The following is a 60,948-nucleotide window of genomic DNA, read 5'->3' as shown; positions in this document are numbered from 1 at the left end:
CACTGGGTGCAAAATCATGTCTCTCTGGGCCTACCCTGCTCCACTGAGGGTATTCAAGTGGGTGAACTGTGCACAGAGTTAAGACTCAGCTTTCTCTGATCAACTTAAACCCATCAATAGAAGTCAAGAAAGACCCACAGGTACTCAAGTAAGATTTTGATTCTCCAGTTTGCCTCCATGACAAGGGGTCATGAGGAAGCCCAGTCATGACCCCTCCTAATTTTGACACTCACAGTGTCACCAACACTATCTGTCTTGAAATCTATCAGGACTAACCTCGTTATGTCAGTTACCTAAAAAGTCCCAGAATTCCAGATGACCTCTCATTCCCCTTCTTCTAATTTTCATTCTCTAATTTCCATATACCTCTTATCAACTTTTTCTCTCAGACTCCAATTTTGAAATCTGCCCCCTTTCAGTTTGTCCCCTGGAACTCAGAGTCCCTCATCTCCAAAACTGTCCATATTCTCAAACTCATAAACCAGCATTCTCTTCACGGCTGCAGCCTCACCAAAATCTGGGTTTCTCCTGAGGACAATGCTTCCCCCAAAAGCATCTCATGTGGTAACTGTTGACTTTTTCTCACAACTCTCTGGATATAGGGTGAGTTCTTGCTCCTCTTTTAGCTTCCAGAGCATTCTCCCCATTTCCTCCCTTCCCAAATAAAGCAGCTCCAAGTTTCATGTCATCTGACCCTAACACAGAACTGTCCCTCATCTGCCACACGTCCCCTGAGTTGGAACTCCTCACTTCCAATGGTTTTAGCTCCTCTCTCCAGTGTCAACACTGTTCCTGTCTTGAATCACAGTCTTGATGAAGTCTCAGACTTCGTGAGCAGAGAACTGAACTCTTAAACCTTCCCCCCCAAACCTGTTCTACCCAGTCCTCTCTGTTGCTTTCTCCTTAAATGATGTATCCAGTTCTCAGGAAATCATATTGGTCTGCAAAGTATACATAGACAGTCCCTCAGTTAACTGGCCTATTTCCTGTCTAGCTTGTGGTCTATTTTCTGTCTAACTTGTATTCTTTGAACTTTCAACTCAGAGGTTCCTACCTACATCCCAGGCTCCTTCTAAGTGCATCCTGAATGACAGTTCCTGCCACCCTGTTCTATCCCTGGAGACACTCCCATTCCCTTTATATGACACATAAATAATCAGAGTATATTGACAACCACTTCTCCAATCCTCCCTCTCCACATCTTCCTCACCCTTAAGGGAGTTCTATCATTGCATCTATATTGACTGTCCTTTCAGTGGGAGGGAGAATAAGAAGTAGATAAACATGGCTGTTCATTCTATTCTCTTGAACCAGAAACTCCATATCACCCATAAGGCCTCTTGTGTCTCTAAAATCCTTTCATACTTTTATTGTATCCCTAAGCTACAAAATAATAATAAGGGTAGATCTAGTTTTAAATGTACATCTTGAATTTTCTTAACCTCAGTTCCATAACAGAAGCTACTTTTTAAACAATTCATTCTCTAAGAGGACATAAAGAAAATTTGTTTGTGTTCTAACTTAGGACACGTTGGGTGACATAAACATTAGACTAAGGAGGCCTCCTGAATCTGGGAAATTGATTTTTTGGATAACATCTGGCAATACAAACAGCCTTTAAGGACTAGTGTCTTTCGGGACTTCCCTGGTGGGAAGAATCCGCCTGCCAATGCAAGGGATATGGGTTCGAGCCCTGGTCCGGGAAGATCCCACATGCCGCGGAGCAACTAAGCCCATGCACCACAACTACTGTGCCTGCGCTTTAGAGCCCGCCAGCCATAACTACTGAGCCCACGTGCCACTATTACTGAAGCCCACGCACCTAGAGCCCATGCTCTGCAGCAAGAGAAGCCACTGCAATGAGAAGCCCGCGCACCGCAACCAAGAGTAGCCCCTGCTCGACGCAACTAGAGAAATCCCATGCACAGCAACAAAGACCCAATGCAACCAAAAATAAATAAATTAATTAATTAAAAAATACTGAAAAAAAAGGACTAGTGATTTTCTAATATTGACCTTTCACACTTTGACTTAGACATTTGTTTTTAAGAGAGAGTTCAGTTGCCATTGAATTGCTGAAAAAAAATCCAACAATCTTTGCTACATGATTTTTAATTACCTGATTAAGTTTGTCAGTACTCTGAACAAAATGAGCAAATATATGACATGAGTCAAAAAGCAGGGAATGAATTGAAATCAAGTGATGGCGTATTAGTGAGTAATCTATTTTAAAAGAATCATGTCTGGAATGAATAGGAAGAGGTAAAGAACAATTCCAAAATAGATTTAAAAGATTTACTCTTCTTTCACATGAAGTGATAAATTTGAATAAAATACTTAAATATTCACATAAGAAGATAAGAATTTCAGTCTTGAAATAATCCTGATATCAAAGCAGAAATTCAATGGAATTAAGTAGATTTTCATAATAGGAAATTTTTAGCATCATGTGGAAAAGATTTGGGAAATATGCCCTTATTTTGCATGAGTGAAAAGAGAAATTGCTGTTTTAACAAGTTAACATAAAAATAAAGCTGTTTCTAATATCCTACTTTGAAGGTTGTTTATAAATGTCCCTCTGAGGAAAATCTCAAATGCCACTGTTCCTTCAGAAATACCATTAGTGAACATTTTTTTACCTTGAGTAAAGAAAAATGTTGAGGTTCTTAAAGACAAGGAAATATTACCTGCAGTAAGTACCTCTATTGATTTTAAAAACAATTAAGTTGTAGTGTGTTCTCCAATTCTGCGAAGCATGATATAACAGAGCATTATAGTTTAGTTTTCAATTCATCATCATTCAAAACTTTGGAATTTTGGTCCGTCTCTTTGCCCTCATTTTCCTTCCCTGTAAACTTGGCCTCAAGCATAGTTTCTGAAGAGGCATTTTCCTCTGGTAGACGATACTTCCTCAAAATAATGAGGATTAAAAAGGCTGGAATATAGCTTGATCCTCTTAGCACTGCTGGCAATCCAAGGTAGATGTATCTATCAAAAAAAGTTAAAACATATTAAAACTTATAGTTTTGCATGTAGTTAATTATTAATATTTTACTCTCATAAGGAGAGCAGCAGCTAATTGTTTTGCACGTCAACCTTATGAATTAACCTCATGAACTCACTTATGAATTCTAATGTTTGTTAAAATGAGTTTTGGGATTTTTTATCCAGACGATCGAAATTTATTTCCCTCTTTGCTAATCTTTTGTTACTGTTTTTATTTTATCTTTTTACATTGAATAGACTCCTCAACTTAAATTTAATACTGACAGGGATAGCAGTTTTATTTCAATATTTAATAAGAATGCTTCCAAAAATCACCACTAATTATAATATTTACTCCTGTGTTTTCTTAGATGATCTTAATCAGGTTAAGGAAGTTTCTTTCTCCTCTTTTGAGTTTGCTCAGAGTTTTAGTTGTGAATTTGTAAAATATCACTAAATCATTTTTCTGTACGTAATTAGAATATCCAAGATTATTATTATAATTCTATAACAAACTCTATTTGTTAGTTTTTATATCTTTTTGGATTCAATTTGATAATTTTTTGCATGTATATTTACAAGTAAAATCAGCTTATACTTTTTTCCTTATACTGAACTTGTCTAATGTCAATATCAAGGTTGCACTAGCTTTGTAAAATGAATTGGGAAATTTTCCCTCTTTTTCCGTTTCTAGGAATAACTTGTATAATGCAGGAATCATCAGTTCATTGAAGGTTTGTAATACTTGCCTTAAAAGCTTCCGGACTTGATGTCTTTGGAAGATGAGAATTTTTGACTGATTCAAATTTTTTAAATGGCTATGAAAATATTCATGTTTTCTATATATTTATAGTAATATTTGATAATACATATTAATCTAGAAAACTATTTAACGTGTTTCCAAATTATTATGTATAAAATTCCTAAGTATCTGTACTTACATTTCCTTTTTAGTTCCTAATAGTGTTTATTTATGCCTCTTCTCTTTCTTTATTTGCCTTTCCAGATTATTGTTATTATTATATTTCAATCTTTTAGAAAACACAGCTTTTTTGGGGTTACCTCTATGGTGTGTAGTCTATTTATTAATTTCTGCTTCTTATATTCATGTTCTACTTCTAAAATTTTCTTTTATTAGGAAACATTTCAAGAATTCAGGAAAAAAAGAGTTAAGCATATTTGTACTCACCATGCAGGTTTTTTAAATGATTAAATTTTGCCATTTTTGTTTCAGACCAGGTTAAAAGAAAATATTTAATTCCTGTGATCCTACTACATTCTAACCCATCCCAGGTGTAACACTATGTTGAATTTTATGGATTTTGTTCCTAGTTTATTTTTATAGCTTTACAAAGTATGCATGTATCCATTCATAATTTATACAATTATTGTATATATTTTTACATTTTAAATAATTGGCATAATACTATATTTTTATTTTGAAAGTTTTTCTATCAGCCCACCATTTTAAAACTAGGCTCATACATGTAGTTCTACATCATTTATTTTTAACTGTTGAACAACACTGTGATGTATGAACATGAAAGCAACTCTTCTGCCCTTTTCCTGTTTACCCATTTCTGTCCCCCTCTAACTTTAAAACCCTAATTATAGGAATGAAATCACTAAACAATTGAAACTAACTCCTGACTTAACGCTTTCTTTAACGCACACCATGCTTTGCCTAGCCTGTTGATTCTTTTCCTAGTTAAAAAGAAGTAAGAGTGAAGAATTAAATAGATAAAGAATGGTTAGCTCTCTGCTCCCAACAGCTCGCTTAGCAATCCTGCAGGCAGATCATTCAGGCAAGATAACATCCGAAGATACAGTCAGCCAGTCTGCACTCGGTGGGAATGATGCAGAACAATCTCCTGCCTCCATGATTCACTGAGATTCTTCCCACCCTCCCCCTCCCCCCCAACACTTTTTCCTTTAAAAACTGTCATGGCTAAGCAGAATCTTCGGAGTTGGTCTCTGGACACGAGTCCACCTTCTCCCCAGATTGGCAGCTTTTCTGACTAAAGCACCTTTCCTTTCTACTGACACTGCCTCTCAGTGTATTGGCTTTTGAGTGGCTAGCAGCTGAACCTGAGTTCGGTAGCAAACACACCACGGCTTATTATCCATTTTCCTGTGGGACGCTTTTGTTCAAATGTTTTTAAGTATCAACAAAACTGCAACAAACCTTTGTTGCCATGTCTCCTTGTGCATGTGAGCAAGAGTTTCTCTAAAATACGTGTAAGCATCTTAGGGGATGCAGCTTGGTAAATATTGCCCAAAAGTTCTTTTCAATAGTTTTTATTCACCGCCAGCAGTGTATGAGAGTTCCAGATGCTTCCAGTTTCTGTTCTATCATTCTTCACTGTCTATGGTGTTTTCTGTTGCAAACATTTTTAAAAATTTTATACGTAGTCACATTTGATTATTTCTTGCTCTCTGGTTTGTGTTTTTGTTTCAACCCAAACCCAAAGCAATAAGGATCATAAAGATATTAGGATCTATGGTTGTTGATGACCTCTCTGCTATTGGTCTAATTGTTATTTCTTTATAAGCCACATGTTTATTTCTCTGGGTAGTGTTCATGTTTTTTCTTTATCTTGAGCATTTGTAATTTCACTCTGATATGTCTATTAATTTATTCCATTAGGCATTTGAGGTGCACTTTTGATCTGAAAATGTATGACTCTGTTAAATTCTAACGAATTCTAAGCCATTAGTTCTTTTTATCTCTGCCATTTCCTCTATTCTCTGTTCTAGAAAATTTCTGAGATATATCCTTTAATTGCTAATTGGTCTTTAACATTACTTATGTAGTTCATTTTTGTTGAATCAGTTCAAATCATTGATTTACATTCTAGATAAATTCTTCTGTACTCTCTTCCATTTCACCAATTCTTATCTTATGTTGACTTGAAATTTATTATGTATTTAGGATTCTTTTTATTTCACTGCTATCCATTTAATCTCTAATATTTCCAAGAGTTCTTTTTGATATTCTTATTTCTGCTAGAATTTTTTCATAATTTCTTATTCATTTTTTAATGGGCATTATGCCATCAATTTATTATTTTTAAATCTATCGAGCTGGTTAAACATACTTATTTTAAAGTCTTTGTCAGATTCTTATATTAGATTAAATTTAATCTGGAATCAAGTCATGTTTCAATTGGTAGTTTATGTGCTTGTCTTTCTTACTGTTGGATTTATTCATGTATTTTAACATTTCAGTTTACAAGCTCTTCTTGAGTATTTTGTTGTTGTTCTTTGTTTATTTTGGTTTTCTTTGCTGTTCTATTTCTCTGTATTTACTCCTCCAAATTTGATCATTCTCCCTTTGCTTTTACCTGTCCCCCAGGTTCTTAGGCCTTTCCTAGTTCTTTTCATAGTGATACTGGGAATAATCACAGAGGGAGTAGATCACTCGGTCTAGTTCTTGGGTGTATCTGTATCTTATTCCGTCCTTAGAATCACAGCAATAACGTGCAAAAGGGTTTCTTTTTAAATCTCTTTTACAATGAGGTTTGCATTATTTTCCCATGGTTGCTGTTAGTTGGGTTAAAAAAAATCATGATAGGGCTTCCCTGGTGGCGCAGTGTTTGAGAGTCCACCTGCCGATGCAGGGGACACGGGTTCGTGCCCCGGTCCGGGAAGATCCCACATGCCGTGGAGCGGCTGGGCCCGTGAGCCATGGCCGCTGAGCCTGCACGTCCGGAGCCTGTGCTCCACAACGGGAGAGGCCACAACAGTGAGAGGCCCACGTACCGCAAATAAAAAAAAAAAAAAATCACGATATATCTACCAATAGATAATTTTTGCCCAATTGGATGGTTCAATCTTCTATATTCTCACTAATTTTTCATCTGTATTTTATATTCACTTGTTGTAGAAGTGTGTTGAAATTTTCCTAATTGTAGATTTCTTCTTGTAATTTTGTGAATTTTTGTTTTATATATTTGAGTTTATGTTGACAGATTTATATGGATTCATGATTGTTATATATTTTTGGTGAAGTGCTTTTTTTATTATTAAGTAATACCCTTCTTTAATTCTATTAATTCTTTTCACTTTAAATTCTAATTTGTCTTACAGTCATTAATATAACCACAGAAGCTTGATTTAATATTTGTCTGGTATACATTTTCTGACCTTTATCTTCAACCTTTCTTTGCATTGTATTTTTAGGCTCTCTCTTGTAAACAACATGTAGCTGGAATTTGGAAAACTTCAATATGAAAGGCATTATCTTTTAAGAAGCGAGTTCAATTGGTTTACAATTATTGTGAAACCTGGTATATTTAGGCTTTATTTTCAATTATTTTGTGTGTTTTTATTTTCCTATGCCTTACTTCCATCAAATTTTCCTTAATCTTTTCCCCACTTTTCATTAGATGGTAATAAATGTAAGTGATCATCCTTACATTTTTGGCCAATTTTTAAGTTAATCAGTATTTTGTTCTCAAGAATTGTAAAAGAGTCCTAGATCTTACCTGGATTTTAAGCTAACAAGTTAGCCTGCCATAGCTGCATGGAAACTGGCAGAAGGTACAAGCCTCCTTGGTCAGAGACAAAGGACTTTTTTACAGCAATCAGCACAAGCGTCATGTGCAGGTTAGTTTTCACCCCCCAAGTCCCGAAGTGGGGACACAGGAGACCCAGGTGGATGTTGTGCACACACTGCGTTCGGGTCACAGCTAAGCAATCCTGAGTTTAGGAAATCCCTATCATTTAAATGGGTTGCAAGCAAATCTGCCAACATTTGCCCCAGAGGGGGATGTTACCTTTATCGTCCTGGACAGAAAACTCTGCTCCAGAGGAAAAGACCATTTTTATCTTCCAAAGTCACTTACTGTTCAAACATCTTTGAAAAGATAGTTCAGAACAAAAGCTTCTGCTGACAAGATATGCCAAAATTCAAGGAACCCATGAAGAACTGTCTATCAACATGTAACTCTTGTTTCTACATTGTATTAGTTTCTGATGAATTTTCTCATGAGTACACTTCATTGGTCACTCTAATTCACCTGACTGACAGAGGATGGTACCAAATATAATAATTTTGTCTGAAATATCATTTAATCAAAGCTACTATAAACAGGAATCAAAGCAGCAGGATGGGGCCAACCTACACTAGGGATCCTTGGCTTTCCTCAATTGTGATGCAAACCCATTGCATGCACAGTATGTATCTGTGCCCACCTCCATATTACCCCTGTGGAACTTTAGGGGAAAGGGGAACTGATGAAAACATGAATCACATTCTGTCTGCTCTCTTCACAGTTCTTGACATATATCCTTTTACTGATCAAGAGAAGACCTTAGACTATTTTAAATAATGCTAAATCATTTTTAGAAAATGAGTTTTCTTACCGCCCCATAAGGAGAAATTAATATAAATTTAAACAAAATCCAGGTCTCCAAATGGAAAAGAATGTGAACATAAAAAGAGAAAAATGGAAGAGTTTTGTTAAAAAACAGGTTAATATTATCATATGAGGTTTGTTCAAAATCAGGTCTGTTATTAAAAAAAAAATAAAGCTTTAAGAGACATGAAGAATATTGTGCCAGTGAAATTTAATAAGGGAGAAAAAATACCATTTTAGAGCTCAGAAGTGGATAGTGAAAGGAAGTAAGGATTTAACCTAGTAAGATGTTGAAACGATGTAGGATTAAATGGGGATACTTGAGAGTAATATAATTTAGATAGGTAGCTTTTGTACAGCCATGACCTTCAACAATATATTGATTGCAACCAATTTAAGGAACAAGCTTTTGAAAGCCACCCATGCTTATATTTATCAAGTACTTTGAAAATACTGAGGAAATAAAATTCTAGTATATAAATAAGAATTGGAGATACAGTACCACTATCTATTCTGGAAACAAAGGCAAAAGTAATCTAGTCCCTTGACAAAGAAAATGTTAGATATGAATGGTACCGTTTTACACACTGCCTATGCTTAGAAAGCAATTTAAAAAATTATCTTTACCTGAAGTTGGTGGAATCATATATCCTACATGCCCCTGACTCACCACATTTCAAAGTACCCCAGTGTAAACATGTGGAGTCCACTAAAGCTCCAAAATATATAGGTGCGGGAATTCCAGCTACAATTAAAAGGGAGAAAGAAGAATCCATTAGCAAGGTAAGAAGATATATTTTGTTTGGAAACATTTTAACTTTATTCGTAGAACAAATAAAGTTTAACAAAATATACATCTATTGCTTTAAATTTTACTTTTAGAAACTGGAAGTTACTTTTACTGTAAAGTTTTTAGATTATAAAAAATAAGTAATCTGAAGGATAAATGCAAAATAAAAATCATCAGTAGAGAAAAACACTGAATTAATGATTCTTTACATTTTTTTTCTGCAATGTTTTGGGCCAATCACATGCACATTATACTTTAACAAAGCATTTCCTGTTCCTTTGCTTTTCAAATTGCATTGATGAAAAGTAGAATTAAGGTCAGATAGGTCTTTTTCAAATAAAAAAGAGAAGTTCTCTATTTCTTTTTGTTCTTCATTCTCACACTAATTACAAAGTGCTGTTTACAAGCAGAAGGGATATTTGCTAGACTGTTACTCTGAGGGAGTGGTTTCATCTACTTAGTATTTAATAGTGGTCTGATGTGATGTTGGGAAAAATAACTATTTTTACCTAATACCCTTGTGCAAAATGCATGTAATCCCACACCAAGAGACTTCTCTTCAGGCTTGATACACCTAAAAAATAAATGAATTCATAAATTTAAAAAGTAGACATTTAAAATCTACCACAGTTTCTTAAAAGAACTCTTTGTGTGCTAGTAACACACTGAGCCTTAGAAATTTTTCCTGCCTGCTCAGGTCTTGGTTATTCAAGGCCTGATTATCCAGTTCATAACCTTCACAGGAGCCCCACCTCTGGTCCTTGGCATTTTATCCATCACTTTTTGCTCATTCATTTCTATCATGAAGTTATCAAGGAAGAAAATGTTTCATATCAGCTGATTTCTACCCCACTATCCTCTTCTTGAATAGTATTTCTTGATTCTGATGGTTAAAACTTTAGCCTAAAACAAGAACAGTACAACCTAGGTGTATTTAAATTATTTCTATTAACAAAATACAGAAAAGCCAAGAATTTAAAAAAATAAATGTAAGGAGAAAAGAAACCCAGAATAAAAATTTTCAAAGGAAAGTGATGAAAAAAATCCAAAGCAAACATATTTTAAGTGACTTGGTATCTTTTCAAGAGTGGCATAGATTCCTCCATTCTCTCCAGAAATTCCCTGATGTTTTCACTGTTGCCTGAAATTCCTATGAGTAGAAATGAAGACTATAATTCCCCAATGGCACTTTTTGTGCTCCACTCACTTCATCAGCAGCATGGCTACCTGCTCCAAGAATTCACTTGGAGAGTTCCTCTGTATTCCCTTCCCTTCTTTGATTAACTCAAAGCTGAGAAAATGAAAGCAGCTTTCTTCACAAAAGGACGTAGTACATTTTTAGCAAAAACATCATATTATTGGCATTTTCTTGGCATAAATATTTTACCAATTCAAATAACTCTTCAGCATCATAGACTGAAATACAGTTGATCTGGTCATTATCTATCTAACAAGTAGGTTATTTAGACAGCATCAAGGATTTAACTGAGAAGGAAGTAAGAAAAGCCAGGAGACCTAGCATGACCCTCTTGCTCCCATAGTTACCATTTAATACAGAAAATAGGGCATTTAAATTTCACTGAAGAATTTTTCTTTCTCCTCTATTTCTAATATACCACCTTATGATCTCACAAAAGTATGAAATCCTTATAGCTAAGAAATTGTAAACAGTTTAAACTGTTCTCCAAATGCTGTCACTATTTGACATTGATAACAACATTAATTCTAGAATCCAGAAATAAGAAAGAAAAATTAAAATTCAAATTATGGGAAAATGCTGAGAGAAATTAAAATAGTTCTTAAAAACTGGCAGAGTAGCATAGATGTTGCATCCCTATACCATCATGGTAGGAGATCCAGGAAGATTCCACAAAAATAGAGAAAAGCATAAGTATATCCATAAAAATTCAGGTGTTAAATCCAACAATGTGATCTTGGCAAGAGCTGGAGGAAGAGAGTAAAGATATGAAGAGATATGAGAGCATGATTAAGTATTCATCTTAATAGAAAGTAGATATTATTACTGAAAAGTTTTGAAATTGATAAGTAAAACAGAAATGTAGCTAAGAATTTCAATAATCAGGCTAGCCATTGGAAAGATTTGACTTTTAAAGCAGCAGAAGAAAATCCAATAAATACAATGGAAAGCAAAAACAGAAGCAAAAAGTCAAATAAATAGAATATATGAAATAAAGTGGCAAAAGAGCCCTATCACATTAATTACAATAAATATAAGTGGGTTAAACTCACCAATCTGAAATTACAAAATCAGATCTAGCAATATTGTCTATAAAGTGAAATAGAAGATTGAAGATTGAAAAGAAAGGGAAGGAAAAAGGTGTAACAGGAAGCAGTGAACCAAAAGAAAGCCAGTACTGCAATTTTAATAAGAGACAAAATAGAATTGCCTGAAAGAAATGACTAAAAGATAAAGAAGAAAATTAAGTGCTGCTAATAATAGAAGTATAATGATAAAGACACATTTACATCCTACAATATAGCCTCCAAATATATAAATTAAAAAACTGACAGAATTATAGGAAGAAATACATCAGCAATTTTAAAAGATTTTAACATCCATCTTCAAAAAACTGTTGAATTAAGCAGACCAAAAACAAGCATAGATCTACAAAATTTAGATAACACAGTGATTAACTTCAATCCAAGAAATATGGAAATTGTATATCCAAAATGCAGAAGTTACACTTTCTTTTCAGAAACACTCAAAAATTGAACATGCATTATGCCCCAAAGAAAGCCTCAATATTTCCCCCCAAACCCCACATCTGTCAGATTATATTCTCTGAACATGAAAATGAAATAACAATAATAAAGGATACCTACAGAAATTTCTCATAGATATGGAAATTATATAACACATAAATAAATTTTTGTGTGGTGGAGCAAACATAAAAGATATTACAAAAGAGTTAGAAGTAAGCTTCATGGAAAATACTAGTTCAGATATAACTAAAGCAATACTTGCAAGGAAATGTATGATTTTATTTACATTAATCAAAATGAGCAAATTATCTAAGTGTTAAACTCAAATAGTTGAATAAAGAAAAATAAAGCAAGCCCAAAAGGAAAAAAATTTTTAAATAAATAAAATAAAGAGCAGAAATAGATGAAATAAAGATTATCAAAGCCAAAAACTGGTTCTTTAAAAAAGAAATATATATATATATATATATTCTCTGATATATATATATATATATATATATCAGAGAATATCAGGATGATAAAAGAATATTATAAACACCATACACTAACAAGTATACAACTGGTGTAAGCAGATATGGAAAATGTGAATAGACACTAACATTAAATAAATGAAAATAATAACCAAGTATCACTGACCAAATAAGCCCAAAGTACAAATAGTTTTACAGGTGAATTCATAAAACTTTCAACAAACAGATATTTAATGCAAGTTGTTCCAGAAGTTTAAAAATAGAAAATTTATTAATTTATTTTGTGGGCCTAGAAAGATTCCAAAAAAAACAAACAAAAAAGAATAGAAAATAAAAGGTACGTTTTACTTATCAACATAGATATAATAATTTTAAATAAATTATTATCTAAATCAAATCATATATAAAAAAATATTGTGATTAAGTATGGTTTTTCTTAGATATGCAAGCAGTTCAATGTAGAAAAAACCTATCACTTTTTTCCACTACACTAAAAGTACTGAGTTGGAAGATTATATGTAAATTTTTTCCTAGATGAAGAAAAACATATTGATAGTTGAATACTGATTCTATTATTAAAAACTCAGAAACTAGATGAAAACTCATACTAAAAATCTATAGCAAGCATCATATTTAATGGAAAAATTTTACACGGTTTCCATTAAAATTAGAAAAGAACAAGAATACTCACTATCACCAAATAGTTTAACACAGTTTTGGAGGTCCAAGCTGATGCTGTAAGAAAAGTTTTAAAACCTAAGATGTGTAAGGTTTGGAAGTGAAGAGATAAAACTCTCCATATGTGCACATATGGTTTTGTTGATATGTAACAAAATCAACAAGTTATTAGAAAAATAAGAAAAGTTGCTGGATAAAAAGTAAACTTTAAAAAATCAACAGCATTCCTCTAAACCAACAATAACCAACTAGAAAATATAAAAGAAAATAACACCATGTTAAATTACAAATAAGTACATGTCCATATATGTATGTTTGGATATATATGGGTACATATATATTTGCAATTGTACATGGTGACATTTTGTGTGTGTATATACATATTATATGTGTGTGTGTGTAGTATCTATAAAGGAAATTTTAAATAAATGGAAAAATATTCCATGTTCACAAATATTTGATGTCAGAGTTTCTCCAATTAATATATAGAATCCATACAATCAAATTCATATGTGAGTATAAAGATCCATGCATTGATAGCTAAATCAATTTAGGAAGAAAAGAATAAAGGAAGAGTGAAGGTGAAAGTGTTGGGTGGGTGAGGAAGAGCTACTGTATGAGACATTAACATATGCAATGTCACTGGTATGAGAACAAATAAACTGTGGAACAGAATAAGAATGAAAATGGCCCATGTTATATAAAAACTTTAAATACGATAAAGATGACACCACAAATCAATGGAATAAAGACCTCTCATTTGTGCTATGATGCTGGGAAAGCTACTTAAATTTTTGGAGAAAAATAACACTGAATATCTCTCTTGAGCCACACATAAAGATAGACTTGTGATGACTTAAAGAACTAGGTAAAGCTGTATAGCTGGTAGGATAAAATTTAGGGGAATACTTTTATAAATTAGGAATATGGGAACCCTTTTGAAATGTGACTCCCCAATACACAAACCCTAAGGCAAGAAAATTGTTAGATTTCACTACAACAAAATTTAGGATTTAATTTCATAAAAAATACTATGAAAAAATTCAAAGGAAAGATGAGAGACCAGGAAAAGATAATTGTAGCAAGTAAACAATATTTCATTAATGTCTATAATTCACCAAGAAAAGTATAGGAATTATAATGAAAATGGGCAAAAATAATGAATAAGCATCTTGAAGCAGAAGCATTAATAGCTAGAAAAAAGTTTGAAGAAATTCTTAAACTCATTGAATTAGGAAATCACATATTAAAACATCAGTGAGCTACCATTTTACACCCATTGGAAGAGTCAAAGTCAGAAAGTTCAATAATTCTAAGTGTTGGTGAGGCTATAAGGAAGTAGAAATTCCCATGCATTTATGGTACGAGAATAACTCATAAGTACTAGCAGTACTCTGTGAATTTATGTATTCATGTGCCTTTTGAACCAAAACAAATTTATGGCACAACACTATTTGTGTGAATATAAAACACAATACACAAAAAACTTAATATTTTACAAAGGAAAATACGTATTTAAGAACATATGTCTATCATATTAATATAGATGTTGGTGGTAACAGGAAGTGGGGAATGGAATGAAAAAAATTAAAATAAAGTGAAATAAAACAAGAGGGAAACCTTACCTCACCTAGGATAAACTATGAACTGAGAATTATGATCAACTTCACTCTGCTTCAAGATGAAGAAAAGAGAAAACAATGCACTTTGCTTACTAGGCATGTTTAGAATTGTTTACAAGGCATGAAGCTGCTGTAATTGGAAAAATACATGTAATAAACCTAAGTCTGAATCCTAGCTCTGCTATTTCCTATTTTCAGTAAGCCCTTCAATGTTTGTGTCTCACAGTAGCCTTATAAGACAGTTGAGCATTCATTATATATCCATTTTTTAATTAAAGATAAAAGGAGCTCAGAAAGATCAATTGACCTGCCTTTTGCCCTGTGGGTAGTAATTGGTGAACCTGAGACTTCCGACAGCTTTAAACTCTGCTGTCCTATAGGTTGAACTATAAGAAATGACAGCTAGGCAACCACTCTGTACTAGGAAAATGATCATTTCATATGGTTTACCCTAAAATATAAATGTGTCTCTTCTTGTGTTAAACAATGAGAGGTTCACTAATTTAACTCTAAGAAATAAGGTAGGAAAGATAGGGAGGGAAATACCAACAGATAAACATTTTTATTGCTAACTTTAAAATCTGGTAAAATTCAACAATGCTTAATGGGAAAATCTTAATAACTGGTATATATAGAGCACCAGGTTCTTAGATACTGTGGACTTAAGTGGCTTTCTTAGAAAAAGCTCCCTTACTAAATAACCAAAAATAAATCTAAATAAAGAAAATAATTCTTGTACCTCAGGAGAACCATATATCCAGGGATGGCAGATAAAGAATAGATGAAACTGCTGACCACCGACAAGATTAAAAAGTACTGGAGCATCATGGAACAGTCCTGTCCCTTGTCACATAGCCCAAGAACTGCAGATGAATTTCCTGGTGTTTGAATGCAGCTACAATTTTGGAACACCTGTCAAAAATAATATATTATCCTATTTAAGGAAGGAAAGTTTTGAATACAAATCTCAAATATTTTCTGCATGCCCAATTAGGTCAAGATAGACAGTTTATTCCCTTTGTTCTCATATCCTTTATTGTGTCTCAGGATTATCTCGTGAAACAAAACATAGAAGGTGGTTTCCGAAAAAGGGTATTTCTTTCTAAATTTGAGTACATTTGCAATAGCTCTGTTGCCTAAAAGTCATGCTTTTTAGAAACACATGCTGTTTTGCCACATGCTAAATATGACAAATAAAATTTGTTTCAGAATGCTCAGTTGAAATGTTTACTTACCAATAAACAAAGTTTTATTTCAAAAAATATAGTTTATTTCACAAACAGAACAAAGTCAACCCTTTTTGAATTCTTATGTTCCCAGGTTTCAATAAGAATCAAAATTTGGAAGGTAGAACTTCAAGATGGCAGAAGAGTAAGAAGTGGAGATCACCTTCCTCCTCATAAATACATCAGAAATATATCTACATGTGGAACAGCTCCTACAGAACGCCTACCGAACGCTGGCAGAAGACCTCAGACCTCCCAAAGGCAAGTAACTCCCCCACGTAGCTGGGTAGGGCAAAAGAAAAAACAGAGACAAAAGAATAGGGACGGGACCTGCACCAGTGGGAGAGAGCTGTGAAGGAGGAAAGGTTTCCACACACTAGAAGCCCCTTCGCGGGCGGAGACTGCCGGTGGCAGAGGGGGAAAGCTTCGGGGCCGCGGAGGAGAGCACAGCGAGAGGGGTGCAGAGGACAAAGCAGAGAGGTTCCGGCATAGAGGATCGGTGCCGACCGGCACTCACCAGCCGGAGAGGCTTGTCTGCTCACCGCTGGGGTGGGCGGGGCTGGGAGCTGAGGCTCGGGCTGCGGAGGTCGGATCCCAGGGAGAGGACTGGGGTTGGCCGTGTGAACACAGCCTGAAGGGGTTTAGTGCAACACGGCTAGCAGGGAGGGAGTCCGGGAAAAGTCTGGAGCTTCCGAAGAGACAAGAGACTTTTTCTTCGCTCTTTGTTTCCTGGTGCGCAAGGAGAGGGGATTAAGAGCGCTGCTTAAAGGAGCTCCAGAGACGGGCGCAAGCCGCAGCTAAAAGTGCGGACCCCAGAGACGGGCATGAGACACTAAGGCTGCTGCTGCCGCCAGCAAGAAACCTGTGTGCAAGCACAGGTCACTATCCACACCCCCCTTCCGGGGAGCCTGTGCAGCCCGCCACTGCCAGGGTCCCGGGATCCAGGGACAACTCCCCCGGGAGAATGCACGGAGCGCCTCAGGCTGGTACAACGGCACGCTGGCCTCTGCCGCCGCAGGCTCAACCCACACTCCGTACCCCTCCCTCCCCCGGCCTGAGTGAGCCAGAGCCCCCGAAGCAGCTGCTCCTTTAACCCCATCCTGTCTGAGCGAAGAACAGACGCCCTCAGGCGACCTACACGCAAAGGCGGGGCCAAATCCAAAGCTGAGCCCCGGGAGCTGTGAGAACAAAGAAGAGAAAGGGAAATCTCTCCCAGCAGCTTCAGGAGCAGCGGATTAAAGCTCCACAATCAACTTGATGTACCTGCATCTGTGGAATACATGAATAGACAACGAATCATCCCAAAATTGAGGAGGTGGACCTTGGGAGCAACGATATATATATATATATTTAACTCTTTTTCTATTTTGTTGAGTGTGTATGTGTATGCTTCTGTGTGTGATTTTGTCTCTATAGCTTTGATTTTACCATCTGTCCTATGGTTCTGTCTGTCCAGTTTTTTTTTGTTTTTTTTTTTTAAGTATGGTTTTTAGCACTTGTTATCATTGGTGTATTTGGTTTTTGGTTTGGTTGCTCTCTTCTTTCTTTTTTTTTTTTTTACTTTTTATGACTTAAAAACTTTTTAGTAAGTATTTTTTATTTAAATAACTTTATTTTATTTTATGTTACTTTATTTTATTTTATCTTCTACTTTCTTTCTATTTTTTTCTCCCATTTATTCTGAGCTGTGTGGATGACAGGATCCTGGTGCTCCAGCCAGGTGTCAGGGCTGTGCCTCTGAGGTAGGAGTGCCAAGTTCAGGACACTGGTCCACAAGAGACCTCCCAGCTCTAAGAAATATCAAACGGTGAAAATCTCCAGGAGATCTCCATGTCAACGCCAAGACCCAGCTTCACTGAACGACCAGCAAGCTACAGTGCTGTACACCCTATGTCAAACAACTAGTAGGACAGGAACACAACCCCATCCATTAGCAGAGAGGCTGCCTAAAATCATAATAAGGCCACAGACACCCCAAAACACACACCAGACGTGGACCTGCCCATCAGAAAGACAAGATCCAGCCTCATCCACCAGAACACAGGCACTATTCCCCTCCACCAGGAACCCTACACAACCCACTGAACAAACCTTAGCTGCTGGGGACAGACACAAAAGACCTACAATAACAAACCCAAAACAATTAAGAAAATGGGAATAGGAACATACATCGATAATTAACTTAAATGTAAACGGATTAAATGCTCAAACCAAAAGACACAGACTGGCTGAATGGATACAAAAACAAGACCTGTATATATGCTGTCTACAAGAGACCCACTTCAGACCTAGGGACACATACAGACTGAAAGTAAGGGGATGGAAAAAGATATTCCATACAAATGGAAATCAAAAGAAAGCTGGAGTAGCAATTCTCATATCAGACAAAATAGACATTAAAATAAACACTATTACAAGAGACAAAGAAGGACACTACATAATGATCAAGGGATCAATCCAAGAAGAAGATATAACAATTGTAAATATTTATGCACCCAAAATAGGAGCACCTCAATACATAAGGCAAATGCTAACAGCCATAAAAGGGGAAATTGACAGTAACACAATCATAGTAGGGGACTTTAACACCCTACTTGCACCAATGGACAGATCATACAAAATGAAAATGAATAAGGAAACACAAGGTTTAAATGATACATTAAACAAGATGGAGATAATTGATATTTATAGGACAGTCCATCCAAAAACAACAAAATACACATTCTTCTCAAGTGCTCATGGAACATTCTGCAGGATAGATCATATCTTGGGTCACAAATCAAGCCTTGGTAAATTTAAGACAACTGAAATCGTATCAAGTATCTTTTCTGACCACAACGCTATGAGACTAGATATCAATTACAGGAAAAAATCTGTAAAAAATACAAACACATGGAGGCTAAACAATACACTACTTAATAACCAAGAGATCACTGAAGAAATCAACAAGGAAATCAAAAAGTACCTAGAAACAAATGACAATGAAAACACAATGACCCAAAACCTATGGGATGCAGCAAAAGCAGTTCTAAGAGGGAAGTTTATAGCAATACAATCCTACCTTAAGAAACAAGAAACATCTCAAATAAACAACCTAACCTTACACCTAAGGCAATTAGAGAAAGAAGAACAAAAAATACCCAGAGGTAGCAAAAGGAAAGAAATCATAAAGATCAGATCAGAAATAAATAAAAAAGAAATGAAGGAAATGATAGCAAAGATCAGTAAAACTAAAAGCTGGTTCTTTGAGAAGATAAACAAAATTGATAAACCATTAGCGAGACTCATCATGAAAAAAAAGGAGAAGACTCAATAGAATTATAAATGAAAGAGGAGAAGTAACAACTGACACTGCAGAAATGCAAAGGATCATGAGAGATTACTACAAGCAACTATATGCCAATAAAATGGATAACCTGGAAGAAACGGACAAATTCTTAGAAATGCACAACCTTCCAAGACTGAACCAGGAAGAAATAGAAAATATGAACAGACCAATCACAAGCACTGAAATTGAAACTGTGATTAAAATTCTTCCAACAAACAAAAGCCCAGGACCAGATGGCTTCACAGATGAATTCTATCAAACATTTACAGAAGAGCTAACACCTATCCTTCTCAAACTCTTCCAAAATATAGCAGAGGGAGGAACACTCCCAAACTCATTCTACGAGGCCACCATCACCCTGATACCAAAACCAGACAAAGATGTCCCAAAGAAAGAAAACTACAGACCAATATCACCGGTGAACATAGATGCAAAAATCCTCAACAAAATACTAGCAAACAGAATCCAGCAGCACATTAAAAGGATCACATACCATGATCAAGTGGGGTTTATCCCAGGAATGCAAAGATTCTTCAATATATGCAAATCAATCAATGTGATACACCATATTAACAAACTGAAGACGAAAAACCATATGATCATCTCAATCGATACAGAGAAAGCTTTCAACAAAAGTCAACACCAATTTATGATAAAAACCCTCCAGAAAGTAGGCACAGAGGGAACTTTCCTCAACATAATAAAGCCCATATATGACAAACCCACAGCCAACATCGTCCTCAATGGTGAAAAACTGAAAGCATTTCCACTAAGATCAGGAACAAGACAAGGTTGCCACTCTCACCACTATTATTCAACATAGTTTTGGAAGTTTTAGCCACAGCAATCAGAGAAGAGAAAGAAAAGGAATCCAAATCGGAAAAGAAGAAGTAAAACTGTCACTGTTTGCAGATGACATGATACTATACATAGAGATTCCTAAAGATGCTACCAGCATCTTTGGTAAAGTAGCAGGATACAAAATTAATGCACAGAAATCTCTTGCATTCCTATACACTAATGATGAAAAATCTGAAAGTGAAATTAAGAAAACACTCCCATTTACCATTGCAATGAAAAGAATAAAATATCTAGGAATAAACCTACCTAAGGAGACAAGAGACCTGTATGCAGAAAATTATAAGACACTGATGAAAGAAATTAAAGATGATACAAATAGATGGAGCGATATACCATGTTCTTGGATTGGAAGAATCAACATTGTGAAAATGACTATACTACCCAAAGCAATCTACAGATTCAATGCAATCCCTTTGAAACTACCACTGGCATTTTTCACAGAACAAAACATTTCACAATTTGTTTGGAAACACAAAAATCTCCGAATAAACAAAGCAATCTTGAGAAAGAAAAAAGGAGCTGGAGGAATCAGGCTCCCTGACTTCAGACTATACTACAAAGCTACAGTATTGTAGACAATATTGTCGTGGCACAAAAACAGAAATATAGATCAGTGGAACAGGATAGAAAGCCCAAAGATAAACCCACGCACATATGGTCACCTTATCTTTGATAAAGGAGGCAAGAATATACAGTGGAGAAAAGACAGCCTCTTCAATAAGTGGTGCTGGGATAACTGGACAGCTACATGTAAAAGAATGAAATTAGAACACTCCCTAACACCATACACAATAATAAACTCAAAATGGATTAAAGACCTAAATATAAGGCCAGACATTATCAAATCTTAGAGGAAAGCATAGGCAGAACACTCTATGACATAAATCACAGCAAGATCCTTTTTGACCCGCCTCCTAGAGAAATGGAAATAAAAGCAAAAATAAGCAAATGGGACCTAATGAAACTTAAAAGCTTCTGCACAGCAAAGGAAACCATAAACAAGATGAAAAGACAACCCTCAGAATGGGAGAAAATATTTGCAAATGAAGCAACTGACAAAGGATTAATCTCCAAAATTTACAAGCAGCTCATGCAGCTCAATATCAAAGAAACAAACAACCCAAATCAGAAATCGGCAGAAGACCTAAATAGACATTTCTCCAAAGGAGATATACAGATTGCCAGAAAGACATGAAAGAATGCTCAACATCATTAATCATTAGAGAAATGCAAATCAAAACTACAATGAGATATAATCTCACATCGGTCAGAATGGCCATCATCAAAAAATCTACAAACAATAAATGCTGGAGAGGGTGTGGAGGAAATGGAACCCTCTTGCACTGTTGGTGGGAATGTAAATTGATACAGCCACTATGGAGTACAGTATGGAGGTTCCTTAAAAGACTAAAAATACAACTACCATTTGACCCAGCAATCCCACTACTGGGCATATACCCTGAGAAAACCATAATTCAAAAAGAGTCATGTACCACAATGTTCACTGCAGCTCTATTTACAATAGCCATGACATGGAAGCAACCTAAGTTTCCATCAACAGATGAATGGATAAAGAAGATGTGGCACATATATACAATGGAATATTACTCAGCCATAAAAAGAAACGAAATTGAGTTATCTGTAGTGAGGTTGATGGACTTAGAGTCTGTCATACAGAGTGAAGTAAGTCAGAAAGAGAAAAACAAACACCGTACGCTAACACATATATATGGAATAAAGAAAAAAAATGGTCCTGAAGAACCTATGGGCAAGACGGGAATAAAGACACAGACCTACTAGAGAATGGTCTTGAGGATATGGGGAGGGGGAAGGGTAAGCTGGGACAAAGTGAGAGAGTGGCATGGACGTACATAGACTACCAAATGTAAAATAGATAGCTAGTGAGAAGCAGCCGCATAGCACAGGGAGATCAGCTTGGTGCTTTGTGATCACCTAGAGGGGCGGGATAGGGAGGGTGGGAGGGAGGGAGACGCAAGAGGGAAGAGATATGGGGACATATGTATATGTATAACTGATTCACTTTGTTATAAAGCAGAAACTAACACACCATTGTAAAGCAATTATACTCCAATAAAGATGTTTTCAATAAATGAATAACTAACCATTATAAACGTTAGAATTTTGTATAAGTTTTGACCCAGCAATAAAATTTAAAAAAATCAAAATTTGTATTTTATTTTGATCACCAACCAACATTATAAGTGACATTTTTTAGGCAAGAAAACATGCCCAATTCTATCTTCTTAAAAAGCTGTCACGATGTAAAAACACAGAAAGTACATGTGTACATATACACAGGAAAAAAGAAAAAAAAAACCAACAAAGAGATTGACTGGATAATTGAGAGCAAAACTGCCTACTTTATCTCAGTCTAGAGTATTTTTTTTTCAGTCTAGAGTATTTTTAAATGACATTAAGTAATAATGTCAACTGTTATGAAATTAAAGGTCAGAGCTCAGACATGCAGAAGAATTCAAAGAAGATCTAGGAAGTATAAGATAAATTAAGTGAGCACATAGAAATTAACTTATTTTTTCCACAAAAAAAATTATAATTTTGTTTTGAGGAAAGACTTTAATTTTACTTTTGTCAAATATGGACCCAGTTCATAGTTGGAATGTGCCAATGCAGTGCATAAAACAAAAGTTCTGTATAAAAGGCCAATAAGATGTGTTACCATGTTTATTCCTGTTCCAGAGGATGTCTCACAACCTGCAAGACAAGCTGACATGTATGACAAACCATCGTTTCCACATACAGGGTCCCATATTTTAGTTGGACAGTTACAATCCATGTTGCAGTCAGCAAGGATGCCATTTCCCACATGTAAATCTTGTTGCACTCTGAAATGATTTAAAATAATGCCATGGATATTGAAAGAATATTAGAGCATTTATTTTTCTTTTCAGCATTTTCTTTTTCTTTTCAGAAAAGAAAAAGAGCATTTTCTTTTTCTTTTCAGCTCAGTTCCCAATTATATTTCTTCTACTTCCCAAAATAGAAGCATAAATCTTCCAACTGTCAATGTATGGCTTGGATACTATAACTCTGCAAGAAAATACACCTTACTTTGGTGACCACAGCCAGTTTTTCAATGATTTCTTTCAGGTAAACAAAAGCCAATAAACAAGCATTACCTGAACACCTACTACACAGAAAGTATTTTTCCAGGTATTAATTAGAACTCAAAAATGAAGATGAACAAATCCCAGTGTTGGTCCACATGGTGGAAAATAACGAGAGATCATATTTTATGAAAACAATCTCAAGGGCTCAAAATCTGTAAGAGCAAAGTCTGTAAGTGCAATTTATAATGTATATAATACACTTAGCTCCAGAAACAACTACTTGAGTAGACAAATATATTCTTCTAGTATAAAAAGTGTTCAGTGATCATCAAGAAGACCAATTAGCAGCTATCCATAAACAAGACACCACTGTGAAAATCCCAGAACACAGTTGTGAGGTTGAAGCACCTCCTGAGCCACAGAGACTGAGAAGGATGACCTTAGAAGGATAACAGGAGCAATAACACTCTGAGCAGATTGCCCCTCCCCCTGGCTAGCACAACACCACATCAAGACAAGTCCCCCTAAGCCTATGGTTTCTCCAGTGGGAAAAGAAAGCCCAGTGCCCCCAGATTGTTGAATGCTCTCCAGGAGGCCCACTCAGATCTTTCCACAGGGGATCACTGGGAGAATCTGGGGGGTTTGACCACTGGAGAAGGAGAGGGGGAAGGACTTACAGCAACCAGCAGTCAGATCTTGGTAAACTGAATTCCTGCTTGCAGCAGTGCCCAAGCAGGGATCCCAGCTAGTGCCTCTGCCCATCTGCAGAGCTGAGTGGTGACCCCATCTGGCCAGAGAGCTCGGTTGGCAGTTCTGCCTGCTTTGGTTTCCCAGTCAATGCGCCACCCTGGCCATGGAGCTCCACCCAACTACTAAGTATAGCCTCCAGTCCTACCCTCCATCCAGAATGCCTGGCCAGAGAGCCTGGGCAGCCACAGAGCCCATCCTACAGCCACAAAGACCCTGAATAGTCAAAGGAATCTTGAGAAAAAAGAATAAAGGTGTAAATATCACACTTCCTCATTTCAAACCATATTACAAAGCTATTGTAATTAAAAGAGTATGGTACTGGCATAAAAACAGTCACATAGATCAATGGAACACAATAGAAAGCCCAGAAAAAAAAACCTGTGCATGTATGTCAATTAATTTACAACAAAGGAGCCGGGAATATATACAATAGGGTTGGGAAAGTCTCTTCATAAATGGTGGTGGGAAAACCAGACAGCCACATGCAGAAGAATGAAACTGGATCCTTATCTTTCACCATACACAAAAATCAACTCAAATTGATTAAGATTTAAATTTAAGACCAGAAACCATGAAACTCCTAGAAGAAAACATAAAGGGTAAGCTCCTTGACTCCGGTATTGGCAATGAGTTTTTTGGATTTGACAACAAAAGCACAAGTAACAAAAGGAAAAATAAATGAGTGGGATGACGTCAAACTAAAAAGCTGCTGCACAGAAAGTGAAACCATCAACGAAATGAAAAGGCAACCTACGAAATGGGAGAAAATAGTTGCAAATCATGTATCTGATAAGAGGTTAATTTCCAAAATATATAGAACTTATACAACTCAATAACAAAAACCAAATGATCTAATTTAGAAATGGGCAGAGGCAACGGGAGAGGCCACAACAGTGAGAGGTCCGCGTACCAGAAAAAAAAAAAAAAAAAAAAAGAATATAAAAAGAAATGGGCAGAGGACCTGAATAGACATTTTTTTCCAAAGAAGACATACAAACAGCCAAACAGGTAAATGAAAAGGTGCTCAACATCACTAATTATCAGGGAAATGCAGATCAAAACCACAATGAGATATCACCTTACACCTATTAGGATGTTTAAGGGGATGTCTGTTATCAAAAGGAAAGAGATAACAAATGCTGACAAGAATGTAGAGAAAAGGGAAACCTTGTGCACCTTTGGTGGGAATGTAAATTGATAGAGCCACTGTGGAAAACAGTATGGCGTGTCCTCAAGAAATTAAAAACAGAACTACCATATGATCCAGCAATTCCACTTCTGGGTATTTATCCAAAGGAATGAAAATAGACGATTGAAGAGATATCTCTATTCCTGTGTTCATTGAAGCATTATTCACAATAATAACCAAGACATGGAAATAACCTATGTGTGCATTGACAGATGAATGGATAAAGAAAATGTGGTATATGTATATACACACACACACACACACACACACACACACACACACAAAATGGAATATCACCCACCGTAGAAAAAGAAGGAAATCCTGCCATTTGCAACAATATGGATGAGGCTTGAGGGCTTTATGCAAAGTGAAGTAAGTCAGAAAGAGAAAGAAAAATGCTACATGATCTCACTTATTTGTGGAATCTAAAAAAACTGAACTCATGGAAACAGTAGATTGGTGGTTGCTGCGAGGTAGGAAAAGGAATGGGGAAAGGCGGTCAAAGGGACAAGCTTGCAGAGACGAGGTGAATAAGTTCTGGGGATACGATGTACATCCTAGTGACTATGGTTAACAATACTGTATGTTTTAAAGTTCCCAAGAGAGTAGATCTTAAAAGTTACCATACACACACACAAAACTGTAAATATGTGAGGTGATGGATGTGTTAACTAACCTTATTGTGATAATCATTTTGCAATATATAATGTATCAAATCATCAGATTATACACCTTAAACCTACATGATGTTTTTTGTCGATTATATCTCAATAAAACCAGGGAAAAAGAGTTTTTTTAAAAAGGGTCTAACACAGAGAAAGACAAATATCATATGATATCACTTAGGTGGAATCTAAACAAAATGATACAAATGAACTTATTTACAAAACAGAAACAGACTCACAGGTGAAGAAAACAAATTTATGGTTACCAAAGTGGAAAGAAGGGAGGGATAAATTAGGAGTTTGAGATTAACAGATATACACTATAAAAAAATAAATAGAATTGTATAAAAAATGAATAGTTTATATAAAATAAACAACAAGAATTACTGTATAGCACAGGGAATTATATTCAATATCTTGTAATAACCTATAATGGAAAAGAATCTGAAAAAGAAATATATATATATATTTATATATGTGTGTGTAACTGAATCACTTTGCTGTACACCTGAAACTAACACATTGTAAATCAACTATACTTCGATTTAAAAACAGATCTAAAGGTCTAACAAGATTACTTTTCTTATGTTCAATGTAATATGATGAAAAGAACGCTAGCATGGGAGTCTAGAAACTGAATTAAAGTCCTGACTCATGACTAGATTACGCCTTTTTACATATTTGCTCTGGGAATCAGGATAATTGGAGATGGAGATAATCTTTAAGATTTTACCAATTTTAAATTCTATTTTTATATATTGATGGAGTTGAAGAGGTTTTTCATGACTCCCTTTGTCATTTAATCTCTCTGAATCTCAATTCTTCATCTGTAAAACGGAAATAACAACAGCTATCTTAAATGGAATTTGCAAGACTCAAATAAGATAATATATAAAATTACTTTGATGATTATATATTTAATATTATTCCAATTGTATAGTCCTTGGTAATTTTAAAGGGATCATTTTAGGATGCTCTTCATTTCAGCTAATCACTCCATTATCTAGATATGTCCTACAAATTACTTTAAAAAATTCATATCACTATGCAAAACCTTCCTGTGAACCCAGGTAACCCTCAAAATGCAAATCTAAAACCATTCAACAATATAGATATACCTATACAAATAAAATATATAAATTTATATAAGCATCGATATATCATGTATTAGGATTCAGTTACATTAAATTTAAGCCCATCGTGGAACCATATAAAGGTGATTGAGACTGTATAGTCAACTCTTAATTTTACCTATTTATGGGTGTATAAAATGTATGAATAACACATCCTAATACAACCTAAAACCATAACTAGTTCCTGTGATATTCATTTTACTATCTACTAGGATATCACAAAGACAAACACACACACACACACACACACACACACACACACACACGCAATCATAAGCTCACTAACTCTGTGATATATTCCCAACCTCTTTAATAAGATGGAGAAAGACCACAAATTCCTGTCATTAACTCCAATTAGCAAATAATCTGGTCATGAGTAATCACTGTAGAAAATATGTTATTAACTTTTGACAGAGTATGACATTCATTAGAAAACAACATACCCTTCATAAGAGGTGGTTATGCCAGCAACTGAAGAATTATCACAGATCATGAGAAAACACAAAAAATAGAGAAGGTACTCAATTAAAGATAACCAACATCCTATGTGGGCAGCTTGTATGACAGTAATCTTGAACTTCTTCATAATTAAACCACCAACTATATATCCAATGCATATTGGAGGTAAGTTATAAATACCTATAAATGCAAGTAAAATATTATGTACAAAGTGACTTAGCAAAGGAAAAAATATGATAACACATTTATCTAATATGTCTCACATAAAAAACCATTTAGGTCCAACTCATAGTGAAGAAGCCTAATTTAAATTTATCCCCACTTAGTTATGTATTACATACAGAGAGATTTTTAAATGCCCCACAACATTGAAATATATTTTGGAAGACTGTTACCATTGTCATTCATTTAATTAATAGCAGTAAGTTGTAAATTTCTTGTATGCAGAGATCATGGTCTATATCTCTTTTCTTAGGATCTAGGTAGAAGTGACAAGTCAAAGTCGACCAGTCATTTATTGCTTTCCATTCTTTCGGGTGGGATTTTATATATATAATGATTTGTATATAACATATACAGTATTATATAATCATACATAGAATGATTTGTATGATTCTGCAGCTTTTTATTCCCACTCTGATTGTTAAGAATTTGACTCAGCTCAAGGTATTTTAGAGGTACTTTGCTGAGCCTGTGATTGTCAAGTATCTTTACATTTCATGTCTTGCTGCTACTGACTAGCACTCTCCCTCCCCCAATCCTCCCCCCCAAAAAAGGGAAAAGACAGCCCTAGGTTTCGTCCTTACAGTGCCAGGGTCTGTTCACTGAATCACACTCTTGGGAGAGCTTGTTTAATATCCATTCTCAAGTCCCATTCCAGAGAGTCTAATTTAGTATATTTGAGATGGGTCCCAGGTATCTGAACTTTTAACAAACACTCTAGGTGATGTGGGTACATGTAATCTGGAAATTCTCTTTTCAAAACAGTAAAGAAGATCCCAGGAGAAACTCAGGGTGGAGTAGAACCACCGAGGTTAGTGTGGTTGCAGGAAAATCAGAATGTATGGGCTGCAGAGACATCTCAAAACACCAGGGGAGCCAGGGAACTAAATTAGAAACCACGGAATTCATGAATTGGAGCCAAAAAAGTAAAACCTGGATGTGAAACAAAATTCCTGATGCATTAACTCTGTCTGCCTTTTTACATAAATGAATTACCAATCTGAAAATTGTATCTAACTTGTACATTCCCTGAACTTCCCACAAATATTTCAGATTTGCACTCTGACTACAAAAAGAGCAAAAGAAAGAAGAAAACCAGGATTTTCTGGCTTCTTCCCTTCCTTACCCTCTCTTGATTTCCCTGGAGAGCAGACGGGGGGATATTACCAGAGGCAAAAATATCCTAACAGATTTCAATTGAGGAGTTTCCTAGACCCATCATCACACTGTTCACCATTTCATGGGAAAAAAGGTAGGCTACAATTGCAGAGAAGAACAAACATACCAATGAGAAAGATTGCGTCTGAAGCTGATTTTCCATAGTGCTGTTCCAGATATTTAGGCATGAAGGAGATCATATTGACAAATGCGTTGAATTGCAGCACACTTATTAGTATGAAAAGCATGTAAACTGGGTTGCACAAAAGACTTTTCATGAATGGTAAAAAATCTGAAAGGAAAGGATGACAACAGTGTCATACAAACTTGGCTTTGCATTTTATGATTGACTTTTTCTGAAACATCAACCTCCCCTCTAAAGTATGTTTTCCTGTTTTATAATGCACTTGTGTTTCTTGATTCTTTTTGCCCCTTGAAAGCTAAAATTGTATCATTGTTTTGGTAGCTTCTGCAAGACAGTGAGGCAGCTGAGTGGGAAGGGATCAGAACACAGTCGTTTTACCTTCACTAAGTTACTAACATGTCTTAAGGAAAAAGTGTAACTATTACATGACAAAAATATTGTCCAAGTTCACACCATTTCTTTCTCATCTTCTCCCGTTGCAGAGCACAGGCTCCGGACGCGCAGGCTCAGCGGCCGTGGCTCACGGGCCCAGCCGCTCCGCGGCACGTGGGATCTTCCCGGACTGGGGGCACGAACCCGTATCCCCAGCTTTGGCAGGCAGACTCTCAACCACTGCGCCACCAGGGAAGCCCTATCCTTCTCTTTTACTTGTACTAATATCCTCTCTTCTCTAGAGATCATCTAGAATGAAAGATGCTTGTTCTCCTGTTCTGTCCTCTAAGGCCAGGAAGGAAAACAATTTGATAAAGGAGTTCACACTCACATATTGATTAATCATTCCTGAACATTTAAAATGTAGTTAGATGTGGAAATTCATGACATATAAATTTTCTCAAGTACTAGGCATTTCTTTGCTTCTAACGGTTCACAGTCTTTTAAAATACCAACCCCCAGGTCTCGCTCCCTGAGATCCTGATTCATTTGCTATATATTAAAGACCATGTGAATGAGTTAACCGAATGTTTTCCTGTTTGTGTGGACAGACAAAGCTCAGAGCCAAATTTGTGGCCAGCTCTAGCAAATGTTCTAGGTCACACTGTCTCCATTTTGGGTCAAAGTCTCACTTATAGTTCCTTTTCACTTTTCCTATCTTCATGTTGTCTGCCTTGATTTCCTTACTTATTGTGTATTATCCTGGTTTGCTTAATAAACAGCCTAAAATCCAATCTAGCAAAGTATCAATCAGTAAACAACTTGGAAGAGGAGGAAGCATAGTTTAATGCAAAGAAATGAATTCTAGTTGCAGAATTCATATTTATGAATAAAGTACATGGCAGAGAAGTGACTTGTGTTCACAGCTCTTTGGAGCTTTTGAAGTCACACATGTTTGTTGACATACTCTCCTAATAGATGAGTCTCAGTAGTTTCAATTTCTTTTCTAGATGTCATATACTAAGTTAAGCCCTTTCCTAGTTTATCTTGCAGACTATAAATGATATTCTGTGTTAAAATTCCCTACCCGTCCATACCGGCCCTTTGACAAGTGTTGTGAATATAATCGTAAGGACTCTGAGAATTTGTAAGATTCTGAATTGGCTCCTAATGATATGAGAAGTATTAAATTATGTTCAATTGTGGTTTAAGTGAATTTGTAACTGCTAAAAATTCTGTGCAAATTGATATTATAATTTACGGGTGACAGTAGAAGTGGCAACATCAACAATAATAATACTAGTAAGCAGTAATAATAGTAATATGTGTCAGAACTCCTTTTACCTTCGCCCAACAACTTTATAATAATAAATAGTATTTTATCCCTATCTTTGAGGTAAGGAAACTAAGCCCCCCACCACCTTCCAAATGGACACTCTTTAAGAATTCCAAGGCCCAGGCCATACCTTATACTAATTAAATCAGACCTCTGGGTAATACTACAAAATTTTTCCATGCAAAATTCCCTAGGTGATTCCAATATGTGGCCAAGTTTGAGAACCAGTATTCCTGAATACTATACATAGATTATCTTACTTAGTTTCCCATAGATACGCCTTCTGTAAATTATGCTTTGAGCTTTTATTGAGGATCTATACCAAAAAAAAAAAAACCTGTTACATGAAATATGCTCCTGAATTTGCTGGAAAACAACTATGTGACTCAATATTACCTGTATTGTACATCATATAATTTTTTCTTTTTTTTACAACTTGTTACTCGGGCAACAATTTCTCTTTAAGAATTGTTATCCTTTCCACTCTCAAATATAGATAATTATATGACCTATAATTGAGGTGCCTTTTTTCTTTTCTGCCTTAACTTCCAAGAAGCTCACAGCTCAGCTAATACTTTTGGTTTCAGACCTATATGGTACTTATTTGGATTAGCGTATGTTTTTTCCTCCTTTTGTTCTTGGTTTGAGTTTCATTTTTAATTAGACCTATGCTCTCTGTAAAATAGATTTTTTAAGGCAGATGGGACCTAATTTATTTATTTATTTATTGAGTACCCAGATTGACATAAAATTTCATATAAATGCTGATCTAAGTCAGGTTCTAAACTATATCATTCACTCCCATGTGGTAGCATGGGAAAACATTATTGTAGTAGCACAGCTAGACATTATTGACTGCTGACTGTCAGTGACAAATTGTTTTAACTCAGCCTAGCATATTGTAATAGACTAAGATACAGACATGACTATAGAAAATAAAAAGTAAATTGTAAAATATAAAATGTTTGTATTTGCCTTTAGTGATTCCAACGCTTTTCTTCCTGACTTCGCTTTGTTTCTCTTCTTTGTCATTTTTAATGGTCTCAGCAATATCCTCTAGTCCTTCCTTTGGAAGCGTTTTGGGCAAAACGAAAAAAGGAATGGCAGTAAGCACATTCACCCCTGCACAAACCAAAAAGCCAAACCACCATGCACCAACCCAACGAGTATCAATGGGAGTTATGGTCAGATCATCTGTAAAGAGATACACACAATTTTTATTAGCTTGAGTCATCATTTCCTTTATGAACTATAGAAAATTATTACAATTATAATTGTCAGGTTCTATCCAAGTACAGAAATTGCATATAATTCAGACATTGATAAAACTTGTCTGAAAATATGTGGTGTTACAATACTGTCTAGCAATAAGCTCGTTTGACTATCTGTCCTATCATGTAAGGAATTTATAAATAGGTACATATTAAAGAGCTACAAATTCTATTTCATTATCCTCAAATGATTGCTTGATTTAAAAAGAATTCAAACCTGTGTGCTTAAATCTTTTGAAAACAAGAAATATGATTAGTGCAGTAGAAAGAGCACTGGATTTTGAGTCAGAAGATCAGCACTGTATCTTGCTCTCCTCACTGGTTTGAAATATTGAAAATTATTTAAACTCCTCAACTTCAATTTGGTCACCTGGAAAGTGGAGATTCTATCTAACTGAGGGTCAGATAAAGTAACAATTAAATGTGGTAACATACCTGATGATGCTTTGTGTACTTTAGACACTGTATAAATAGATTTTATGGAGTTACCTGTGTTCACCGATCCAGTGTCAACATAAACATTTGCACAGAATGACGCTAACGAAAGTCCAATCAAAGGACCAATGATAGCTCCTGTTTCTATAAACCCTAAAAATAAAGGAAAATATAAAGTTATACACCCACATAAAGAGTTCTAATCCCATGAAGAGTCTGAAGGTTGAATTGTTTTTACCTTAGATATTTTTGCCTTATGTGTCCAATCTGTAGGAAAATTAAACTTGGTGTATGTATAAGTAACAAGGATGTTTGTTTAAATGTTGAAACAGGAGCCTCCTAATTTGAAGCCACTTTCTCTAAGCCTCCAAATTCTCTTTCACACTCGGTTACAGGTAAAGATCTGCAGCTAGAAGAGACTGGCTGCAGCTGGGTGACCATATTGTGTGCAAACGCCCTTCTCGAAGATGAAAATATTCCTTTTCTCTTATGAAAGACTAACTTACTTAAAATTATCAGTGTGTATGTATGACTTCATTCCTTAATAATAATTTTGAAATAAAACTAAGGAAATGGGAACCTTTAAATTCTATGGGGCTTCCCTGGTGGCGCAGTGGTTGAGAGTCCGCCTGCCGATGCAGGGGACACGGGTTCGTGCCCCGGTCCGGAAAGATCCCACATGCCGCGGAGCGGCTGGGCCCGTGAGCCATCGTCGCTGAGCCTGCACGTCCGGAGCCTGTGCTCCACAACGGGAGAGGCCACAACAGTGAGAGGCCCGCGTACCGCAAAAAAAAAAAAAAAAAAAAGATGAGATTAGTGGGACTGTCCCTATTATGATTCAAAGCCATTTTCTCTTGTGGTATTAGAGACTGGTTAAAGTGATGGCCTTTTTCGGTGAGTTTTGTTGTGTCTTGTGAGTAAACTATTACTGTGTCCGGTATTGGAATAGAATTATCACTACTGTATCATGGGTGGATATTTTGATTCTATGGTTCCTTCAGTATTACAGCTGGGATCTTACTATTAAGAAAGTCACAGTATAGAGCAAAATTCTTTTGTTGCCTTCCACAGTCATATTTTTGGAGGATTTTTAAAGAAATGCTATGTTATGATAAATATCTTGTGGCATATTCCTCAGGAAAGCTTCACTCCCAAATCTACCACTTGATACAAAACTATACATTCATTTATTGTCTTAGTCTTGTACCTTATGACTACCCCTTCTTTGAGTTTTCTTCCTCTTACTCTATTCACTTAAGTAGAAGTATTCCCTAGTATTTTATCCTAGGGCTCCTCACTATGTAGCATCTGACCTCCTATGGCAACCTCATTTCTCCCTCTTGATTTTATTTTTTGTCTCTGTATAGATGATTCTTAAATTTCATGTCCAGCTTTTATGTTCTCTCCTAAACTCCAGAGCCATACATGGAATTGTTTTCTTGATGTATAGTTAATTGACTTATAATTATTTAATTATACACGGATAATTAATTAATAATTATTACTTTGATTTTCAAATTTAATTATACACATATTTATCAGATTTTATTGATATATAATTATGTAGTTATTTATATACTAAACTTTATATGGACAATGTCTTATTCATCTTAATACATGTAGAGATTATCCATTGTTTCTATGTGTTATATACCCTAATATTTGTTGAAAAAAGAAACACATATTTTAACAAGGTGTTTGCTAATTTATTGCAGGTGAGCATTCTGTAATCTTTCAATATAAGCATGTGAATGGATTTCAAAGACTGAATAGAAAAACACTGAAAAAGATTATTGCAAAATCAGTGAGTCATCAAAATCACCCAAAGTTGCTTGGGATAATCATTCCTAAATATTTTAATCTCCTCATTACATGTAGCTCTGTTACTATCTTCTCTCACCCACTTTGACTTTTCTGGTTTTAAAAAGATATTTCTACTTTAACACAAAAACGTCTCTGTACTCAAAGTTATGATTTTATAACCAACAACAGATGGAGTAACTAAGGAATATAAGCAAGTTATGCATAATAAATTAAGAATATTCAGGAGATTGTAAGACAACATACAAGGTGGATCTTAAGTTGCCTATTGTGGGAGATACTGATAGATTTTAGAAAACGAATTTTCAGGAAACATTACCAAAATTATGAAGACAGATATTTGTGAAAAATATGAAACAGCCTGGCTATTATAAAGAAATTGTGATAAAGAGAAACTATATAGGAAACTAAATAGATAAACTGAGTGCAGATCTAGTAATAAGTAAAGAGCTCATATTTAATAGATAGAATCAGTATGTTTCATCAACATTAAAGAGATATTTAAAATAGTTAAGAAAAATTATACTGCAAGAATTTTTATAAGAAATTGATTATAAATACTACAGATAAAATGACCAATATAGAAATTATAATAACATATACATGAAGTGATGAAGACCTGAACAAAAACAGAAGTAATGAAAATAGTGAGAAAGGTTTTGAACATGAGACATTTTGGAGAAAACATTGCTAAATCTCTTAACAGATTGGGTATAGAGTAGTGCCCAGCAAATGGAGGAGTCAAACAGAACTCCAGGGGCACTAGATTAATGGCATTTTCAATAGTAAAAAGCAGGTTTAGCAAAGTGGCTTATTTGGAGTCAGCCCATAATTGCTCCATTCAACAAACTTTAAATGAGGGCCAGTTGTGCCAAAGCACTGTGCTCATCATTCTGTTCCTCACTAAGCATCCAAATAAATAACTAATATCCATGCTCAAGGAGCTTACTGTCCTGAAAAGAGGCTAAGGCAGATTTTCCAACTCACCAATATATAAAGGAGAGTTTTCAGATTTGGCAAAATCCTCTATGTAGGAAATACCCAAAGGCATGATGGGAGTCTCACCAATTCCACGTATAATATTTCCAACTAGTACATACACCCACATTAATGATTTAACTTCCTTCACACATTCTGCATTAAAAGAAAAAAAGACATTACATTAGTGTTTTGGTAGTGAAATATTAGCAATACTTAATTCTAAGTTTTTGGTAGGTAAGCATTTCACAGTTCTTATGTGACCATGGCACCTTGCCAACAATGTACTATGCCAGCAATGACTCACTGGGACACCCCTTTTGCACTTTCTGACAGAGTACTTACGTATGGCCAACAATAAGTGGTACGCTGGAGCCAGTTCCTACTGGCTGGGGAGAGATGAGTATATACATCTCTTCCCAATTCAGTATTTAGTGATAACATGCTGGTAGTTTGATGAGAGTATTTACACCACAGAAATTGACAAACACTAAAAATCAAGGCTTTTTTTTCCCTCCAGAGAGTTAGTTTACCAGCAACTACTAAACTTAGTTAGCTGTTATAAGTGCTACCCAATATATATACTAACTCTGAGGAGAGGAAAAAACACAAATATCTCTCCCTAGAATTGAGACTATATTTATAAGATTTATGTAAGAGGCTCACTGAGTTTTGAATTCTCTACAGTTCTAATTACTTTATAGAAATGAAAAATATTTAACTGAGTAGTAATCACATTTTCTCTATAGAGCCCACTGTACACTGTGATCACCAAATAACTTCTTTTTAAATTGAAGTACAGTGACTTACAATACTATATTAGTTTCATGTGTACAACATAGTAATTTGATATTTTTATAGATTATACTCCATATAAAGTTATTATAAAACATTGGCAACATTCCCTGTGTTGTACATTACACCCTTTTATTTATTTTATACCTAGTAGTTTGTACCTCTTAATCCCCTCCTCCTGTTTTCCCCCCCTCCTCCCACCCTTCTCCCCACTGGTAATCACTAGTTTGTTCTCTGCACGTATGAGTCTGTTTCTGTTCTCTTATATTATTCATTTGTTTCATTTTTTAGATTCAACATATAAGTCAAAACATACAGTATTTCTCTTTTTCTCACTTATTTCACTAAACACAATACCCTCCCGGTCCATCCATGTTGTTGCAAATGGCAAAATTTCATTCTTTTCTGCGGCTGAGTAATATATTCCACTGTGTATGTATTCACCACGTCTTCTTTATCCATTTATCTGTTGATCACACTTAGGTTGCTTCCATATCTTGGCTATTGTAGATAATGCTACTATGAACATTGGGGTGCATGTATCTTTTTGAACTAGTGTTTTTGGTTTTTTCAGATATGTATATATATATCCAGGAGTAGAACTGCTAGATCCTGTGGTAGTTCTATTTTTAATCTTTTGAGGAGCCTCCACACTGTTTTTCATAGTGGCTGCACCAACTTAGATTCCCATCAGCAGCGTACAAGTGTTCCCTTTTCTCTACATCCTCACCAACATTTGTTATTTGTTACCTTTTTAAGGACAGCCATTCTGGCAGGTGTAAGATAATATCTCATTGTGGTTTTTGATTTGCATTTTCCCGATGATTAGTAAACTGTGCCACCCACAGATGTGAGGGTTCTGAACACAGCTGAGTCTCAAAATTTCTTGTGAGGCTATCTCTCAGTCATTCCCAGTCCAGAAAATCATAGTCTCCGTTGCTGGGTATTCATATTTTTATCTATGATGAGCACAATGTTTATGTCTATAGATCATAGGCAAACTCCAGGTTTCCTCTAGGGCAAAACTGAAAATATCAGGTGATTAAGGAATCAACACATTTCCCTGGAGAGACACCCAGCTGGGAAGGTTTTGTTTATCTACTACAATGCACATTAGGAAAAATAGGAAACAGGACCTGAGTCATTCTTTGGCAAAAGCCAACTCAAGGAGAGAACGCGGGCTATTGCTGATGTCACTGTTTTCTTTTGCTTCCCCAGGGGGTTCCTTTGATTTAGAGTTTCTGAGACAGCTATTCTTATACTCATTTGAACTATTTTGATTCCCTCTTATCCCATGCTGGCGGTGAAATTCCCAGCCTAAGGAACCACCGTAACTTCCACTAATATGAATCCAGCCTGAAAATGTGCCTATCACAGGAAAAGAAGTTCTGGTCTGAGGTAAATTAACAGGGTCACCTGTAGACTAAGTATCACCAGATTATATAGGTCCTTTAGCACATGAAGGGGCAGAGGCAGGTATGCTGGTGCCTGGGACTGCAAGAACCTGGAAGAAACACCATTATTGTACACTATCGTGCTGGATTAGGAAGTAGTCTCTGGTAAAGAGGGACAACTGGGCAAAAAAGACAAGTTCCTAGTTCAGAAGAAAGAGACTATTCAGAACTATAGCATACTTGCCTGCTTTCTCTGCTATAGAATATCAATAATATAACACAAATCTTTTGAACTTTGTTTCTACCTCTGTTTCCTATTTAGATAATTGTATAGACCAAATCATCAGTATAAACCCATCCTTCTAAGATGTTTTCCTCTAAGGAATTAATTTTACAGTGGCCCTTGGGTGGATGTCTTTGATTTTTAAATAACTGATTTTTAAATAACCATTTTAAAGAACAGACAAGGCGGGATTCCCTGGTGGCGCAGTGGTTGAGAGTCTGCCTGCCGATGCGGGGGACACGGGTTCGTGCCCCGGTCCGGGAAGATCCCACATGCCGCGGAGCGGCTGGGCCCGTGAGCCATGGCCGCTCAGCCTGCGCGTCCGGAGCCTGTGCTCCACAACGGGAGAGGCCACAACAGTGAGAGGCCCGCGTACCGCAAAAAAAAAAAAAAAAAAAAAAGACAAGGCAGTCTTAATAGGTATATTCAAATATAAGAGGCATTACATTTTCTATTATTAGCCATTCCTCTTCCTTATTCTCCTCCATGATCCCCTCTAAAATCCTTTAGAGGGGAAAAAATATCTTTTTGTTCCTCTACCTTACTTAACCAAACCCAGTAACTCATTCAAAAACCCTCCACAGAAAGTGTTCAGTTACAAATTAACTAAAGTAATAAAATGAAGCAGACAACCTGATGGATCTTCTGTTGGTTTGAAACTCTGGGTTCCGTTTTCCATACACAAGAAACTGTTTGAGGACAAATTACCAGAAACTGAAACTGTAGATTCATATTCATATCTGTATGAACACAGGGAAAACACATTTGTGTTAAGGAGCCAATGAGGACAATGTGAGCGTTGTGAAGATGCTCCTGCTTCACTTAAGATACAACATCCAAACCCAGGAAAGCAGATGTCTTTTCATGTTTGCCACCCAGTCATCATAGATTGATATCATCAAAAAGAACTTGCCACTCACGAAAATGTGCAATTCATTGACAGCCAGCTTTCAATTATCTGCATATGTATGGTCTATCCTTTAGATTACCTAACATCAATGCTTTGTGGTTTTTAGGAGATCATTTCCTGGAAATAATTGCTGTGGATAAGGAACTAAAAGGAAGAAAAATAATAGACTCTACGAAGTATAATAAAGAAGATAAAGCTTTGGGAGGAAAAACAACACAACAAACAAGTTTCCAACTTTGGATCCTCTGAGGTTTGCTCGTAAAAAATATACCCCACTTTCTGAGAATTCAAACAATGATCCCTTCATGCATTCATCAATCCCCAAGAAAAACAAAATATTTGCCCATCATAATGAGAGAACTTTGGAGATTCAAACACTGTGACAGTGCAATGTAATGAGTTTTTCTCTTCTCGTAAGGACAAAAGGGTTAATACACTGTGACCATATTATCTTAGGCAAATTACCGCAAGATCCCATTCCCTTTCACAGAAAGTAAATTATAAGTTGCAATAATGGAAGAAAATATGTCCAGCTAAGTCTCTCTTTGGTAGAAATTATGCTGGACTGGTTTCTATATTTCTAGTAGATAAGAGAAATCCAAAAACAAAACAAAACAAAACACACACACACACACACACACACACACACACACACAGACAACCTTGCCCTTCTGAGTTCCAAATGAGCTAAAGAGTGCTATGCTTGTATGTCACTGATAGTTCTGATTTCTATGCTATAGAACATAACAAAAAGGGTCAAAATGCCTTCCCCTTTGAACAATTGTCCAGTCATGGTCACAGAGTGGCTGTGAACTGTGGACAAAGGCTTCTCTCTCCATACCCATGATCCCATTAGACTTGCCAGCTTCAGACAAAAAAAATAACACCTTTGGCAGGGAGTGGAAAGAAATGTAAATAATAGCTGAATATTACTTGATGTTGTCTTGGACAGGATAGGAACTAAAAGGACAGTAAAACTCTTTGCCTGAACACTTATGATCCCTTCAGAAATACCTGAGAAGATAACATATCATTTTCATTTAACTTATCCACTAAACCCCAATAACTCATTCAACGTTCATTCATCCCCAAAACTTCAGCAAAATGACAGTTGATGGATTATAAAATAGTAAAGGAAAAGGCATAATGCCACAAGGATAAAGAAAATGGAAGATTTGACAAGGAGAAAGAGATTTTGAATATTCGACAGGAAGATAAAGATTCTGAAAACGGGAAAGGAGATGAGTGGTCACTGAACTAGAAAATATGAGAAACACAAGCCTAAGTGCGTGCCTGCAGGGGAGGAACCAAACATGTGCCACATATCCCTGGAAAGTTTCAGGCAGGATACAAGATACTTCTAAAGGCGGGAGTGGGTATGATCCAAAAAAATCAGAGGATTGGTTTAAAGTGTGTATAAGGAACAGTTAAACCCTTATAATAGACACCCTCCACCATCCCAACGAACACGGCCCTAGACTGCAGAGAGTCAAGACAAGCACATTGAGGATAGGAGGCCATACTAAAACCTGGGGATATTAAGTAAAAGAAAAATCTACATAGTGATAAAAGAGACTCCCACTCCCACCTGGCTGGTAGCCAAGCTGCCATGTCTCAGGCAACAGATTGGAGAATCCCTGCCTGAGTTAACTGACAGGTTATGGACAGTTCTGAGCCATCTCTAAAACACCCAGTCCCTGTGCTGGGAAGAAGCCCTCCAACAACCACGTCCTACACGTGTACCACAGAACTTCTGGTTAGCTTGTTGTTGCTATTCCTCTCTCTCAAATATGAATAGCTAACCAAGGACCGCCAGATACATGAAGGAAGCCTATAACATAAAGACAAAGACAAAACAAATAAAAAACTGTACACTTGAAATGCAGATGGAAAAGACATTGCATTCTTAAAGTAAGAGCAAGATGTTCCCTAAAAAGATACATTCAAAGAACAAGAGTCCTTAAAACTTAAAAATATGAGAGCAAAAGTTAGAAATCCATTCAAAGGTTTGGAAGATAAAGAAATCTCCCCCAGGGACTTTCCTAGCAGTCCAGTGGTTAAGACTTCGCCTTCCAATGCAGGGAGTACGGGTTCCATCCCTGGCTGGGGAGCTAAGATCCCATATGCCTCGCAGCCAAAACACCCAGAAAACTAAAACAGAAGCAATATTGTAACAAATTCAATAAAAGACTTTAAAAATGGTCCACATCAAAAAAAACAAAAAATCTTTAGAAATCTCCCCTAAAAATAACAAGAAGGCAAAGAGGTAGAAAGCTGGAGAGAAAAGATGAGAAAACTATAAGCTTAACTCAGGATGTAACAATATTCAAGAACAAGTAGAAGTTCTAGAAAGAGAAAGTAGAGGGGTGGAAGAAGGGGGGATATTATCAAAGAAACAATACAAGTAACTTTTACAAATGTCCAGATTGAAAGCACCTAGCACGATAAAGGAAAATCATTTATACCAACATGATTATCATGAGTTCAAATTCTGGAGTTTAAAGGAAAATCCCAACAGCTCCTAGAGAAAAGAAACTGGTCACAGGGGTTAGAATGGTATAGGATTCTCAAGAGTAACACTGGAAACTAGAAAGTATTGGAAATGATGTCTTCAAAATCCCTAGGGAAGGGGTGGCCCAGTGGTTGGGAGTTCGCCTGCCGATGCAGGGGACACGGGTTCGTGCCCCAGTCCAGGACGATCCCACATGCCGCGCAGCGGCTGGGCCTGTGAGCCATGGCCGCTGAGCCTGCGCGTCCGGAGCCTGTGCTCTGCAACGGGAAAGGCCACGGCAGTGAGAGGCCCGCATACCGCAAAAAAAAAAATCCCTAGGGAAAAAACTTCAAACCAGAATTTTATACCATCCAAACTGTCACCGGGTATGGGAGTAGAACAGGAATATTTCCCAATGTTTAAGGTCTTAAAATTATTACTTTCCTTGCACACTTTTTCAGAAACCTATTAGATGACATTTTCCACAAAAAGAGTAAGAATGAAAAGGAAAGGAGAAGATATTACTACCCAGGAAGTAAATAACTGAATGGAAGAAAGAGGTAAAACAAATTCCCAAAGAGAATGGTGAGTGAAAATTTCAAAGCAGCCATGCAGCAGGCCTGGAGAGTTCCCAGTTCAGACTGCAGATGGAAAATTGATGATGACAGGAGAGGGATCTCAAAGACAAAAATGAAACCCTCTGATATGTACGACTATATTGAGAAGACATTGTCCTACCGGTAAAGAATTTGCTGATGATTAGTGAGACATAAAAAGAAAATGAATCAAATATAAAATGAGGGAATTATTAAATCCAGGGAAAATAAAAAGTGATATAAGAAAGGGAAAATAACAGCATGGTTCAGCTGAAATACGAAAAACATTTACATAGTCACACACATGGAATAGTGAGTATGATTTTATAGTAGGAAGTCAATATGTATATTATAGAACACTGAAGTATCAAAAACTAAAAGGATAAACATTTACTTAGAAATATGGAAGCAAATAGAAGAAGAAAGAGCTAGAAGAGTCGGGAGTAGTTGCCTCCGGAGAGGAGTAACATGAGCAATGTTGAAGGGGTGTGCGACAATGCTTTTTTCAATATAATTTTACTTTTCACAATTTTGCACACATATTACTTTGATAAAAATTTAAAATGAAAATCAACCTTCACACTGGTCTATCCTTTCGTGACCCATAATTAAACAGAAACTCAACTGTAATTAGAAGTGTCTAAATAGTCCCTAGAAAGGAGTAATCCCAAACCTTGCCAGGTCCTAAGAATCTTTTCATCAGACTGAACTCCATAAAAGAGTTGTCCCAAATCTCTATTTCATAAATTGACGTGTAAGTGGAAGCCAGGCAGCTAAGAGCACAGAACAGGCGGGTGGAACAGAATCTGAACCTTGCAGTTTCTATTACAGCGCTCTGTGTCTTTAGGAGCATTGTTCCTAGAAAGAAATCCAAGCTTATTTCCTGCAGAAAGTTGCACCTAAAGAAATCATCAGAGACTGCAGTACTTACCGGTCCATGAGGAAATGAGGTAGTGATTGTAAGAAACACCCAAGGCCCATAACCACACATCCAACACCAATCATTATAGGTCTATGCAGTTTAGTTCCAAAATAACTCACAAATATAATCAACAAAAGATTTCCTAGAAAAAATTGATGTGAAAAATGAATATTTCAATTAGTATGAACAAAGTCTAAATTAACAGCCTCACCCAATCATTGACTATCCAGCATTTATTGTATAATAAATATCTGAAATACTGGGAGTGGTGCTAGGGATGCATGAAATAAATGAATAGGACGCAACCCCTGCCCTGAGGGAGAGCTCTGTTTCACAATGTCTTTTCACAGAAGTTCTTGACCTGCTATCTATAAACCCCAAACGAGTCCATGGATAGAAATCAGGTGCTCCATGAACTTGAGTGAGAAAAAAAATTGCATCTTTATTTTCAGTAACTTAATATTAGCATTTCCTTTGACTGTGAAAGTAGACACAAACTACATTAGTATTAACAGTATGTATGATTTTGTCATCAATTATCACCAACAGAAGTTACAGGTATTTGCATACGACATTACAGCTGTTGCAGATACTTCAAAATATTATTGACACTGATGATTACTTCAAAATTAGTGTAGATATTGTTATTTAATGTGATGGTAAGAAGTATTATTATATAACCTGCTTTTAGTATTTTTATAATTTTATTCCAGTATAATTGACTTCCTTTGTACCCTTAGGGTTTTTATTTTACGCAATTACATTATTCTGAGATTATATGGCATCAGATTGCCAAAGAGGTCCTTGACACAGAAATGTTAATAACCTCTGCCAATCTCTTAGTGACTCTCCATTACCTAGAGGATAAAAGGTAAGTTCCATAGCACACACACACGAAGCTCTCCAATAGTCCATTTCTCACCCCTGCCCATTTCCCAGACCTATATTCTAGGAATTGCCACCTGAAGTGTGGCCAGTCCATAACACTGGGCTGAATGTTGCTTCCTACACAACTACCATGCTGTTTCAACATTACGCTTCTTCTTCTATTGGAATTCTCTTCACACTTATCTAACCCTGTTTCGTCACCCAGAAAACATTTTACTTCAAGAGCCTATCTTTCTTAAGTGAGGTTGTGTCCCTCCTCTGTGTTCCTATAGGACACTGCATATACCTATGTCACCAAACTTACTGCATTCAGTTAAATTATTTGGCACCTATGCCCTCCATTAGACTGCGAGGTGAGTTTACACAGGGACTCTACAAGGAGTGACTTCTGACTCCGTAGCCAGGATCTCCAGAGCCAGCAAACGGGTGGCACAGAATGAGGTCTGAGAGAGTTGAGCGCTAGTAGACAAGGTCAAGCATCACCTGTTTCAGTCTTGCCTCTATCCCATCCTAATTTTTCTTTCAGATACTGATTAAAAATATTAAAGGCAACTTTCATCTTGAAGGAAGTAAAAGCCATTACAAAACTGTAAAGGAGTGACATTTGTATTTCTCTGCGGGTTTGTTCACAGAAGAAATCTTTCCCTCCTTCATTCTTTCTCTCTGTCCTCACATCTTCCCAGTCGGCCACAAAAATCAGAGCCTAAGAAAAGGCTTTATTCTTCCCTAAAAGCTGTTTCTGAAATAAATTCAGCGAGATGTGAGAGCTGTTTCTTCTTCCCTCTGCACTTAGAAAGGAGAATTGTCAACCTCCCAGAAACAACAGGAGAAGAAAAATATTTGCTTTTTTTTTTTGAAAACAGATTCCTTTGTTTCCCATGATATCTTCTAAACATGAAAATAAAGCCCTAAGGGTTATCAAATAATAGATTAAATATTAGTACTCTAAACACTCTGCTACTCATGCTAGCTAACCAAAGGACTATTAGAATAAAAAGTCCCGTGACGGGATATGTGACGATGTTTAAGTGTTATTCAGGGATAATATTGAAATGAATTGTTTCTCAACATATTCGAAAGTGAGCTAGGCTATTTAAGTCATTTTAGAAAATACATTAAATACATTACATTTAGAAAATACATTAAAATACATTAAATACATACATTTAGAAAATACATTAAATGCAATAGCTAGGCTATTTAAGTCATTTTAGAAAATACATTAAATGGAACAAAGTCATTTTAGAAAATACATTAAATGGTACAAAGCGGAAAATAAGGAGAGTAAAATTCAGACTAGCTCCCTGGATAAAATAATGTATAAAAAGAAGTAATGGAAAAGTAATTCATTACCAATCTCAAAGCTTCCATTAATAAATCCAACTAGAGATGTTGGGATGTTGAATTGTCTCTCTATTTGTGTGAGCATGGAATTCATATAAGATCCGGATAGTGTTTTGGATACATACGCACATGTTATTGCCAACAGAAACATCTAGGGAGAAAAAAAGTGCAAGAAAACATATGAAAAATTTATTTTTGAATTTGCACATTTGCCACCCGTTGGCAAAATATCTTCTACCAAAAGACTGATTGTCTCCAGCTCAAGTAACTCTTGTATTTGGAAGAAGCTTTTAAAGTGATCTCTTCTTCTGGTCTTCCATATTATGTTCTCTCTTTGAAAATCCAAAGTGGGACTAATTGATTAGTGATATTGAATTGTGTAGGTCATTTGTAGCCTCATTATTTTATGGGCACGTCTTATACACACACAGAAGTAATCATTCTAAATAACATGTAGCAAACGATTTAAATTGATCTTCAGCATTGCAACACTATCTGTAGTACAAAAGAATATGTGTATGTTAATTTTTAAAAAGGAATGTGACGTTACACAAAGATATTATTTCTGTAGCAAATTTGCTTAAGTTCTCTCGAACAAAGTAATATGCAATTTATACAACATTCTATTGCTACTCATTGCCAGTTAATTTATTTAAAGCAATATTTTAATTATAAACCATACAAAAATGTTTCTAAACTGAACAGGTACTTGCTATGATAAACGAATATGAATACAGTACAATAAATTTCTGCATATTGAATCACACTTCCTAGGTATTGATATAATTCCAGACAGTAGTCAGGCTGACACCATCTGTAACAAAAAAAATCAAGGACAACTTAACAGATAGAACCATTGTGATCAGCAGAAAGTAGTATGGTTTTACTAAAAAGTTAAAATTTTGATAGTTTTATTAAGTTGGAAGTGAAAAGATTTAGGTCTTAGTGAGGGATTTGAAAAAGGAGCATTGTATACTGGGTAATCATAAGTTAGGTAGATTAATTACTGCTTCAAAATCAACAAATTATAGGTAAATATATTTATGTCAGCCTGAATGGTAGTCCCTAATCCTATGCCATAGGGCTTTTCCATCTCCTGATGACACTTCCATCCTGAGAGACCATTCGATTTACTCTCCAGCCAGTACACTCATATCTATAAAATCCTCACCCCTCCATCTTCCAATTTCTCAATCTTGAACCAACCCCACAATTTATAATGCACTTTGTACACTCCCTTCAAGATTATTCACAATCTTTTCTTTTTGTCAGTCTCCAACTCAGCCCCATGCTCTTCTTGACCAGCAAATGATCTCAGCAACTTCACCTTCAAATCTACCCCTCCCTACCCCTCCAATTTCCCTCCCATCTTAAAAGGATGTATCCCTCCTCCTGTATAAGAAACTCCCTCCAGCCATGGTCTGGAATCCATTCTTCCCATTGCTGAAATCCTGATTCATCAATTGTTGACCCCCTCCTCTATTTTCATCCTCATACTCTTTACTCTCTCTCTCCCCACTAACTTATAAATATATCCAAGACATTTCTGTCCTAAAAATCTTCCCTCATCCCTGATGGTAGCTCCAGCTACCATCAAGCTGTTTGGAAGAATAGTCTAGATTCATTGCCTACATGAACCTTCCACTCACTCTTCAGTCTAGCCTCTCTTGAAGCTACTCTATAAGTCATAAACAACTTCCTGATTTTCAAATCCAATAGGTACTTCTCAGTCCTCAGCTAACTTGATATCTCCAAGTCATTTAAGATCATTAATCATTCTTTTCTTCCTGAAATTCCCTGCCCTCCCCCCATGCATACCTATATCTCCACCTATCTCTAGACTCTTTCTATCCGGTCTTCTCTTCTCAGGCTTTTGTCTCATACCCTCCACTTTTTGCTATATACGCTCTTCCTAGGAAATCTCACTTATTCCCATGGCTTTAACTACCACCCAGATGCTGAAATCTCTCAAATGTATACAAAGTTTATCTTAGACAACTGCAATCATTTCTTAGTCTCCTCTAGTCTTTCCCACCTCCAATCTCCCTTCCACCTCCTGCCACCACTAATTTGGAGCTTCATAAATGTTTCTCAAACAGATGAATAAAATGCGTATTTAGCATGTGACTCCACTTCTTGAAACTGTTTAGTGGCTTCCCATAAACAAAACTCCATACTTCTTAGATGGCAAATAAAACCTCGTATATACCTTGTTATCATCCCTTGCCGCTTGTCCCTAAACATAATGTTCTATTTATAGTTCTTTTAATTCACCATGCCACTTTACATCTCTTTTACAGGTGGTCCTCCACTTGCAATGTTTTTCTTCACCTGTGCATCTGATAAATATATGCTCAGTATTTAAAACTCAACTCTATCATTATTTCTATCGTGGAGTCTTCCTTGTCTTTCTACTTCCCAGGTAGCCTTGGCCACTCACTCCCTATCTCCCCACGCTGCTGTGCGCCTGCCTCTATTACAGCCCTCAGCACAGTGCACTTTATTTTTTTTTAAGGACTTTATTTATTTATCTGTTTGGCCGTGCCACGTGACATGCGGGATCTTAGTTCCCTGACCGGGGATTGAACCCTTGACCCTGAAGTAGAAGCCCGGAGTCCTAACCACTGGACTGCCAGGGAATTCCCCACAGTGCACGTTATTTATGTGTTTGGATGCCTATAACCTTCTCCCTCACTATACTGTGAACAACTCGATGATAGCATCCATATATTATTTACCTTCGTATCTTTGGGGTCTAATAAATGCCTCACAAACAGTAGGCATCCAGTACAAGTTTACTGAATGAATGACAGAATCAGTATTCAAAAACATCTTGAAGAAGTAGTCGCTGCTGAAAGTAAGCTGAATATAAGATGAAATTCAATAGGATTAAATACAACTAAGCCAAAAGTTATCGGCACCAATTAGTTTGGGGAAATCTGAATAGAAATGTATGTGGAAAAGACCTGGGAAATTTAAATATCAAGCTCAATATGAGTCAAAATTCATATCGTGGGGCTTCCCTGGTGGCGCAGTGGTTGAGAGTCCGCCTGCCGATGCAGGGGACACGGGTTCGTGCCCCGGTCTGGGAAGATCCCACATGCGACGGAGCGGCTGGGCCCGTGAGCCATGGCCGCTGAGCCTGCGCGTCCGGAGCCTGTGCTCCGCAACGGGAGAGGCCACAGCAGTGAGAGGCCTGCGTACCGAAAAAAAAAAAAAAATTCATATCGTTACATAACTGCCAAGATAGTATAACTATATCTCTAGCTATTTATCCTTTTATATTAAATACCAGTTGTAGAAATTCTGTCTCTCATCACAATGTAAATCTTTTCAGAGCACATTGTTGAGAGTAAACAATTTTCACATGGTTTTATAATTCAGATTTTATATTTAAAAGCAAGCAAGGCCTATCAAATAAAGTACAAATCATGTTTGAGAGAATAATTTCTTTTATTTAACACTTTAAGAAAGGAAACGAGATAAATCATGATCCCAGTGCTTTTCCTGAAACATTTAGATGGGCTTCCTAACCTGTATGGTTTTCTTCATAGAGTGAAAGCAACCAGTGGCTATTGTGACTCATGTCTAGTGCAAAATAACCTCTATATTTATAAAGCTAGTCCTACCAGCTTTTAATAATGTCCCAGAGTTTGAAGCAAATTTGTTGAAGACAGTCCTTTGATACCTTCTAAAAATGTTGCTTAATGAGCATATGTCTAAGGTCAGAGAAACAGAGAAACCCGGCTAATTATGAAGCAATTGTCTCTTACTTTTACCTGATAAACTTGTGCTTGCAGTATTTTGCTATCTCATTTCAGATCAATATCTAGTCCTGCCAAACTCCAGTCATAAAAAATTAAGGACCAATTGTTTATAAATAATACTTGACCTTTATCCACAAATGCTATTATTAATAATAGCTAATATTTATTGAATGTTTACAATATTCCAGTCATTGTTTGAAGGATGTAAAAAGAAAAACATTCTATGAGATGAGTACTGTTGTTACCCCTTTCAGATGAGAAAACTGAGCCACAAGGAGGTTAAGCAACCTCTCTGAGGTCACACAGCAAGTCAGTAGTTGAACTCGACATAAACCAAGCCTGGGCCTCAGTCCTTATTTTTAACCCCTCAATGTTAGGAGATGGACATGAGAATTAGGAATAATTTAAGGGGATTTTAAAAATATATAATTAACAGAGCATTTCAGGCAAAAGTAATTTTCTAGCTCTATATCATGATTCTCCCCTTTCCAGTACATGTGTAGATCTTTCCTACACATGTATAAAGAGAAAACAAACTTTTGATAGGAAGGAAACTGGTGGCAGTGTCATAGTTTGGAAACCACTTGCAGGCACTAGCTGTGGAATCAAGACAATTATCCAGATTCCTTGGTTTAAAATAAATTTAAATTTTGTTTGAAGGCAAAACAGCTTTGAGGCTACGCAAAAAGAATTTGCTCTGAAATAGTCAAGAATACCAGAAACCGCTAACAAAATGGGCATTTTTCTTATAAAGAATGATTGGTATGTTGCCAGAGCTTGAAGTAAACATTTGTTTTAGTGGGTCATTGTGAAGGCATCACTGAATACAGATCAACAAAGCATTTCTGTCCAGTGAACCGTTTTCCAGGAGAGACCTCCATACTCCTCTGACTTAGAAGCCCCAGAAGGGTGAACATTAAATTGGCCTTTAATCCAGGAAATTAAATCCTACTGTCATATAATGTGTACTTGAAAGTGTTTAAGATCCTGTCTTCCATTTAAATCCCTCAACATTATTTCTGCTGAAATTGCCTGAATCAATAATCCTATTTAGACACACCCTCAGTTACAAACCACCTTCATTAAAGCAAGAACTTATCAATATATCAGGTAGTATGACATTATTATTAGATTAATACATGAAGATATAAGCAACTTTACAAGGTCTCGGTTTAAAAATATATATATGGTACATACACATATATCCACACAAAGCAGTCCATACCTTCAACTTGGAAAGACATCTTATTCTATGAGTTTCAATTCTTTTCTCAGTTTCTCCCATGTTGCTCTTCTGAGTGTTCCAAGGTATTTATGCTTTAAATCTTGATATTTCTTAGTTCTATTCTTTTAAGAAGACAAAAATCTATTAAATTGCTGGCAAAGTCATAAAGCGTCATTCTTTTGAAGAAAACACTGAATCTGAATAACAGAATCAGAATCCATTGTGTTACAAAAATACCTAGGAAGCTTCTGATTCATATCTAGAAAACAATGACGTTAGAAAAGATTTAGTTGTTAATTTTCCATTGAAAAAGTTACATCAAATCACTGTAGTAACTCTTTAGTGAAATTAAAGATTAGAACAATTTGTTATGATCCCCTTGCAAAATAGTGCCCACGTGGTTAAAACAAAGCTTTTCATTTCTTTAGCCAAAGCAAATAAAACTCAAGTGAGTTCCTTGGACTTACATGAAAATGCTGCTTTTAGGAACACACAGACTTTGATTTTGTTTGTACTAATAATCTGCTTTAGCAAGGCTACAAAGGCTCAAAAATCTCTATTTGGCCAGGCTCCCTCTTCAAGTTCTTTGTGTTCCAAGACTTCCCTGGAGTCTCAGGAAGCGAAACGCTTTCTGGGGCACTGCTGATTCACGGAAACCTGGGGAGACATGGAATTTTAATCATGGAAATCGCTTAAGTAAAAATAACAAATAATTCTATGATCTGGAAAAGAATCCTGCAAGTTAAGAAGTGAGGTTTCAGAGAAGATCAAACATAGAAGTGGAAACCTATATGTATACATATATAATAAATACAGATATATGTGTGTCTATGTGTATATATAATATATAGGTACACATTTTTATATGTAAAATGTCTTATATCTAAAACAAAAAGATGATTTAAACTCTATTAAATTCTACTAACCCTTTGTCAAAGATTTTGTCTATTCGTTTCTTGAAATTAGGGCAATATTTTGTACTAATACCAAAGTATTTCACTCTGACTATATTTAATCTAGTAAATCTACTTCCAGTTGCCAGATGCTATCTTAACAGTATCCCCAGGGTTAATTGATTAAAATCCTCTGAACAATATCCATTTAACAATATCCCAAATGGCACTAATTTTTAAAACCTGAATCCCACTCCCCTATACACATTAAGGAAATAGCCACTGAACAATTATGTATGAGCTTAATTCTCTTTACTCATTCTTTTATGAAGACAACAAATATCTACCCGAAGTCTACTATATGCCAGTCATTGTGCTAAGCACAGGATTTCAGCAGTGAACAAGACAGACAAGTTGTCCTACAGACAATATAAACTAGGTAGAGAAGTATAAGGCTCTGTGAAAGGTACTTGGACCCAGATCCCCAGGAAATTATACTTTTATTGGGAAAGGTAAAACTTTTCAATAAACACATTGGAATAGAACTGGACAGTGTATGATCAAATACAAATTGTTTGGTATGTAAGTGGTGAAAAAATCCATAGGTCATAAGTGAAAATTATGAGAGACCACTCTTGGCAATTCTGAATGACAATACAAATGAACTCAAGCTGAAATCCCTCCCATAAAATTCCAAGTCACCTTAAGTATAGTGCAAGTACATAACACTAGTTTTAGAAAAACCCATAGAATAGGATAATTTTTCAAGAGTGGAAACTGCTATTTTTTGGTCTTCATCTATAATACCTCTGGTTTTATCATAAACCTCTCAACTGCTCTCAGTTTTTCCTTCTCATACATTTAGAACTCAATCTCTCTCCCTTATGTTTTTTTCTTCCCCCGCTCCTGCCTGCTTATATTTCAATATATTAGAGCTCAATATAGCTACCCAGTCAAGATAAGAGAGGGAGATAACATATTCCTCTTGGTATCAAAGTTGTCTTCACTCATCTTAGTGGCTAAAAACATCCCTATTCACCTAAGTGTCCATCATCGGATGAATGGATAAAGAAGATGTGGCACATATATACAATGGAATATTACTCAGCCGTAAAAAGAAACGAAATTGAGCTATTTGTAATGAGGTGGATGGGCCTAGAGTCTGTCATACATAGTGAAGGAAGTCAGAAAGAGAAAGACAAATACCGTATGCTAACACATATATATGGAATTTAAGAAAAAAAAATGTCATGAAGAACCTAGGAGTAAGACAGGAATAAAGACACAGACCTACTAGAGAATGGACTTGAGGATATGAAGAAGGCGAAGGGTAAGCTGTGACAAAGTGAGAGAGTGGCATGGACATATATACACTACCAAACGTACAATAGATAGCTAGTGGGAAGCAGCCGCATAGCACAGGGAGATCAGCTCGGTGCTTTGTGACCACCTAGAAGGGTGGGTTAGGGAGGGTGGGAGGGAGGGAGACGCAAGAGGGAAGAGATATGGGAGCGTATGTATATATATATAACTGATTCACTCTGTTATGAAGCAGAAACTAACACACCATTGTAAAGCAATTATACTCCAATAAAGATGTAAAAAAAAAAAATCCCTATTCTAAATGCCTATTTTTCCTATATACCTGAGGAGGCATAGAAGTTGGAGTTGGTAACACAGAAAATCACCACATCAGGGAATTCTGTTTTTCCTTCTATGCATTGTGATATTGTGCAGGTTTTATCATCATGTCTCAAAGGTTTGTTTCAAAATGTGTTTCCAGCCCTGAAAGAAGTTTTTAAACAGTTGTCTTTTCACTGTAGTGTTTAAAGCTAAGCACTTGGAAAGAATTAAATGCGATTCAATTAACACTAAACTTTCCTTAATTTGCCAACTTATACAGTGAAAACATTTTAGCTTTTCAGATACTTTTGAAAAATTTTAGCGGAGTAAAATAAATAAATGAATGAATAAGATCTATTCTTTTTTACTTAAAATTTCTAAATTCCAATAGTTAATGTCACAATCATTACTGAGCACTTTGGCCCCAAATCAGCGAATGCACACGTTGTTTCTTCATATTCTCAACGCCGCGCTAGTGTCAGCTTTGTGAACAGTCCCCTTTTGTCAGCACAGCTTTGTTTACACGGTGACTTCTGCTCCTGGGATCACAGCATCACCGACAATCTCCATCAGTCATCACTGCTAATGAAAACGACTTGCTGCAGATTTATGAAGCAGAGAATCAGTTTATTTCTCTAACTCCTTCTCGACATTCAGATGGGAGCAGGTAATTCTTCAGCACAAATGTAGTTGGGTTTCTTCCATGTCTACTGGTCACGACTCTGCTTTTTGTGTTTGTTTTTATTTTTGTTTTAATTGTGGTAAAAGCACATTACAGAATTGTTCACTCCCTGCACACTTTTGGTTAGTGGATTTCTAGAACTTTTTCATCTTGCATGACTGAAACTCTACACCCATGCAACAGCAACACTCTGGGGTTTTTGACACCCCTTGGTTTCCAGTCCTTAATGACGTGACTCAACGACAAAAGAATACAATTTTTTATCAAACAAATAAACGGTCTTCTTGTGTTCTTTCCCCAGTATTAAATACATAGACATAGCTTTTATGATTATAAATCACCTGGGAAAATGCCTACATTTAATTTTATATTAATCTCTCCTATTGAATTAACAAAATAAAGGCTTTACTTTATCATGGCAAAACTAGTAGTACATACATGAAGATGATTTAGGAGAACATCCTTTCCCTGGGAAAAAAGACAGGGTCACGCCAGCAAAGATCTTATGAAAATTGTTTATTTCCAGAATCTTCAAATGGCTCCTAGCTCTGCAAGAAGAGAACAGCCTCTTGGTGGTATCCAGCTGAAATAATTTCAACCAATACCAAACCAAGCAAGTATGTGCCAAAGAAGCACGTGGAGAATTAACAATGACTCTTTGTATGACGCCTACCAAATTATTTTGCTTCTATTAGTTACTTTTCATCAGAAATCAAAGAATAAGACATGGATTCTGCAAATCAGCCTTACAAATATAGGTATTATTTTAAGTCCAAGCTCAGAGGAGTTACTAGAAATGCATCACTCTGGTAAAACTAAGGGAGAAACTTAACTGGGCCATAGACTCATGCATATGATTTTACCGTGCAAAGCAAAGTATGGAACACACAGAAACACAAGTGAAAACCATCATCAGCAATCCAGCAATAAAAATACCTACCCAGGTACTTTGGAAAATTACTGGCTCGTGCTGGATAATAAACCAAGACATGGAAAAGTAAAGCTAAAACCTGACTTCTAAGTCTTTAGGAGAGCTAGTTGTGAATATCATCAGGGTTACATCTCATGCCAAGTAACTCTAGAGAATGATTAGGTAATTATGGGAATAGCCAATGTTTTCCACATTGGCAATTTAAACCATTTCATATTTCAGATTATTATCCCAATTTCTCTTCCTTTTGCCTGAATAGGCGTAGTTTGAGATACAAAAACTTGTTTCTTCATTTAATTATGGCAAGAAAATACAGAACTCCTCTTTTTTCTCATAGAGATAAGACTTCACCTGTTTATGAAGTTCCTCTAATAACTGGAAATCCAATAAGATGTTAGTTTTTTTTCCAACCCAATTATTTATATATTTGTTCCTTCATACTAATGGAAGCAGCTAGATGTAGACAAAAGGTCAGACTTTAAAGCCCAGTTAGCTTGGGTTTAATTCTAGTTTAGTTGTGAATTGTTTAAACTCTGACCCTATTTTCCCTTACCTATGATGTTGGAATATTTATGCCTACCTTGCAAGATTGTTATGAAGACTGAGTTATAAATTTTACATAAGACCCCTAGCATGCTTGCTGGAATGAAATAGTCGCTCTGTAAATGACAGTGATTATTATTCATTCATTCCACAAATATTTATTAAGGCTCTACTACATTCCAAGCACAGTAGTTGGTGCTAAGACTACAAAGATGAATAACATATGTGCTCGCTCTCAAGCAGTCTCACAAGCTAATGGGAGAGAGAGACAATTAAAGGATAATAATAGCTGCTTCGTGCCATCATGCAGACAATTTGAACTAAGTAATAAAAATAAGCAATTCATGAAAAGTATTCATTTGGACATTCACTTGGAATATCATTTCGATACAGCATAGTAGTTTAAGGACTTGGGCTTCGCAAGGAGGCACTACTGGTTTGAAAGCCTGTGGTTTTTTTTCCGTTTTTTTTTGTTGTTGTTTTTTTTGTTGTTGTTGTTTTTTGCGGTACGCAGGCCTCTCACTGTTGTGGCCTCTCCCGTTGCGGAGCACAGGCTCCGGACGCACAGGCTCAGCGGCCATGGCTCACGGGCCCAGCCGCTCCGCGGCATGTGGGATCTTCCCGGACCGGGGCACGAACCCGTAACCCCTGCATCAGCAGGCGGACTCTCAACCACTGCGCCACCAGGGAAGTCCTGAAAGCCTGTTTTTAAACTAGTTGTGTGATTCTGTACAAGTCACTTAATCTACCCATACAATGAATATAATCTCTACCTTTACATAAATCAAGGTTCAGACAAGAAAACAGAACCCATGACAGGTAGTTCAATAGAGGATTTAATTACGGGAAACTAGTTCTAAAGGCATCGGAAGAGTTAAAAAGCCAAACTGGGCAGACGGTGGACAACGCAGAGATTTATGTCAGTGGCAAGTCTCTCTCACTCCTGTGAATGTATCAGAAAGGGAAAAGGGCTGAGTTGCAGGAGCTCGAGCCACTGCCAGAGGCACCACTTAATGCATGGAGCTGGAGAAATGCCTTTTCCCCTCTACAACCCCAGTCTCACACCAATACCTCCCACTGACAACCTAACTGGAAATCAGGGAACCTGGAAATTTTAATTTTCTGAAGTCAGTCCCATGGAGGACAGAAAGGATCAGAGGGCCCAATACAAGTGACCACGACAACAACAATCAGTTGCAATAAAATTAAATAAGATAATACATAAGAAGTGTGTAATATGATGCTAGCACACAATCAACATTCAGTGAAGGGTACCTATTGATGTTACTGATATTATACCTTCAATCCTTAATGCTCTTTTCATTCTCAGTAATAGAAGATTCAGGAGATTTAACTAGTTTGCATAATTGGCCAGCTCTTGACATTGCATATGCAGACCCTGCAATCTCTATGTGATACCAAATAAGATTTTGTCATCAAATCAACTGATTTTTAACTGGTCAGATATATTAACCAACTGCTTTCGCATCAGGTAAAACACAGCCATTGTCACCAATTATTAACTTACCAAGGTATATCTAGCTTTCTTATTTAAGTTATATGTGGGGAAAATGTCCAAAGAAATTCGAGATACATAGTCTCAATTACCACTAAGTGCTTTGTTAAAATGCTTCAACAAGCAGAGTAAAAACAGTACATTAAAGTCAGAAGGAAAACTTTTCCATGGTGGGAGGAGAAAAAGGGAAAAGGATAATATTATTATTCCTCATTCTTATTATTTCCTTCTATATAGATGGAATTCCATGAGCATGACACGTCCTTCCTTTCCATACCCTCACTCACTCCATGTGGAGAATTCTGGCTGACGTGGGGAGGTTGATCTATTTGGAGGTTAACTGTAAGAAAGCCTGCTTGCCAGCAGAAATAAGGCACATTCCCTCACATCAACTTGTAAGTGCTAGAAGTGATGTTTTGGAATCTGTGTGTCATACGTGTCTCTTATTTTTCAATTGATTCACAGTTAGGATGGGGGGGGCACTGGTACTTATTGGTATTTATTGATTGGACACTCTCAAAGACTCCAACATACAAGAAAAGCATGTAGACGCAGATTGTCCTAAAGGGCTATGACCAGATTAGAAAAACACAAACCCTAATATATTACATAAAATGTGACACCATTTTTGTAAAACTATATATAACTGGAGATAATAATACAACATATACACATTATATACTACTTGCTATAGTCCAGACACAGTTTTAGAAGCTTTAGAGTTGCCAATTCATTTAGTTATCATAAAACCTTATGACAACATTTCCCCAAAGAAGATATACAGATTGCCAACAAACACATGAAAGAATGCTCAACATCATTAATCATTAGAGAAATGAAAATCAAAACTACAATGAGGGCTTCCGGGAAAATGGCGGAAGAGTAAGATGCGGAGATCACCTTCCTCCCCACAGATACACCAGAAATACACCTATGTGAGGAACAACTCCTACAGAACACCTACTGAACGCTGGTAGAAGACCTCAGACCTCCCAAAAGGCAAGAAACACCCCAAGTACCTGGGTAGGGCAAAAGAAAAAAGAATAAACAGAGACAAAAGAATAGGGACGGGACCTGCACCAGTGGGAGGGAGCTGTGAAGGAGGAAACGTTTCCACACACTAGGAAGCCCCTTCGCGGGCGGAGACTGCGGGTGGCGGAGGGGGAAAGCTTCGGGCCGCGGAGGACAGCACAGCAACAGGGGTGCGGAGGACAAAGCGGAGAGACTCCCGCACAGAGAATCAGGGCCGACAGGCACTCACCAGCCCGAGAGGCTTGTCTGCTCACCCGCCGGGGGCGGGCGGGGCTGGGAGCTGAGGCTCGGGTTTCGGTCGCAGCGCCGGGAGAGGACTGGGGTTGGCGGCGTGAACACAGCCTGCAGGGGATTAGTGCGCCACGGCTAGCCGGGAGGGAGTCCGGGAAAAGTCTGGACCTGCCGAAGAGGCAAGAGACTTTTTCTTCCCTCTTTGTTTCCTGGTGCGCGAAGAGAGGGGATTAAGAGCGCTGCTTAAAGGAGCTCCAGAGACAGGCGCGAGCCGCGGCTAAAAGTGCGGACCCCAGAGACAGGCATGAGACGCTAAGGCTGCTGCTGCCGCCACCAAGAAGCCTGTGGGCGAGCACAGGTCACTATCCACACCCCCCTTCCGGGAGCCTGTGCAGCCCGCCACTGCCAGGGTCCCGCTATCCAGGGACAACTTCCCCGGGAGAACGCACGACGCGCCTCAGGCTGGTGCAACGTCACGCCGGCGTCCGCCGCCGCAGGCCCACCCCGCACTCCGTGCCCCTCCCTCCCCCACGGCCTGAGTGAGCCAGAGCCCCCGAATCAGCGGCTCCTTTAACCCCATCCCGTCTGAGTGAAGAACAGACGCCCTCCGGTGACCTACACGCAGAGGCGGGGCCAAATCCAAAGCTGAGCCCCTGGGAGCTGTGAGAACAAAGAAGAGAAAGGGAAATCTCTCCCAGCAGCTTCAGAAGCAGCGGATTAAAGCTCCACAATCAACTTGATGTACCTGCCTCTGTGCAATACATGAATAGACAACGAATCATCCCAAATTAAGGAGGTGGACTTCGAGAGCAAGATCTATGATTTTTTCCCCTTTTCCCCTTTTTGTGAGTGTGTATGTGTATGCTTATATGTGAGATTTTGTCTGTATAGCTTTGCTTCCACCATTTGTCCTAGGGCTCCATCCATCCGTGTTTTTTTTCTCTTAATAATTATTTTTTTATTTTAATAACTTTATTATATTTTATCTTATTTTATTTTACTTTATCTTCTTTCTTTTTTTCCTTCCTTCCTCCTTCCTTCCTCCCTCCCTCCCTCCTTTCTTTCTTTCTTTCTTTCTACTTCTACTAATTCTTTCTACTTTTTCTCCCTTTTATTCTGAGCCGTGTGGATGAAAGGCTCTTGTGCTGCAGCCAGGAGTCAGTGCTGTGCCTCTGAGGTGGGAGAGCCAACTTCAGGACACTGGTCCACAAGAGACCTCCCAGCTCCACATAATATCAAACAGTGAAAATCTCCCAGAGATCTCCATCTCAACACCAGCACCCAGCTTCACTCAACGACCAGCAAGCTACAGTGCTGAACATCCTATGCCAAACAACTAGCAAAACAGGAACACAACCCCACCCATTAGCAGAGAGGCTGCCTAAAATAATAATAAGTCCACAGACACCCCAAAACACACCACCAGACGTGGACTTGCCCACCAGAAAGACAAGATCCACCTCATCCACCAGAACACAGGCACTAGTCCCCTCCACCAGGAAGCCTACACAACCCACTGAACCAACCTTAGCCACTGGGGACAGACACCAAAAACAACAGGAGCTGTGAACCTGCAGCCTGCAAAAAGGAGACCCCAAACACAGTAAGATAAGCAAAATGAGAAGATAGAAAAACACACAGCAGATGAAGGAGCAAGATAAAAACCCACCAGACCTAACAAATGAAGACGAAATAGGCAGTTTACCTGAAAAAGAATTCAGAATAATGATAGTAAAGATGATCCAAAATCTTGGAAATAGAATAGACAAAATGCAAGAAACATTTAACAAGGACCTAGGAGAACTAAAGATGAAACAAAAAACTATGAACAACACAATAAATGAAATGAAAAATACTCTAGATGGGATCAATAGCAGAATAACTGAGGCAGAAGAATGGATAAGTGACCTGGAAGATAAAATAGTGGAAATAACTACTGCAGAGCAGAATAAAGAAAAAAGAATGAAAGGAACTGAGGACAGTCTCAGAGGCCTCTGGGACAACATTAAACACACCAACATTCGAATTATAGGGGTTCCAGAATAAGAAGAGAAAAAGAAAGGGACTGAGAAAATATTTGAAGAGATTATAGTTGAAAACTTCCCTAATATGGGACAGGAAATGGTTCATCAAGTCCAGAAACCACAGAGAGTCCAACACAGGATAAATCCAAGGAGAAATACGCCAAGACACATATTAATCAAACTGTCAAAAATTAAATACAAAGAAAACATATTAAAAGCAGCAAGGGAAAAACAACAAATAACACACAAGGGAATCCCCATAAGGTTAACAGCTGATCTTTCAGCAGAAACTCTGCAAGCCAGAGGGGACTGGCAGGACATATTTAAAGTGATGAAGGAGAAAAACCTGCAACCAAGATTACTCAGCAAGGGTCTCATTCAGATTTGATGGAGAAATTAAAACCTTTACAGACAAGCGAAAGCTGAGAGAGTTCAGCACCACCAAACCAGCTCTACAACAACTGCTAAAGTGACTTCTCTGGGCAAGAAACACAAGAGAAGGAAAAGACCTACAATAATGAACCCAAAACAATTAAGAAAATGGGAATGGGAACACACATATCGATAATTACCTTAAATGTAAATGGACTAAATGCTCCCACCAAAAGACACAGATTGGCTGAATGGATACAAAAACAAGACCCATATATTTGCTGTCTACAAGAGACCCACTTCAGACCTAGAGACACATACAGACTGAAAGTGAGGGGATGGAAAAAGATATTTCATGCAAATGGAAACCAAAAGAAAGCTGGAGTAGCAATTCTCATATCAGACAAAATAGACTTTAAAATAAAGATTATTAGAAGAGACAAAGAAGGACACTACATAATGATCAAGGGATTGATCCAAGAAGAAAATATAACAATTGTAAATATTTATGCACCCAACGTAGGAGCACCTCAATACATAAGGCAAATACTAACAGCCATAAAAGGGGAAATCGACAGTAACACATTCATAGTAGGGGACTTTAACACCCCACTTTCACCAATGGACAGATCATCCAAAATGAAAATAAATAAGGAAACACAAGCTTTAAATGATACATTAAACAAGATGGACTTAATTGATATTTATTGGACATTCCATCCAAAAACAACAGAATACACATTTTTCTCTAGTGCTCATGGAACATTCTCCAGGATAGATCATATCTTGGGTCACAAATCAAGCCTTGGTAAATTTAAGACAATTGAAATTGTATCAAGTATCTTTTCCGACCACAATGCTATGAGACTAGATATCAATTACAGGAAAAGATCTGTAAAAAATACAAACACATGGAGGCTAAACAATACACTACTTAATAACGAAGTGATCACTGAAGAAATCAAAGAGGAAATTAAAAAATACCTAGAAACAAATGACAATGGAGACACGATGACCCAAAATCTATGGGATGCAGCAAAAGCAGTTCTAAGAGGGAAGTTTATAGCAATACAATCCTACCTTAAGAAACAGGAAACCTCTCGAATAAACAACCTAACCTTGCACCTAAAGCAATTAGAGAAAGAAGAACAAAAAAACCCCAAAGTTAGCAGAAGGAAAGAAATCATAAAAATCAGATCAGAAATAAATGAAAAACAAATGAAGGAAACGATAGCAAAGATCAATAAAACTAAAAGCTGGTTCTTTGAGAAGATAAACAAAATTGATAAACCATTAGCCAGACTCATCAAGAAAAAAAGGGAGAAGACTCAAATCAATAGAATTAGAAATGAAAAAGGAGAAGTAACAACTGACACTGCAGAAATACAAAAGATCATGAGAGATTACTACAAGCAAATC

General features: G+C 36.8%; 1 protein-coding gene across 1 annotated transcript; it reads right to left on the bottom strand.

The window, feature by feature from the left end:
- Window positions 1-2,702: 2,702 nt before the first annotated feature.
- On the bottom strand, window positions 2,703-57,465 carry SLCO1A2 (solute carrier organic anion transporter family member 1A2). The gene is made up of 16 exons (XM_079937758.1): window positions 57,132-57,465; window positions 50,150-50,339; window positions 49,683-49,799; window positions 44,700-44,841; window positions 42,468-42,600; window positions 38,173-38,279; window positions 35,077-35,223; window positions 32,323-32,421; window positions 31,538-31,756; window positions 28,837-29,001; window positions 27,314-27,509; window positions 22,743-22,908; window positions 15,369-15,541; window positions 9,645-9,709; window positions 8,973-9,090; window positions 2,703-2,988 (listed from the first exon to the last, which is right to left on the bottom strand). Exons 3-16 carry the CDS (start codon window positions 49,740-49,742, stop codon window positions 2,772-2,774), a joined length of 2,007 nt encoding a protein of 668 aa, XP_079793884.1. The 5' UTR covers window positions 49,743-49,799; window positions 50,150-50,339; window positions 57,132-57,465; the 3' UTR covers window positions 2,703-2,771.
- Between the last annotated feature and the right edge of the window lie 3,483 nt (window positions 57,466-60,948).

Source organism: Stenella coeruleoalba (assembly GCF_951394435.1).
Source record: "Stenella coeruleoalba genome assembly, chromosome: 11".
Lineage (NCBI taxonomy): Eukaryota > Metazoa > Chordata > Mammalia > Artiodactyla > Delphinidae > Stenella > Stenella coeruleoalba.
The sequence above is the reverse complement of the archived record's forward strand: the minus strand, read 5'-3'. Positions and strand labels throughout refer to the sequence as shown.

Excerpts from the sequence above, each read along its gene's own strand:
- SLCO1A2 (XM_079937758.1), bottom strand. The coding sequence starts at position 49,742 with ATGGGAGAAACTGAGAAAAGAATTGAAACTCATAGAATAAGATGTCTT. Across the intron at positions 44,842-49,682 it reads GATGTCTTTCCAAGTTGAAG|ATGTTTCTGTTGGCAATAAC; the intron begins GTATGGACTGCT and ends TTTTCTCCCTAG. Across the intron at positions 35,224-38,172 it reads ACCAACAGAAGATCCATCAG|AATGTGTGAAGGAAGTTAAA; the intron begins GTTGTCTGCTTC and ends CTTTTAATGCAG.